The sequence below is a fragment of the Gymnoscopelus microlampas genome (genome assembly GCF_963454915.1).
Source record: "Gymnoscopelus microlampas genome assembly, chromosome: 4".
NCBI lineage: Eukaryota > Metazoa > Chordata > Actinopteri > Myctophiformes > Myctophidae > Gymnoscopelus > Gymnoscopelus microlampas.
In genome coordinates this window covers 42,019,826-42,091,186 of record NC_139941.1, presented here as the reverse complement: position 1 = coordinate 42,091,186, position 71,361 = coordinate 42,019,826, and the positions used below count along the sequence as shown (strand labels likewise).

Below are 71,361 nucleotides of genomic sequence, written 5' to 3'. Positions count from 1 at the left end.
CTGGGAGATGGCCAGAGTATGCTGAGGAGCTCACCGAGGCTGTCAGACATGACTTCAAACCTAAAATAGTGAAGGAGTAGACAGTTATGTGTTCTCTACAGTTCTTCTCAGTAAACAACTTCATTATGATTATTCATGGACACTGAAGATTTAACATTCACTAAACAGACGGAACAATCAAATAGAAAAACACATGGAGCATGCATTCAAAATGCTTTAATTACAGAACATAATAAATGCAATTGTACATTTCATAAAAAATAAAGTTTGCTGCTTCAAATGTTCTATTTGTTCATACCAAAAATGCACAACCAGGAATACATCAGGCGTAGCTGTAGACTCAGAGAAGCCATTTCCTGGGCGCCCCAGTGGCTCACCTGGTAAGAGCGCATACCACATAAATAAGGCTACAGTCCTTCCCGCAGCTGGCCCAGGCTTGAATCCAACCTGTAGCCCTTCGCTGTTTATCACCCACCCCTCTCTCCCACCTTTCCCATTTCTCTCACGGTAAAAATAAAGCAGAAATGCTGTTTTAATTTTTCTTTTCTTCCTTAAAAGCCATTTCATGATCAAATCGATAATTTAAACACTAAATTATGTGTGGTATGAAAACCATAGTGCAACTTCATCCATGATATCAATGTAAAAAATAACAACTGAGTGACAGTGAGTTAATTAAGCATTTTAAGCCTAATGTATACTAAATTAGGCTTTAGTCTCAGGCTTGCTTTTTTTCCCCTCAAAAGAGACTATGTCCAGAGAAGAAAGCATTTCTGTCCACCGACCACAGTGGCCTAACCAGTACGTTTCACTATGTCAGACTCAAATTCATACAACCTATGGCTGGTTACCTGCCGAAGTGGCAGGTAGAGTACACAAACTCATCAGCCACGGCAAAAACTCCCCATCTGGCTGATGGTCGCTTGGTGCCCTGACCATGTTTTTGCCTACAAGGCATCATTCTATGCACAACATAGTGTGTCACATGAGCTTTCTCCATCCAATGTTTAGCCTTTAGCTGGTCCACCACCAATCGTGTGAATTAAAGGACGATGAACTAACATTTGCATGTTGTCCTCACGTCTGTCGAAAGATAGTTGATGGTACCATCTGCCAGGCAGAGGTGGTTCCATTGACAGGCCATGGTGTATTGCATTGAATTAGCATTTGACAAGGTTTGTCAATTCATACATACAGTACATACATCGATTTAGGCATACATTCATACATACGTAACATTATCATACTTCAAGGACAATTCATTACCTGAGTCTTTTCAAAATATTTTCTCCCTCTATTCCCTGTTGATATAATATGAATAATATGTAGGACATCTACAAAGTGTCAAAGTACTTATACAGAAAATAAAAGGCAATTGAGGGTGCAGGTTTGCAACTATAGATAAGCTCCTCCTAAGACTTGAGTGTAAAACAAAACTCCAGGTAAAGCACACGGCAAAATCCAGAATGTTTCAACTTTCAAAGTTAAATTAAGACTCCGGACTTTACTATGTAATAATACGCAGTTGCCATCAGCCCTTATTTGTGTGGTACATTTCTTCCACTACATTGCATCCACAACAAACGTCTGAAGTCTGAAATGTCTGCTCACAATTTTAAAAGTTAACAAATCAACTCTACAAATAACTAGGTAATTATAGGTAATTTAACAAAAGACCGCGTAAAATTCAACCAAAGTATCTGTTCACCTCTGTCAAAGGAAAAAGAAAACCCACACTAGTACTATTGACGTTTCCAGCCTTTCCACAGTGTGTGGAAATGACTGTGTGAAAGGGAGCAAATTAAATTACTTGAAGGGTGTACTGTAGCGGTGTTACTTCTGTGAGCAGCCAGCCATCTTAGCACCAAAGAGGACGGCCTGGGGAAATGATCTACAATGTTTGGCTAAAGCTGGGACCAGTGATCCCAGACTGGGGTGGAGGGTCTGCAGCACTGCAATGTCACTACAACTTCGATAGGCGATGCGGAATCCATATGCATCAACAACATTGTCTTTCAGGGCTCCTTAAATATAAACAGGATGTCCTCGTCTGTTCCATAGCTCCGCCGAGCCTCCTCAAAGTTACTGATGCTGGTACAACATACTCCTGAAAAATAAATAAACGCACGTTAAGGTTCTGGTCTGGGTTGCCAAGATGGATAGCATGTGCTAATCCTGTGACAGGTAGGTCATATAATTTGCTAATTAAATTTTGTCTATTCCAGTTGTCGCAGGTATAATTCATTAACAAACAAAAGTACGTCTTTGCGCAATTTCAAGTACACTAGGCACATTTTCCAGTAACTGTCTGGGTCTTGTTTGCCCAGATTTAAAATAAATATATAGATTTAAAAAATGCAGCCAGTTTGGAATTTCTGATTTTTTTTATATAAAGAAATGTAACAGCTGGGACGCCGATAGCAGAGTGGTTAAGGCGCATACCACATAGTCTCTGATGCTTGACAGCAGGGCTGGCATGCCCTATAGGCGACCTAGGCCTAGGGCGCCATCTAGAGGGGGGCGCCAAAATGGGAGGTATAGTATTCTGAATGGCAATGGCGTGATCGGTATTCTATCACTCCTTTGCAAGTCACATCACTATGTGCATGCATGGGTGAATTAACCTTGTGATACGGCCTGTCTGTCTGCTGCCTGGAACTGGGAGCTCTCTCCCCGTTTCCTGTCTCTCTACACTGTGAAACTATCAATAAAAGCCTAACAAATTACTACTTAAAAACAACAAAATCTAGAAACAACATTACCAACGATCAATATCTCTCTAAGTGCTGTTGCTATAAAAAAAATACTACAATTGCTAAAATGCTAAAAAAGTTCACAAAGCATAATAATTTCATAAATAAATCATTTGTTAAATAATTGATTTCATGTCAGGTTAAAAAATGAAAAAACATGTGATTAAAACTTTCTGGGACGGAACGAAAGTTCCCCATCAGTAGCACTAAGAAGGACCATTATTGATTGATGCGTGTCACAAGCCAGGTTCTGAAGCATTAACGTGTCTCAGTGATTAAAGCATAATTTTTTAATAATTTTGGGGGGCTATGAAATAAAAAATACAGTAAAGAAATAAAATAAATTAAATGTAAAAAGTAATTGAAAACAGGTACGTATTAGAAGGACAATATCAGTCACTAGAAACAAGGACGTGTATCTGCAATTAATCTAACATGGTTAAAATAGAGTTTGAAGTTACAATGGGTTTGTATAGCGGAAGGGGGCGTGTGACGTGTCTGATAAAATGAATATCAATTATCTAGATCAATTATCTTAAAAACTGTCTAGGGTGCTCACAAAAGCCTGAGTAGACGTTAAAATGACCCCAAACATCCTTGAAAGTGAAATATCCCTTTAAGGCCAGAACCACCAGGCTAAAGAATAGCTTCTTCCCTGTAGCTGTGATAATCATGAACTCACCTTGAACTGTGATCAGTGCACTAGTGATCTGTAAGATTACTCATGAACTCTGCACTATGAACTGAACTGTGACGCATTAACCGTTTTTTTTTTTTTTTTTTTTAATGCAGCTTCTTTTAATACTGTTGCTGCTATCATATCGTTTTTTGGTTTTAGTGGGCAAGTGCAATATTAGTGGGTAAGTGCGAATGCTTTATTTGCACTATACTGTAGGTATTATGTAATGTTTAGGTGTAATTTATTCTGCCATGACAAGGACCTGGGTAACAAATTTTGTTCTGTACCTGCTGTATGGAATGACAATAAAACTCCTTGAACCTTAAAAACATCTGAAGCCAAAGACAGACGGTTAAGAGACTTAAGGACTTTCAAAGATTCAAGGACCTCTTTTCTACAACAAGCGGCCAACGAGGTATTCTATTTTTAGATTTCTATTTGATGTTGCTGCTGTGTTTGATGGACACACTAAACTGTGCATTGCGCATTTCTACATGTCATTGTATTTTCATTTATGTATGTTTTGGTCTATGTTGTTACGTACAGTGCAATTTTTTGATTGTTGTTCATTATTTTGTGTGAACATACTTCTCACGGATGACTGAGGGATGAAGAAATCCTGAAGCAATAAATGCCCGTTTATAAAGAACCGACCTGTGTCGTCAATGTTGTGAAAGGAGCTACAGTCTCAATTGATAGAAAAAGAGTATTGTACACTATGTCATATTTAATAAAAGGGCAACTTCACCAATTGTAACCTGAAGCCTATAGTTTTATGGCGAGGACCATGTGCAATATGCGTTTTGTGTGCCGATAACTCATTTTCAAAAGTGCTAGATAATGTCCAGCCACTGAAGTGTGTCGAAACACGTTTTATGTAGGTTGATGGATATTTCCAGCAGTGTTGAGAGAACACATTCAGTTTCATATTTTAAATTGTCCTCCTCACAGTAGAATAGGATTTATGTCTGTGAAGTTGCCGTAGATCACCTCCTGATATGGAATTTTAGAACAGCGTCACCCCGACATCCGATACAAGTATCAAAGCATCTCCTCCTAAAGGTAAGGCCAGCTTCTACCGTGTTCTTGTGTTTCTAACAGCTGAGCCTCTTATAAATGTGATACTCACGGTCGGAATACGCAGGGTTGTTGTAGAAGATGCAACCGGTACTCCTGTTGAAGCCACATACGACCACAAAGTGGCCCTGGTATTCTGGTTTCCTGCAGAAACACTTCTGTCCCACGGGAAGGAAGCAGCAGTATTTGACAGGCGACGAGCAGAGGTCGCATGTCAAAACCACAGCGTTGACCAACACTATGGCAACATGGCCCTGATCCAGATGAGCCTGGATCTCCTGAATTGTCACTGAGCTGAAGGATGACATTTATTTAAAAAAAAAAGACATTTCCAGGCGTTACGTTTTGCTAGTGAATAAACAGATCTATTGTTGTTTACAGCTTAATAAGATAACTCACCATTTTTTCACCACCACGCCTTTGCTCTCTGCCTTGAGGAAGAGCTCGTTCACTCGGTCTTCCTCTGTATCGAAATGCTTTTTATAAAAGGACTGCAAACCCAAGAGATAAAAGAAAATACTTTAATAAATTCACTTTAACCTGAAATACATAAATAAATATGTTGCTAAATGTTGTCTCTGTCGGGTGGAAACCTCATGTGTCCAAAACTGTCACTTTTCAGGATTCAAATTCAAAATCAGCAAAAGTAGCAGATCTACAAGCTTGTGGATCTGCTACTTTTGATGCATTCTTGTGACACTGTAGTGTGATCAAGTACGGTATTCATTTACGAAAAAACACAAAAAGTTAAAATATCGAGACAAGAGGTTTCTGCCCGACAACAGCGATATATATAGCAACAATTAAAACGACACAGAGGCGTTACCAGCTTGAAAGGTATAACAACGTATAGGTGTAACAGGTCTGAATGGGTTATGTCAACATTAACCCATTAATACCTGGAACGCATCTGTGTCACTTTAGATTTCTTTGGCTATTAAAAAATAGCAGATATACAAGCTCATAGCACGGCACCGAGTGCCGCGCTATGAGCTTGTAGATCTGCTATTTTTGAAAAATCGTGAAAATTATTTTTTTATATTTTTTTCCGAAAAACTGTTAGGATATAGAAAATGTTTAGAAGCGGCCTCAGGTCTTAATGGGTTAAGTCACACAGAATTGAATTCAACCTTGACAGAAATGACACTGACTTGGGAAGTTGGGACAGTACCTGATTCTTGAAACCCTTGTCGACACCCAGAGTCTGGGTGCAAAAGCGGTGTTTGATACCCAGCTGGCACATGAGGTAAGCCAAGTCGATCGTCCACACGCTCTCTGTCAACTTCAGCTCCCAACAAGCATTTTGAAACTCTTCATCGCTGACAGGATGGAGGTATCTGTAAAGGTTTGCAATCACTCATTATAACTGCTGTTTCTACCTGTTACTTTTAACTTTATTGTCATCTGGATAACTATACACGACACGTCCTGGTACAATGGAGGACGATAATGAGTGTATAATACATACATATAATACATCATGTATAACAGGGGTCTTCAACAGGGGACCCCTAGGGGGTCCTCAGAGTTACTACAGGGGGTCCACCAAATCTTTGTGTGATAAGATCATATTTTTTACATTGAACAGTTGAACCCTAGCATCCCTATTTTTATGAGGGGAACATTAGCCAAAAATAGCAGATCTACAAGCACACAGCGCCTAACGCTTCGAGGAGTTGTGCGCTTGTAGATCGTCTATTTTTGGCAAAGAGGTTTGGTGTAGAGGGAAAAGAGAGCAGACTAAGCCCAGGGTGAAAGGTCAAGTTTACCTACTATTCAGGGTTTAAGTGGTGAAATGTCTGAAAATACCCTGATGATAGTGCTGTCAAGTCTATGAAGCAACCTATGCTGTATAGATTAATCTGTAACACAATGTTCTACACCATATAGTGGGGGTCCCTGCTTTATCTCTCTCTCAGCTAAGGGGTCCTGAAAAACGTGATGTATAATACAGATGTTATGAATGATTAATGAGTGAACTTACTTCAAAACCATTCTGGAACAGGCTAGCCCACAATCCCAGTGATAAAGCTGCCTAATGACAGGGACATTCAATAGAACTACACCATCTGTGGAAGGACAACAAAGTACTATTAGCTCAATAACAACTACCAAAGTGGATTTAACGTTTAAAAAAAATCTTTGTTAAGCTAGTTTGGCTAGCCTGTTAACTGATGACACATTTATCTGGCTTATCCTCAGTGGTGTAAAGTAACTAAGTACATTTACTCAAGTGTTGTACTCAAGTACAACTGAGGTACTTTTACTTTACTGGAGTATTTCCAATATTCAATACTTGTACTTTTTACACCACTACACCTCAAAGGCAAATATTGTACTTTTCACTTACCATAATTATTTGAAAACTTTGTTTACTAGTGACTTTGTAGATTTAAATTATTACTACAGAACATACATTAACCACTTCAGCCCTATTTAAACTTTGGCCATTTGAAAATGGCCGATCTATGTGAGCTTGTAGATCAGCTATTTGCAAAATATTGTAATACATTTATACATGATACCTTGTGAAACAGGACATGCTGCATAATAAGCACTTTTCCTTTTGGTGCATTACGTACATTTTGATGCCAATACCTTTGTACTTTTACTCCAGTAAATGTTGTTACCCGGGACTTTTACTTGTGACAGAGTATTTCTACATGGCCGTATCGACACATTTACTTAACCACTTAAAGCCCAGAATCGGTATTGTGGGGAAAGATTTCGCTGAAAATAGCAGATCGACAAGCTCACAATGCAACGCGCTGCGTCGCATTGTGAGCTTGTCGATCGGCTATTTTAGGCGAAAGCTTTCCCCACAATAACAGAAAACCGAAGAGACACTAGTATTGAGCCCTGAGGGACTCCGGTTTAAGTGGTTAAAGTAAAAACATGTAGTACTTGTTCCACCACTGCCCGCATGTGTTAAACTGAGGACACATTTTATCTGGCTTACCTGTCATTCTGGGAGTTTCTTCCACGTTAGATAGGTAGCTAAGAAGTACCTAACTAACCGCTAGAGACTGAATCCACGTTAGTTTACTGTAGATCCTGTGATCCAGGGTGGAACTGCCTCATTAATGCTACCTAGAAGAAACAAGACCAGCTAGCCTGTTAGCTTAGCCTTCGCTTCGTTGCCAGAGAGTACTAGCAGCTGCTGCTAGTAACTAGCTCAATGCTAGAAGTAACGTCCATGTTCACGGCCCATCATTAACTGACACCATTGCGACAGCTATACTGAATTAACTGACTTTAGAATTAATGTTGCAGCTAGAATGAAGCCCAGAATCTCTACCTCTATCTAAAACACGGCGCTGCTGCTCTTTTGTTTGCTACCTTGATAGCTTACATGCTAACACTACGATGTGCTCCGTGTTGTCGTTGGAGCAACCATGACGTACGTTGACCAGTGTTGCCAGGTAATGCGAGAAAAACAAGCAACCTGGTCTAGGAAAACAAGCCCAAAACAAGCGACTATTAGCCGCACGAGCACCAAACATACGATCTACAATCTTGAGGGAAAAAAGTGCTAAATGTATGGAATATTGTATTTGCATTATATAACACACATCTGGTAGGGGCAGGTACCTGGCACTAATTATAATTTCAGATGGGGTCCGTGGACAAATTAATTAACACATTAATGTATTGTATGCTTATAATAAGCAGACATGGCAACGCTGATTTTGGGAGCTACCGTGACGTACGCTCAGCTAGCTACTGTCTAGTTGTGACCTGAAACGATGCTGCCCCCAGGTGGAGTATGGTGGAAGTGTAACGTCCATATTTTATATTTTAGCCTATGCTGCTTAATTTAATTGAATTGAAATGATTTTTTTTTTTTAAATTACCTCTCTTAAAGTACATGTAAATGTAAAACACACACACACACACACACACACACACACACACACAAGCACGCACACGCACGCACGCACGCACGCACACACACACACACACACACACACACACACACACACACACACACACACACACACACACACACACACACACACACACACACACTGGTCTACAAGATACACCACAACATGTACCTGTCAAAATACTTCAAAAACTGAAAATGAAGTCCACAATCACAACACCAGATCAGAGGCAGCTCCACTGATCATGTCCAACCCAGATTTGGCACAAACAAGGGAATGAACTCGTACTCACGCTATGCAACAAAAATGTGGAATGCCCTACCAAAAGGAGTAAAGGAGTGTAAAACCCTACTCACTTTCAAAACTGCCTTAAAAAAAACACCTTCAGGAGGCTGCAATTCCAAACTGGCCACTGTCAAAGTCTTAACCTAACCCCCCACAACTAGAACTTGCACAACATGCAAACTTCCCTTTAGGGTTGTCCGATATTGGCTTTTTTACCGATAACCAATATACCGATATTGTCCAACTCTTAATTACCGATACCGATATCAACCGATACCGATATATGCGGGGATTATTGTGATTAGGGTAAGCTCAAATTTCATATCACACACACCATATACAGTAAAAACTCCTGTAACTTATTTATAAAGCAAAAAAAAAACCGATACCGATATTTTCCCGATATCAATTTTTATGCTAATATCGGCCGATAATATCGGGAGGCCGATAAAATCGGACATCCCTACTTCCCTTCAATATCTTTGTTTTATTGGACTAGATTTAGGGGATAGGCCTACCAGTCGACTAAGTATAGGTTGTTTTTGTGTACTACATGTAGATATTTTGTCATTGTGGAGTACAGTCATCACATTTGATTAAGAACTTATGTCTGTGGTGCAATTCTGTGTTGTCCCAACATTAAAAATGTACTAAAAGGTTCAAATTGTTTACATTTATTTTGGTACATTTTTAGAAGAAGATGAAAAATATGTTTTTAATAGTATGGTTTAAAGAGTGCTGCACTTTGTGCCAGGAAAACAATGAATGCTGTTGAGTCAAGATGGAAGGTTTAAGTAGCAGGAGGCCCTCCAAAACAGCCTTCCATTCCTGGCAGTATCGCCAGTTTGATTCAAAAACTGTGCAATACAAGGACGTCTATATAATAATAACATATTCATGTATTAATTTATTCAAAACATTCTTGGAGGTCTGTGTTTTATGGCAGCTTTTTAGAATGGGATGTCCTGTCCTGAAGAAATGCTCCCCGTTGCAGTGTCAGTTCTATGGGGTTCCATAGCTGGTTCTCATGGACACCTGCATCATAAAGAATGTGTGGAAAAGCAGTATTATCAAGTTATGAATGACCCAGGTTGAACACAAATTAGACTCAACCTGAATAACTAGTGTCAAACAATAAATAAAAAAAAGTAAACAAAAATAGTATAGTGACCTTCCACAACTAAAACGTAGAATAAAAAAAAGTAAACAAATTTATACTTAGACGTCGTGTCCCAAGCTAAGACAATAAACAAAGGTAGGAACCACTTACCAGTTCACTGTCAAGGTCATTGCTCAGGTGTGTGACTTTGTGTTTAATGTAAAGATCTTTTCTCTTTGTACAAGTCACCAGGAACCAGTCTGCAACAACAGGTAGCTGAGGGAAATCATTGAAAGAGTATCTTTAGGCCTTCTTCTTGTCATGTCAACCAGTATGGTGAATACAGATGGGGGAAAAAGGGCGAGATGGAGAGCAAAGAGAGGACCCAGGTCATGAGCTGGATTCAAAGCGTGATGTTGCAATCAGGTTGGACGTCTGGGCCATTTATTTTTCACCGAATTCTGGAGGTTATCACATTCTTTAAATAAAATGCATTTTCATCATATTTTCTCTTTGCTTCAAGAGAGAAAGGCCTACTTACTAAACTGAGGAATGAAAGTGCAGCACCCAGGTTCACCAGTGTTGGTACGATGCCAAATTTACCCGCCTGAAAGTAAAAAAGAAAATAATATATATATATATATAGATATACACATATACACATATATACACACACACACACACACGCACGCACGCACGCACGCGCGCGCACACACACACACACACACACACACACACACACACACACACACACACACACACACACACACACACACACACACACACACACACACACACACACACACACACACACACACACACACACACACACACACACACACACACACAGAGTATATACATACAAATGCATGCATGTATGCATGATTCAAAAATACAAGGTTGAATTAATCATGTTACTCCATCCTTACCGTGCCAAACACAACGACTTCAAACCGAATTCCATATGCTTTGATCAGTGTTCTTGTCTCACCATCAGGGGTTTTGTAGTATTTAGCAAACCTGTATAAGCAAACATTTTGTCAACAGTTTCATTTTCCACCTTACCGTCCACAGTAACTATTATTAACCAATAAATATTGATAAAGCAACAAACACACACACACACACACACACACACACACACACACACACACACACACACACACACACACACACACACACACACACACACACACACACACACACACACACACACACACAACTATACTGTATATATACTGTATAATAATCGAACCTGAAGTTGAATCCAGGTGCAACATTATTGCCAGGATCTGTGGTGTCTAGCCTTTGAAAGCTGTACTTTGGTTTACATTTGCCTGCCCACGGGTCCAGATCACAGCTCCAGTCAATGAGGACACCGATGATGCCACCCTTAACAATCATAAACGCTCCTCAATTAAAGAGGAATCATTTGTACGTGTGTGATGTCTTTACTACCTTGTGATAGATAGGCCTAACTTGATTGCTGATTGCCAGTGACAGAGAACCTAAAGGTAAGCATCATACAATAATTGTACAGTAAATGTATTTTACCAGGAACTCTGAGCTTACCTTGACAGCCATGGTTTGAAAATCCTCCCCAGCTTCTGAAACTATGTAGTCAAGACGGAATATTGGGCAGTCGGGGTTCGTTATACGATGGAATTCACATTTCTTCAAGTATGAGGAGTTAATGTGTGGCAGAATGTTTCTCCTGAAGGGGGAGGAGAGTAGACAATGGCTAGAACTTACAATACACCACTGTACTCTGAAATAATTCACATTTTTAATGCGAGAAAAGTAAATTCTAACCTGTGAAAGTTGAACTTGGGGTACGTCGCAGTGTTTTTAATCAATACTGTGAAGTCCTCTGCGTCTCCCAGCATTGCAGGTCTATGAGATATGGCAAACTACAATGTCTTAAGCCTGATTTATACTTGGTTGCACTTGCATGCCAGCGTCACGCAACCAAGTATTCATCATCAAGTATATATCAGTCATTACACCATGCTTGTTTAGTTGTTAGGAATCCCATTAGCTGTGCTCTAAAGCACCGCTAGTCTTCGTGGGGTCCACATATAAAAACAATACATACATTTAAAAACATACATTTAAAAAAGAAAAAAGAAAAAGTACATTAAACTTTATAGTGCATTTACAAAATACATTTAAGAACACATATAAGACTAATTAAATACATTAAAAACAATCTAGTACATCCTACAATAAATATTTTCCCATGCAGGTGTCTCTTTATTTGCGTTTTGAATAGTGATTTCTGTGTCAGTTTGTTCAGTGGCAAATAATTAAAAATTTCCATTTGCATATCTCAGTCCTTACATAGTCACGACATTTTCAACATATATTTTACAATGAATGCCTATTTGAATAGCATGGCTAATAAAAGATTGTATTCTTACTTGGGCAGTGAAGTGTCTATTTCAAGGGGACACCAGGATACCACCTCACAGGTCTTGACTGATTCGGAATAGTTAACACACAGTCCTGTCTGGATACCTGAGAGAGAGAGTGTCAACTTTTAGTCACATCATGATATCAGATAACACCATTGATAATAACATGGCAAGAGGAAACATGCCCAATGAAAACCTTAGTGTTTGTTTATCCATTTGTAACTGTAGAGTTGAATTAACATCAGTGGTGGAAAGAAAAATGTTGAGGTTTTTGTACTTTGAGTATTTACAATTTCCAGTAGGCCTACTTTTACTTCTACTCCACTACATCTCAACGGCAAATATTGTACTTTTACTCCACTACAATTATTTGAAAACTTTAGTTATTAGTTACTTTGTAGATTTTGTTTTGTTTATGACCCACCAAGATGTCCGCCGCTACCAAGTGACACTTGTTGACGCCCCCTTCAGGATCTTTTGCTACACACTATACAGACCCATATGAGATGTGTCCTATTCCATCCATTCATTATGTTCTAGAGTAAGCAGCCTTACCACTCCCTCGAGGATCATTCTTTCCCTCAGTGCAGTCGTAGTCATCAGTGCAAATGTTAGATGGATTTGGAAACTGGAGGAGAGAATACATATATATATAGCACATACTGTATGTATATACAGTATGTATATAAATCCATAATTATGTAATTACATTTAATGCAATGCATTACTAATGATAACTATTGTTACACCCCTTTGTACAGGTGAGTCAGGAAGAATGATCAACAACAGACACTCACATCAGGACAGGCTGCCTGGGTTTGATTGGCGGTGAAAATGGCATTTGTCAGCACAAAAAATGATCGATCGGCCTTTATACAAAAGAGCATAGTCATTGTTACAGCACAGAAGTGAAAATACCTTACAGGCATATATAAATCATCATTCTGCAATAGGTGTATGTTATGCTTTCTCTATTGCTTCAAAAGCATGTATGGATTATGCATATTCCTTGAGGCTCTGTGTGTGTGTGTGTGTGTGTGTGTGTGTGTGTGTGTGTGTGTGTGTGTGTGTGTGTGTGTGTGTGTGTATACACACTCTATATTCATGTCTGTGACTCATGTGCAATAGTATAAGCTTTCTGCAAATATCAAGTTAAAATACCTGAGGAGGAATAATATAATCAGCCACATCCCAAAACCAAGGCCCCATGTCAGATGTGTTGGACATGGCATTTCCTTTCACTTTAGTAGTGATAGTACTAATGACAGTGTCTGTCTCCTGGTAGCCCTTTTGAACTACACATACATACCTGTTGACAGTACATATAGTGGACAGACAAATTTAACATGAAAATCTAACATTTAACATATATCTAACAGAACAGCTAAAAACAGTTAAATCAAAATGGTTCTCATTTGATTTTGTTGGGGATTCAAATTTGACCTTATTACAGGTCAAGATATACTTAGTTTAGACCTGTTAAACTTATACATTGTTATACCTTTCATCCGTGTTATTTATTTTAGATGTTGCTATATATAAAGCAGTAACTTCAATCTACAAGACAGAGAACATGTCAACACAACCTTTATCTTATTAATCTACACTAGACCTATTGGGAACGATGTAAGTCGGAAACAATACAAATTGGGAATGCATGCCCATTTATTGTAAGATAAAGCCTTACTTACCCGATCACATAAAGGACAACCAACAGCTGCACCAATCTGAAGACGCATCCTACACTTTTGCTTTCAATTACCAATGTTTTGGGTGTTTCATAATCAAAGAAACAGTGCAGAAGGTCTTGGCAGCAGCCTGCACCCTTACCCATGACTGTACAGAGTACACCAGTAAGATGAGCTCTGCAATAATATGCAGCAAAAAAAAAAGTAGGCTTATCTATTCTTAACTGGAATGATAGTATTCAAAGCACATTCATTGCTTTGCCTATTAGTTCAGAGACTATGCAACCACCCTCCCTAGAAATATTTTCCCTAGTAGTATATAGTATATCTTTACAGCAAGCTGGATAACATGGATATGTGTACAAAGTGTATTATGTCTTAGTTTATTTCCCTAACCGATTATTTGACAAAGATTGCAATCATTCAAATATAGTGTTTATTCATACGCTTCCACCTGGCTCTCATTGAACTCAATGCACGCGTACATGGCTCCTTTGCCTAATGTTCTCTCTTCTTAAAATAAGCAGCGACTGGATCCAATTGACAGCGAGCGACGGACAATCAGATGGCCAATACGTTTCTAAAGGTTTATTTTATCATTGTATGTCCTGAAACTAGCAGTTGCCAATATGAAATGAACAGGCCTAAATATTGTGCTTGTGCATTGTTGTTGATCATTGTAAAATCATACAACTGTACTGTTTGCAAACTGTTAATAAAGTATTCAATCCATCAAAAACTAAACAATGCACAAGCACAATGTGAGCCCGGTTTTGTAATTCCTCTATTCGGAAATAGGTAATTGGCAATATTTAAAAAAAAATCGAGTACTTTTGCTTTTTAAGTACATTCTGATGCCAATACGTTTTTACTTTTACTCAACTAATTACTTAAGTTTTCAAATAATACACGTCACTGTAACAGAGTCTTTCAAATCATATAGTTTGTTTGACAGGTTGCCATAGTCAGGTACATATCTAAAATGTAACTTATTCTGGTGAAGTGTTAACTGGCCTACCATTAGCAAGAGACAGTTATCAAGCACTGAATTGACAGCTGAACACAAAGCTTAATGACAAAGGTAACTTGATAGTTGTCTGCGTAAAATAATCTCAGGAAAGTCTCAGGTCAACTTTCTGTCATAGCAAAGCCCTCAACTGAAATGGTTGCATGGTTAGGAGGTGGTCTTAAGGTTAACCACAGTCACTACCTCAGAGAGCCGCATGTCTTTTTTGTGCCTGCTCGCTTTTTCTTGCTTCGATTCAATTTAAATAATCAGTTTTTCAGACAGTTTACCTATCTGAACACCCGCTGTTCATAATTTCAGCTCATTTACTTTGTTTTAGTATCAGCATTGGTCACCTCATACCGCCTACTGACACGTACATTATTGGTTCACTCAAGTCCTTGCCATAGATGCTTAAGAACAGAAAGCCAGGGCCAATGTTACCAAAACCTCAACATTCTTCCATTGTTTATTTTTCCACTTTTCCAAAAAACACAAATTTCAGCTCCGCAAGTCTTTCCTGTTTTGTAGAAAATGGAAAGAGACAAAGTTGCCTTGTACAAACATTTAAAAATGACGCAAATGACGAAAGTAAAGCGAGAAAGAAATAAAAGCTGTACAGAATTAGTAAAGAATACAAAGGGACATCCTATTTCTCTCTGAGACATAGACAGACGAACAAGTAGAGGAATGTCTCCAGACTCCTCTTCGTCTTTCTGTTCCGTGATCTTGTCTGTCATTCTCGCAGTGCTTGCTTTTCTTATTGCACAGTACAATATATCAAACAATAATCCTTTACAGGTTAAATTGTCCCTTTATCTGTACAGTGAGGGCAACGGAGGGGAGGAGGGCGCACAGGTGGAGGAAGGGGAGAGACCATAATGCCACGGTTAGGTAAAATGCATCCAACTGTAACTTGGAATCAATTCATCTCGTCTTATTTGAGTTGAACGTTTACATGATTTAGTTATTATTTTCATGATTCTTCATCCTGGTGGTCATTTTCACAACTCCCCCCAAAAAACTAAGCAATCATCATCCCAGTTAAAGGGATAGTTCACCCCCAAAATGACATTTTTTCTATCGATTACTCACCTTATGGAGCCTTGAATTCAGGGGGATTTTTTGTTTTTGTCGCATTCCTGAGCCAATAATTTGATGACCGGAGTCTCTGGAGACTCCGGTCATCAAATTATTGGCTCAGGAATGCGACAAAAACTAAAAAATATCCATGAATTCAAGGCTTCATGGGGGTGTGTAATTGATAGAAAATAAGTATTTTTTTGGGTGAACTATCCCTTTAAGCGATGAGAGGCAGCGGACGTGCAAGGTTAGGAGGGATCAGAATCTCTGCCTTACAGCCTTTACTGGGCTCAGGCATGTCCTGGGTGTAGCACCAATTACATTCTATGTACAAAATAGACAACAGGGGACTAGACAACAAAAAATAAACTTGACCTAAAAAAGGGAAGTGATTTTTCAGGTTTCATTCAGGATTTTTGGAGAATCTGTTAATCCATTAAGATGCGGGAACGCATCTGTGTCATTTTAGATTTCTTTGGCTATTAAAAAATAGCAGATATACAAGCTCATAGCGCTGCACCGAGTGCAGCGCTATGAGCATGTAGATCTGCTATTGTTTTTGAAAAATCGTGAAAATGTGTGCAAATCTTTGAATATACATATTATTTTAAAGTGAACATTTTTAACTCCAATATTTGCTTCTGGGGGTCCCTGGAACAAAATATTTTGGCGGCCAAATACATACATATTATAGCAACCTAAGTTTTTTCAAAATAGAAAAAGGATTTAGAAGACATTTGTAGAATCCCCAGACGCAAAGATTTGAGTTAAAATGTTTTGCTTTAAAAATATATATCATATATATTCAAAGATTTGCAAAAATGTTCACGGTTGTTCAAAAATAGCAGATCTACAAGCTCATAGCGCGGCACCTACAGTATGAGCTTGTATATCTGCTATTTTTGAATAGCCCAAAGAAATCTAAAATGACGCGTTCCCGGATTGAATGGGTTAAGATCCCATTTAATTGTGATGGACTTACAGTTAATCAGTTCCTATAAATATACCTAGTCATCACCCACCCATGTTGGTAAAGAGTAGTACTATATGTGATTAAGTCAACAGAGCAGCCTGAAGAGTGTGATGTACTGTATGATGATGGATCTATGGACTCTATTCCAAAATGTCATAACCATTTTTGAAAGGGCAATCATTAGCTGAAGGTACAGGATCCATCCCGTCTCTGTGTCAACCAGGGAATTGACTGTGTAATATCATCCAAGGCAATCATCATTGGCCCGATGTTGGTGGTTATGGTCTACGACGAATGTCCATAATTTGTTTATCACATACCCATAGCCTTATTTAGTCACATAGACCAGGAGAAAATAGCATTTGATCAACGCAGCAACCATGGCAGCCATGTATAAACATGCCGAGTTTCTTCCACAACGAGGTGGTTCATGGTGAAACTGCAGCGTGCGCTTGCAGTTTTATTTTAACTTTTGCTGATTACGAAATGGCCGATCACAACACGTCACGTTGTACATCCGCCATTTTACTTGTTTCTTTTTTCCAGGGGGGCAATTTTCCAATTGCCCCCCTGGCGCTGCCTGGTGGCCTCCTTGAAAACATGTAGCTTAATGAAGCCGCACTATGTCAAACATGCAAATAACTTGTCCTTGTCCGTCAGGCAAATTGTTTCAGATTGTGTTTTATCCGTATGCAAAGGACCGAAACGGAGTGGAACCCTCAACGGTTAACAGAATGTCTGTGTGACAACACAGGTTAAGTAACATGCCTTCTGTGTTCCACGTAAACTCTCTCTCCATACCACTAGAAATTCGCAGCTGGACTATATTATTGTATTCATGGGGCAAGCAGTTAAGTAAATGACCTGCTAATAAATCTTTGATCAAACTTTAAGACTATTTTCTTGTATTTGTAATAAAGCTATGGGTATGTGATATCTTGGGCAAGCTCGTGCTGATCTGTCTGCCCTCGATTCGAGGGCTCGGGAAACGTTGACTGCCCGGGTGATAAATATTTTTTTTCTTTACTTTGTGCCATCGATCATTTTGTAAGAACAGGTGTCAATTTTTCAAATGGTGAACATCTCATTTTGGAACAGACTAACTCAAATATCCATTTTCATACAGCTTTTAATATCTGCAGCCTGAGATGTGCTTGATTTAATTATACAGACTTTGTTCAGCCACAAAAGGGTAAACAAAATCTATTAAGAAAGGAAACAAGACAAGTGCTCTTCAAGTCTTTTTCGATATTTGAAACCTAACACTTAATTCTGATCTTAAAATGCTTTGAAGAGCAGAATGAAAAATCCAACTTTATGTAGAGAAGTGATTATGACATAGAAAACGAAGGAGTGTAACCACTTTCTGATATTTCTCCAAAGATTTACTTTGTGCTTCGCATTGTCTCATCCACAGCCAATCATAAGCAGCTAATGCAGACTCAAATCCTCGAAGACATTCTGAAACATTTGAGCTGCTTGAAGTGCACTTTTAACTCGTGCACTCATGTTTTTAAGGGTTAAAGTCACCTGGCTGTAAGGTAACCAAAATCAAGAGCTCCATTACCCCCTTCAAATATTTGAAATCTCTTGCAATATTAGTTTTCACAGGTCCCATCCCAGAGAATACACTTGTCAATTCTCATTTTTACATTTCAAGGCATCACTTTGGTTCAAACATATTGCTTCTATACATGAATATAAGTATGACAAATGCATGATTAAGGGGCAGTCCAGAAGTGCTTCGTTCAGTAAAGCAGTATTTTGTAGGGAAATGAAAACTACGGTTGGGACACAGATCTGTTGTGGAACTCTTCATCCAAACCACTGATGAAAATAAAGATAGCCTTTTCCACTTTTCCACTCGTGGCAAATGGCCTTTTGTGACTGTTCATTCAAATACAAGTGTACTGACCATGTTTAACATTTTCAATTCATAATATATAAAGGTGTGGCTAGCCAGACAAAAAGCATAGAGGGACCCAAACCGTTCTGCATGTACCCAGTTAGACAGTTGGGACAGATTTCAGAGTTAAGCCTGTCTGAACCATGCCAGTCTGCTTTTGTGTGTGTGTGTGTGTGTGTGTGTGTGTGTGTGTGTGTGTGTGTGTGTCTCTACAGCTTTTATTTCTGGCGGAGGAGTTCCAGTTGGTCCTGGTATTCTGTGAACAGTCTCTGGAATCTAAGGTTCTGACCGATGACTGGCAGCACCTCCAGAAGCAGCTCACGTTTACGTAGACCCTACACACACGCACACGAAACAAACAACACGCACACACCTTTATTTTTCTATTTTGCTGTTTGGTTTAGCAGAGGAGGGGGGGACTTTTTCATGGAAGGAAACATTTATAAATAAAGAGCTACTGTAAAGCGAGGACTACAACTTTTCAGTATCATATCATGGTATAAGTGGGATAATCAAGTCTGTTCTTACCAGAGTGATGGGTTCCCAGGATGTAGCAGCAGACTTATGAACCGGCCCCAGCAGGTCCTTACACAACTCTCTGAGACGATACTCTGAGCCTGAGGAAGAGAAATCAATTAGTAAAACATAAATAAAAAAATCACACCCTGTGTGAAGGTAGCGGCGCCTTTGATACATTTTGTCATCGATATGTGTTTATAATGTGTTTATAGCCATGTGTCACATGAAGCTTGACCAATCACTTTGACGGGTCTGACCAATCAGAACGTTGACGGGTCTGACCAATCAGAACGTTGACGGTGAACACGGACAAAGTCAGGTATAGAGCAGGATCCAGAGCGGCTAGCGCCGCTAAAAAACTATATATGTATATGTACATAGAGCGAGCGAGAGAGGTGCTTGACCAGTCTTGCTGGGGTTATTGGCATCATGTTGGTGACGTCTTATTGATAACATCAGCAACATCAACAGCAACATCATGTCAAGTCATATTGATTTCCAAATATGGAGTTATTTTTCCCTAAATTGATTTCCAAATGAATAAAATAAAAATTTCAAAAAGTATAAAACGTGATCAAATAGTCAGGGATTTACTTCCTGGGCCTACTGGCACTATGCACAAGGAATCTGGTGCTGATCGGCCCAGTGATTTGTGAGATTAGCCCTGGACACGCACGTAGGTGCACAAGCATGCACTCTCACACACTCACACTCCCTCTCTCAGATCACTGGAGCCACAACCTAAAAGAAAATGTCTCCCGTACCTTCATTAACGAGGAAGCGAGCGTAGATGAGCAACCAGTACCGGTACTCTTGGGCGGAGAGCAGAGTTAGAGCGGAGGCCAGCTGGTTCTCCAGGAAGGCCAAGGTCATGCTCTGCTGGAGCTGGTGGGGGGTGGAGGAGAGACGAGACGCCAGACGGCCAGCGCTGGGAGGACAGAGGGGGGCGAGAGAGAAATATAGGTCATAATGAAAAGTAATACAAATTATTATTTACTAGACCATACCCGGTCGACGCATCCGTGGGGGGATATGCGCACATGATCTGGCAACCCGGGAGGCAGTTCGTCCCATAGCCAGCGGGGCCATCCCACAGCTGGGCAGCCCCGTAACCATGGCGACATTCTTGTACACATAAACGCTAATAAGAAGCTGAGATTTGATGAAATTGAAAAACGGGCTTCACAGTTAAGTTCAGATGGTAATGGTCAATGGCTGTGTGCAAAATCAGAGCAATTGCTCCAGCCACTGAGGAGAACCGGGTAGCTTCACCACTACACACACACGACAGACAAACAGAGGTTACTCAAATTATAGGAGGATTATTATTATTATTCATGAGAGTACTCATAAGGATAACATCATTAGGTGTGCAACAGTTGATTGATTCCATTCAATATATTGTTTTATTTTATCGATAATCTATAATTGAATAAAATAATCAATTAACAATCGACTACAAGCTCACTACAGCTCACTACAAGGTTGTGAGCTTGTAGATCTGATATTTTCACTATTTTTGCATGACACTTAAAATATAATTGTTTTGATAGATTTAAAAACATTGCTTCTCAATTATTCGATTAATCGAAAAAGTTATCAATAGAATAATTGCTAACAAAATAATCGATAGTTGTAGCCCTAAACATCATCCTAGTGACATTTCAACTCCCGAGTTGAGACGGGTAATTTATGTAGCTGGGGTATGGGACATAAAGATCAATAAAAAACTATGGCAATATAAGCACATTGTTTTGTTGTTTTTGTTTGTTTGGACCAGGTAAAAATGTTCAGTCCTTAGATAAGCTTTAATCCTGATTCATAATTAGTTAAGTGCTGAAGTTGCGCACCGAAAATAGGTTAATTAGTTGTGCACCGAAAACATGCTACACGTTGCAGCATGACGTGTTGTGAGATTGTAGATCGGCTATTTTCGGTGCGCAACACTGCATGCAACAACGAAGTATATCAAGCACTTTAGTGTACAGCAGTGTGCTGTGTACAGTAGGTGTGTGTACAACATCTCTGTATGTAAGTTGATTTTGCTAGTTGTCTCATCTGTTTAAGAAAGTGGGTAGCTGATATATTGCATTTTTACCTTAGCGCTAGGTATATTCTTAGTTGCATGTTTAAGAAGAAAATTGCACTTAAGACTTCTGGTGGTTAGTAGTTTCGTTCCCTACCTATGTTGAATGCACTTATTGTAAGTCGCTTTGGATGAAAGCGTCTGCTAAATGACTGTAATGTAATGTAAGTGTAATAGTATACATATAACATATAGTACTTGAGGTTGCGTCCCTGCATGATGGCCAGTGGTCCCGATGACACAGGAGCATCATGGGTAGGCAGGCAGCTCCTGAAGTCTGCACACTGGACCAAAGAGTCTCCTTTATCTGCTATCAGAGTCCTGACAGAGAGAGAATGATTAATTATTTATTTATCACATAGCCAGCCTGAATTTGAGTTATAAAATGACAGAGAGGGTGATAAGCCATAACAGCCCTAGGGCTGATAACAATTATCAGCGACCAAAAACTGATCAAGCAATGCAAGCTTACACAGTCACGCCGAGTGGTAGAATTCATTACCGGAGAGGAAGCACGGGACCTTATCCCGGTGCAAACAAACCAAAAACAGAATGGAAAACCGCAACCGTAGACGTTTACAGAATGCCTGCGCGCTGAAAAAGTGTTGATATGCAAAGGTCCGCTAGCAGCACCTGCCATGTTCGTAGCCAATCGCCAAACTGTTTGTAAAGCTAAAGTGTTGATTAGATAGTCTTTCTTTTTGAATAAATAAGGCTATGAGTACAGTTAGTATGTGATAACCCGAGTGAATGCCCACAATAATGATCTGTATATCAGTTCTTTATAAAAACGTGGGTGAAATCTGATAGGTTGATAGGTGTGGTATAATAACCATATACCATGGCTATGAAGTTTAATGTCTTTACACAGTTCTATAGCATTCCATACGGTAGCGTTAGTCTACAGTCTACGGGTCAACGTGAAATCCACAACAAAATGACATTTTACATTTAAGAACTTTGATCTCCATGGATGCTTAAAGTAATACTGGGTAACTTTTTCAACAAAACTAAAGTTAAATTGTATATCTTTTGTGAGTGGCTAGTGTTTCACAACACCCACTCAATGAATTTCACCCCCGAAAGCCTTTTCTATTATAATTTATATTGAAAAGGTGGCTCGGTGAGCCTTTCCCGCGAAAATGACGTCATCCGGCCGGAAAACGGAAACGGAAATGCACCGGTTTCCTGTTTGGCCAGGAACTACCGCACCGGTTTCCTGTTTGGCCAGGAACTACCGCGTTAATAACAAAAAGGAATCTCACGCTGTTTTTAAGAGATTGTAGGATCAATACAAACTCAGCTGGTATTATATAAGAGAAATAATGCAATGCAACGGTCTTGTGTGTCTAACAAACAGTCAAAGACAGTGTCAATTGGATTCAAGCTGTGACTGTTTCATGGTCTTACCATATCTCCATGGAGGAGTTATAGCTGTAGGACTTCCCGTTGGACAGGCCAATGACTGGGACACCCTGCTGAGTCAGCAGAGACTGAGACACTGTAGTGTCTGAACCTAGGTACCAGGGAAGGAGGGAGGAGAAAGAAGAAGAGTGGGTCAATCCACACATCTCCGTTTGCTGGCGTGAAACGGTACGCTACGAGACGGAAGCCCTTGTTCCGGATCCGGCCATTTCTGTCTGTTACTCATTGAAAAGCGGAACACGGATGTGCGTTTTCCGGACCGGATCACGTCCGTCTTTCCGTTTTTTTTAAAACATGGGAGTGGATGGGACTTCCGGCCGTCCGTACGGTCGCGAACGGACATGTGTGGATTGACCCAGAGAGGAGAAGACCAGGAAGCAGACAGGTGAGAGGGAGACAGGGAATGGAATAGAGCAGTGGTTCTCAACCAGTGGTCCGGGGACCACCAGTGGGTCCTTGAGGAGTTTCCAGGTGGTCCCCAGCTTGAATGATGGAGAGTTGGTAACCAAATGGACCCTTAAGATCACTTTTTCTGGTGGTTCATTATTAGTATTATCATCATTACAAGCGGCATCATTACAAGCATTCTGTATACCTGTTAGAATAGTGTGTAGAGATTCATTCTTCACCAGCACTGTCTGCTTCTGGACATCCCTAAAGAAGAGAAACCCATATTGGACAGAGTATACAATACATACAAATGTATCTGTACAGAAATTCTTCATGGAGCTTCATCTTATTATTATATCTTTATTATTGCCACAGTATTTGCGGACCTAGGCTACCACACCTGCATTTTGCTGCTTGTACCCTCACTTTAACCCATTAAGACCTGGAACTGTGTAATCTTTTGATTTGAGCTAAAAAAGCATTATTTTACACTTTGGGCAATTCAAAAATAGCAGATATACAAGTTCATAGCGCGGCACCGAGTGCCGCGCTACGAACTTGTAGATCTGCTATTTTTTTTAATCGTGAACATGTGTGCAAATCTTTGAATATATATGTTTTTAAAGCGAACATTTTTAACTCAAATCTTTGCTTCTGGGGGTCCCTGGAACAAAATATTTGGTGGGGGTCCGCGGCCAAATACATATCATTGTGGGGGTCCTTGACATGAAAAAGATTGAGCACCACTGATATAGAAACATACGTTTTTCAGAAAACTGTTGGGATTTAGGAGACGCGTAGAATCGGCTTCAGGTCTCAATGGGTTAAACCCTTAAAATAATCCCTTCCGTGTTTGCGTATCCGTCTCTATGTGCATGTTTTTGTCCCGTGTTTGCATGCGTGTGTTGTGTTGACTGACCAGACAGATAGCGTAGCTCCGGCGGTTATGGCCATGACGTAGAAACCAGAACATTGCAGAGCAGACATGGGCGTGGCCAACTGGATGGCGGGAAGCAGCCGCCGTCCACAGGAAGAGAACACCGACAACATCCTGTCCTCGCACGCCACCGCAATGACGTCACTTGTGGAGAGCAGAACGGATGGGTGAATGAATATATGAATAAAGAGTGATTGATGCATTTCACAAAAGTACACAAAAAGGGACAATCTAGAAATGACACCCAAAATAAGCATTCATAAACAGAAGACTTTGGGGCACCAATTGTAATATAAACCAGTGTGTGTGTGTGTGTGTGAGTGTGTGTGTGGGGGGGGGGGGTCACATTGGGGACTGATAGTTAGGAATCAAATTGCCCTTATAGGTCTGTAATAGAGGTGTAACGATATAGTAACTGCATCGAAAAATCGTTTTGAATTTTCAACGATCTACTATATCGATATGCAAACAGCTAAATATCGTATCGTTTGACTTTGTATCGTATCGAATCGTTTTGCAATGCAAATAATCAATTATATCAATACTAAGTACTTTTAACTCTCTCAGTGCCAGACCCCGAGTTATCCCGAGTTTTTAATGTATACCCTCCCTGCCAGAACGAAAAATCCAGAGTTTAAAAAAAAAACAATTTTTTTTTTTTTTTTTTTAAGTGTTCAGAACCCAAGATATCATTATCTGAAGATTTGCAGCTCCATCCACTCCTTGTTTAACTTACAACTGAAAAAGGCTGTATCTCGCTTCCTAAGCACTTTTTTTTTACTTTGAAAAAAACAAAAAAAATCTTGGCACAGTTCGCAATAATTGTTTTATTTCATTGGCACTGAGAGAGTTAAGAAGAAAAAAGAGAAAGAGGGGTTTATATCCAGTATCCAGGTATTTATTTTTCACACAGAATCTTTGGTTAAATAAATAGTTACTATATTGATTTTAAATCATTGAATCGAATCGTATCGTTCTAAACTAACCTGTCCTGTATTGTTCATCTATCGTATCGACTAAATCACTGAATCGAAACGTAGTTACAGACTCTAACTCTGAGAGTGAGAATGAGAGTGTACAGATGGAACCAATCCATTTGGTTCCATTTTGCACACCCTCTTGAGTTATTCAGGGTCAGTGGCCCTATGCTTACCAAACTGGGAGGTCCTTGAAATTCAAAGGTTTGAGAACCACTGATATATACAATGCTTTTGCCACACAACCAAGCCATTCCTGAGTGTGTCCTACCTGCTCCCAGCAGCAGTAATGACAGAGCTGGGTAGGAGGGTGTCCCAGTCCCGGCCGTCTCTGCTGCACCGCAGCTGGCTGAGTTTAGTGTGAGCCACCTGTGACACCTCGTTCTCCACCTCCAGGAAAACAGAAGGCTCCATGCTCACCTGTACACACACATTTAACATGGAAGGTACTTAGCTCACCTGTACACACACATTTAACATGGAAGGTACTTAGCTCACCTGTACACACACACACACATTTAACTCATTCACTGCCAGACTTATTGCCGGCCGCGTTTGCCCACTGCCAGAGATTTTTCATTGAAAAAAAAGTCCTCAGGAGCTGAGATACAGAATTTTTAAGCTTTAAGTTAACAAGGAAGTGGATGGGAGTCTTTTCCTTCGAAAAATCATATCTCCTTGGTCTTTGGGTCAAAAAATAAAATAAAATAAAATTAAAAAAAAGATTTTTTTTTATTTTTTTATTAATAATTACGTTTTTTACGTCTGTGGCAGGTTTGGTAAACGGGAATAATTACGTTTATTACGTCAGTGGCAGTGAATGAGTTAACATGGAAGGTGCTTAGCCGACGCCCTTACACCGAGTGACGTACAAAATATTAGCAATAACACACACAGACACACGCGTATTATAACACTTGTGAGGACATCAACATTGTAGGAAATTATGAATGGCATTTTTGTTTCTTTTTTTTGCCATTTTTAACTCTAGCCCTAAAGCCGAAAATAGCAGATCTACAAGCTTGGGCTTGTAGATTGGCTATTTTTGGTGCATGACACCGGCATGCAACTAAGTATTAATGAGGCATAACTCCTAATTGTACGCCTAATTCTAAAAATAACCAAATCTTGTGAGGACCAGGAAAATGGTCCCCATAATGTCTACAACTCAAATGATTCTATACTTGTGGGGACACACGTACAAATACTGTACACACACACTGTTTTAGTTTTTTTTTACCTGCAAGCTGAATGACTTCTTTGTGCTGGGTGTGGGTAGTTTGAGAACTACAGGAGCTACAGGAGCTGCTAGTCTGACAGGCTCCCTGTCTGATGGAAAGGTCACCTGGTAGAGAGATGGACACACGTTAGTTACCCGTCCGTCTAGTGATCTCTCCTTCCATCCATCCGTCCATCCATCTTTCTTTCTTTACATCAGAAATGAAGGTGACGAAGTCCAGCCGTATGCGTCATAGCTAGTTGGCAGCAAGAGTTGGAACGAGCGTTTATCTATTATTTCCGGCGAATGTTCCACACTGAATAGGGGACGCTAGGGTTCAAGTGTTTAAAAGTCGTCTTTCCTGCGTAATATCAGCCTTGATTGCAATTTAAGTCGTGTCCAGGTGAGATGTTTTACAGTTCAGGTCATGGTCAAGTAAACTCATTTTCTCTAGTGTAACTCAGTGATTTTGGATGCGATGTAAAATGTGATTATTTGTAAATGTGATTATTTCAGATGTCTATTGTATTGGAGTGTACAATATGACGTTTGTATACAGATTGTTTTAATCCGTTATGATTTTAATTGGGTTCTCAGCTGGAATGCTTAAGGTAGTCAGTCTGTTGTGTTTTGTCCTGTGCTGTCCATGGAATGAGTGATACGTATATCCCGCATCTTGGCCAGTGCATACCGTGACTCTCATTTTAGTCATCCACTCCTTTCTCCTTCAACAAGTGTTTCCTACCTGAGGAAAGGGTTGTGACATGGAATTGGCCATCTTGTCTTTCCGTGGCCTTCCCTTCTTTCTCTTCTCCACCACCTCGCTACACTCCATCAGGTCTGCTTTCCTCTTGGTGAACGAAAGGTTCTTGTTGATGGTGGCCATTTTGTCCTCACTGTCGCTGCTGGTGTCTTCTTTTAATTTGATGTCTTTTAGGACAGAAGTGGCATCTTTTGCCCTGGAATAATAGATAGGATGATTATTTTTTTGTATAGTATATTATTTTCTTTACACTCACATAGCCTTCAAGATACCATTGCTCACAGATACATTTTACTCATAATACTTCAGCTTGCGTGGTTGTTGATTCTTGAAAGACTTTAGGAGGGTGATTAGATGTTTGTATTGTAATTCTTTACTTTAATTTGCATCTTTAAAAGGACATTTACACTGTGTGATATGAAACAATTTTGTCCAATTTTATCCTCCAAATGACAAAAGAAAATGGACAATAAATTCAAGCTCACTTACTTAATGGAAGAATTCTTTAACATCTCCTGATTCTGAATGCTGTTGCTAAGCAACATAGGCAAATACAAAGTGTTTGTAGCTAAATACGTCATCCGACATCGTTAGCCCACTGGCTCTCAACGTCGGGTCCGGGGACCACCGGGGGTCCAAATGGACTCTTACGGGTCTGTAGCTCTGACATTGTACAATTGGAACCAAATGATTTGGTTCCATTTGTACAATTCAATGAGTAACACTGAGGATTTTACAGGTACCAGAGATTTAAAAAAAAAAAACTATCAAATGGGGGTACGTGGTGTAATGCATATCTAATTGTGGGTTTCTGAAATTAAAAGGATTGAGAATCACTGTGTTAGCCAATCACCTGTCTAGTGGTGTGAGACCTGCAGTGGAGGAGATGGCAGCAGTGACCCCCGACGTGGCCTTTGACCTTTCCGTGAACCTGGAGTCAAGAGCTTTCATTGGCTCAATTTTAGAGGCAGAGGTCAACAACAGATTGGGCTTCACTCTGCAAGACGGAGAGAAAGGTGTAAAGTAAACCATTAAAAAGCAAAAGAGATCAGAGAACATAGATGCCCACTTAGCTAGACATTGAGAGAGAAAGAAAGAGGACAGAAGAGAAGTGCAGAAATAAATAAATCCTGAAACAAACAATAAATGAGAGGACAACCAAAAATAGAACAGGATATTATACTAGAAATTGTAACACCGTAAAATAGGTGGAGACATGATAAAAATTACTTATATTGACTAATTACATAGGTAGCTGCTAGCTGTTATTTAATTACCTTTTTTGCACACTTATTTTCTTAGCACTTCCAATTCCTTGACTATTGCTGCTGGTTGACTAGGGCATCGGTTCTCAACCTTTTCACGCCGCGACCCCCCAAAATAATCATATTTGAACTGGGGACCCCCCCCCCCCACACGCTGACAAGCACTTAGAATTGTAGGAGTTGAGGCATTACATTTAATTTGACTCGGTTCGATAGATAAATATTGTGAAAATAGCAGATCTAACGCGAGGCGTTGTGAGCTTGTAGATCGGCTATTTTCAAAATGTTTGCCTCTTTCTTATATTACTTTCCAGTTTTTATAGTATAGTTTGTTGATTACTTTTGATGCAGTAAAGGCCTTTTTTTTTTAGGTATTAAAAAGGTCTTAAAAGTCCTTAAATTGTCACTTCGCTGTCATCTGTGGACCCCCCCAAAATCATGTGGGGACCCCCCGGGGGTCCCGACCCACAGGTTGAGAACCACTGGACTAGGGTTCATGGCGCCTGCTCTGACCTTGCACTTTGTAAATTACTCTGTTAAAATGCCTAAATTGTAAAATAAGATATTTAATATATAAAACCCATGTCCCTACCCATTATTGTTGTCTTCCAGGCCCTTGGCCGTGTTGTTGGGTGGAGGTGAAGTCAGGAGGCACTCATGACCGGGCCTCAACCCCAGAGAGCCGCCTTGTCCTTGGCTAGAGTCAGAGCTGAGCTGTGGGGTCAGGTGGCTGGGCATTGAGGAGCCAGGTAGGATGGGTACACTGTTGAACAGTGCTGGAGAGAAATCACTGGAAAGACAGAGAAGTTTCAATACTGATTCTATCTGGATTCGTGATCATGTTTGTGGGTGTTTGTAGCCTCACTTGCGGCCCCCTGTCGTCCCCCCCTCCCCTTTCTTTTCTTTCTCTTTCTGGAAACAATCAAAAATGATGGAGCTTGCACAAAAACGAATTTCACCCACTGTTTTACACCTGTAAACCTGTGATGTGACAATAAAGATGATTCCGATGTCGGCCCGTCTGTCTGTCACTTTGGACCAAAAATAGGATATCTCATAAATTACCGGCTAGACTGCCATGGAATTTACTGTGCACCTTCATGCTCCCTGGTCAATGAACCCTACTGTCGGCCTGGGCCGTAGCGTGACGGTCCAGGCACCCTAGGCTGCAATGCCAGCCTGACAGCGTGTCGCGGGTTCGACTCCCGTTCCCGACGACCTTTGCTGCATGTCACCCCCCATCTCTATCCCCATTTCCTGTCAGCCTACTTTCCCTGTCCCTCTCTAAATAAAGGTATAAAAAGCCCCGGAAAAAAAATAATCTTAATGAACCCTACTGTCACCCTTAAGATATTTAAACACCTGGGGACGTGACGAACAAACAATACAGAAATCGCTGCAGAGTATGTCACAGCAAAACGATTACCTCATTCATATAATGTGATCTCTTTATTTGCGGTCAACAATTGACCTACAGTGTGTACCGGTAGTTTAAAAAAAAAAGATTGCGTTGCTTTATCGCCACATAATGTAATTGTGTTGTGTGGATTTGTCTTATTGCTAACCTCTTTCAACCTAGTGTCCCTATTTTGGCTATGTCATTATAGGCCAACATTTTGAAAAGAAAAATGAAAATGTCAGAATTCACACATTTTTAAAAGCTCTTCAAGCTCACAGCGCATTGCGATGCTTTGTAAATTGGCTATTATCGCTATTCGTCATAGGGCTTAAGCGGTTTATGTGTGCATTCTCAGCAGAGGAAAAAAACAGAGAGTGTGTATGCATAAATGTGTCAGTCCATGCACGTGTGTATACTGACCCAGTATCTAGCTGAGCAATACAGAGCGGTGTGATTCGTCTCCTGCCATCAGGTGTTCTCGTCTCAACTTGCTTCTTCAGAAGGTTCTGTGATGAACACGATTAAACATGATAAAATGTAACATTCTATATGTATATACACATCTTTACCAAACACATACTTTTTCTCTATTTTTTACGGCGTTGTCAATGAAGGGGACAGCCATCTCTAGAACATTATGATCCCCCCAATTTTCCCAAATCTGGAGTTTTTGCCCAAACATGGAGATGACTGATGTCAGAGTACTGCAGGAATATTACCTGCAATATCAATGTAAAAAAGAAAAATTCTCCAATGGAAACATCTTAAACCCACACATTTAACAGTGCGTCTCCTCAGAGCTGTCTACGAACATCTGTCAGTTGGTGTGATCAGCACCACATTTCTTGTGTACACAGCCAGTAGGCAACAGAAGTACCTGCACTTGTTTTGACCATGTTTTATACTTTTTGAAATATTTAAACTTAAATTTTATAAAGAATGACAATGGAGCTCTAGGGATGAAAACGTCTCTAATTGTCTCAGATTTGGAGTCCACATCGGAGCCACGCCATTCCCATGTGGATCCAGAGTTCCACATTATTAAATTGTTTTTAAACAACTAGATGTTCAGGCCACGTAGCGATCAGAGCACTAAGTCACGCAAAGCTTGGCCAATCCAATCCGGATGTTATGTTTTGTGACATTTAATGTAACGTCCACGCACACGCCAATTTTAATATACGATTATAAGCATTTTTCATTCAGATAGTAGAACGATAAGACACAGGCCAGGGAGGGGAAGGAAATACAAGAACCAGGTTAAGTTAACTCAACAACCCTTCGCCTACCTTTCTAATGTCCTCCAGGGACTCTCCATTCATCAGAGTGGTCAGTTTCGGTGACGCGCTCTCCGGGCCGTTGCCACCTGGCCCGGAATTGGCCTGTGCGGAGTTCTGACGCTCCTGCTGATATTTGAGCATCTCTGGGTTCTCTATGATGGTGGTGGACAACTGTGTGACCTCTGTGTTGGTTATAGCCAGGCTCTTGCCATAGATGTTCTGGTGAATGGTGTTCTGCAGGAAAAAGACAGAGAGTTTTTAATTAACAGAGCATTCTCAGTAGAAAGAAAGAACCAAAGAAAGAAAGATAAACAGCATCAATGTTTTGATGATGGAAGGATATAAGAGGGTGGACAGAGGGGAAGAGTGTGTGTGTGTGTGTGTGTGTGTGTGTGTGTGTGTGTGTGTGTGTGTGTGTGTGTGTGTGTGTGTGTGTGTGTGTGTGTGTGTGTGTGTGTGTGTGTGTGTGAAAAGGACCTAACCTTCTCCTCCTCATTGAGTGGGTCTCCCAGTTCATCCAATGAGAAGTCCAGGTAGGCTACTGTACCATCCATAGAGCACACCAAGATACCCAAGCCGTTCAGAGTCCTACCACGCAACACAGTCACACATACAGTACATTACACACAAAATGTTGACCTAGGCCTCTGTACGGTTGCATTAGAATACCTGTGCAATTTGCACACCCCTCCCTTAAGCATGTCAGCTTTTATGTAAAGCCTTTATGAAGTATCTAACTCTACTGTATATGAAGCCCTCACCAGGAAATGTCCATGATGGACTTATCAAACAGATCATGGATCACCACCAACGGTCGCTTCAGAGAGGTCAGCTAGACAGCAGAGACAGACAGACAGACAGACAGGTTGGTTAACCCGTTTAGACCTGAGGTCTAAATGGAAAGAAAACGTATATCAGAAAGAAAACGTATATCAGTGGTGCACAAACTCTTTCATGTCAAGGACCTCCAAAATTATATGTATTTGGCCACAGACCCCAACTCAAAATATTTTGTAATAGGGACCCCCCCCCAGAACAAAGATTTGAGTAAAAAAATATTCCCCTTAAAATAATATGTATATTCAAATATTTGCACAAACGTTCAAGATTTTTTTATTTATTGCAGATCTACAAATTCATACAGAAGTGCAGCACTCTGTGCCGCGCTATGAGCTTGTATATCTGCTATTTTTTAATAGCCAAAGTATAAAATATGGATTAAGTGGTTACACAGATGCTTCCCCGGTTTGAATGGGTTAAAATGGTTCCCATCAGAATAAAAGTAGCCATGATGTTTTGATGCAATGGCAAAAGGTTGTGAAGGAGTTACAACTTACCCAGACAGAGAGGGAGCGGTCTTTGCTGCCTACAGCACAGCAGCAGTAGGGGCAACTGGGCTTTGGAGAGCTCCCATTCTTCTGTTTCTTTTTAAAGATCTTTGGGTTGAATTTCTAGAGAGAGAGACAGAGATATTGGACACATATCCATTACATTTAAAGAGCTTCAAATTGACAGAAAAATATATTTCAAGTGCAACATTCAAATATATTTAAAAAATAAAAGACTGCACTGACAACTACGTAGAGAGGTGCACAAAGTAGAGTGAGATTTTCCAGCAGGAGGCATTCCCTACCTCCCTCCATCTTTCTGTGAGAGGCATGGGATGACTATCTTTTGGGGTTGTGTGCATGTATGAAAAGGGTACAGGGCAATGGAGGAAGGGATATAATGAAGGATGCTGATTGTTGTAGCCTTGAGCCAATTATGTTTGTACAGGGTCAGAATGGGAATAGAGATCAGCCCGGGAATTAAGAAATGAAATTAATATATTAATGATAATAATAATAGCAGCCAAAGTGTGTCAACCTGCTATGAAGGAAATACAATTACAAACTAAAAGGAAGCAGCATGATAAGATCAGTCCTCCATGTGTGTTTTGCACTGATAATAATAAAAAGAAAGTATGGTTTAATAGGACAAAATAATGTCTTTGAATGTCCCACGTTTCAAAAAAATTGACTGTCATAATAAATTCTACCTCGATTTAATATTATATTAAAATGTTAACTTTTATTTTATGACTGTGAGCACTTTTGCAATGAATTTGTGTTTGAGGTAAGTACCAAGCTTGTATTATTTTCAACAAAGCATACTACAGCCTTTTGTTGGTCACTAATTGAGTAGCAACCAAGATGAACCAGGACACAAACTTATACTGCTCAACTTATACTGCTCGGACTGAGTTGAATGTGCACAGACATTAAGACATTAATGTATTAATGGGTTTGGGGGATAAGCTATCACGTTTATAAATGCGTTGGTGTTATATTTTGTCTGACTCCCATAGCTGGAGGGATAATGGGTTTGAGGTTATTAATTCACGAAAATAACTAATTAATAAGAAATTGCCTGATTTGTGGGCTGCTGGCAGTGTGCAATCTATTAGTTTGCAAGATTAGCTGCAGATGGACAGACAGACACACAGACGACACACTCAAAAACATCATCTCTGTCGTCCTGGTTAAGATCAAGATTATAAAAGGCCCATATCTTCTTCCTTTTCTTTATATTAAATAATATAAAGAAAATATAGTATAATATAGTAAATTGTAAAGCGACTTTGGGTACTTCGAAAAGCACTTTATAAATCTGAGCTAGTATTATTATTATTATTATTATACCGGTAAACTACAAATGTGTACACAAAAACACAAAGCTTTACCACTACAGTAACGGCTTTGCGGTGTCCAACAAAATCCATGTTGGTCTTCCAGCCGTCTCTCTCTACGATCTGAGCTGTGGGACCAGAGTTGTTCATAGCGTGGGCCGAAACCAGGTACTGGCCATCTGGGGACCAAGACAGACGTAGGACATGGGTGGTCCCGCCACACTGAGAGAGAAAGAGAGAGGCATGGGAGGGAAGGAGTAGGAAGGAGAAATTGAGACAGTGACAACAAAGAGACAAAGAAAGAGAAAGGCAAAGTGTGTGCAAGAGAGATTAAAAAATATATATTTTCCCCAAATCTGACTAACGATTACATACTTTTGAGCAAGGTATGACTACAACCATTCAACAGTAATGGATTCTCTCATTTGAAATTAAACAACTTGTATTTGGAGGACAACATATTCAACACAGGCTTTATGTCCGGTAAATGGCTGAGAAAACTAGTTTATACCTCGTTAAATGGTTTGGTAATGTTGGTTTCTAGCTGCCAGTCCATGGTTCTCCAGACTTTGAGGCTGTGGTCGTCTGCCTGTGAGGCGATGTATTTCCCCACTGGATCCCAGGTTAGGCCTTTAACGAGCCCTGTGTGACCCCTTAGGCAGGTTACCATCTCTGGAAGATCAGAGCAAAGGAAAGAACAAAAGATGAGAGTTGGGATTGAGAGAGAAATGAGATCAGACATTGTATAGTGACACCACCGGTCAGCACATAATACAGGTTTATCTTTCGGGTTAGAGCACAACTGAAATTCTATAGTTGGCCGGTAAATACTGTGCAACAGGAAATGTCTACCCATAATACAAAATCAAAGGAAGGCCATATGAATGAAAGATAAAAACACATTAAGTGTCAAACTAAGGTGTACAGTGCAATCTCAGTCAGTGTGGTAATGGTTAAATGTAGCATAATTTCCTAGAGGTAGTGAACTTGCATGGTATAGACGGCAAAGAATTACATTTATTATCCATGGTAGACAGACACATTAGCATTGTCATCATTATCATCCGTCTAATGCTTAACTTACACATTGCATAATGCATATACTGTAATTTAGATGTAAGAATCTGTCTGTAATGCTTGTTAGTATGTAATGGGGCTGAACGACTGGGGGCGGAGAAATTACTTAATTACGATAAGATTTGCGATTTCATCTTTTTCAAGTCAAACTTCAATTCTGACTCTGTTTACTGTTCACAGTATAACTACCACAACGATGCTGAAATGAATGGAAACCAATGGCTTCTTGGAATGTCAAGAAAACTGGAAATTGACAGTATTGTAAAGTATACAGCATATGACTTCTAGACTTAACATGAAAAAACATATGGTCCTTTTAGTACACATTTAAGGGTGAAATTATTATTGTATTGGATTCATGGATCAAATATTACCTAAAATACTTAGTTTAGAAGTCAGTTTTGAAATCCCCCTGTACTATTCAATTTGGAAATTGCAGCAGTTCATATTGTGATTTTTATGATTGTTTGACTAACTGTTCAGCCCTTTTGTCAAGGAGGGTGAGGTGCGTTAGTTTCATTGTCCGGTCAGTCTCCTACCTGGGAATTTACGTGCGTTCCAGATGACAATGGTGTTGTCCACACTGCAGGAGGCTAGCCAAACATCATGAGGAGACCACGCTACGTCCATTACATCTAAACACACAAATACATGCACATTACTTGACAAAGTACACCCACCTTGGCTATAAAGCAATGTGCCGTCATGGTGTGCATGTGCAGAACTGTGTTAAGGTACAGAATGTGTGTCCTCCTACCTCCACTATGGCTCCTCAGGATGGTGACACATCTCCACTGCTCCACATTAGCCATCTTACTGCTGGAGCCAAACACTGTGCTGGGTCCGATTAAGCTACATTAACAGGGACACACAATCATGTAACAGCAGACATAGGCATGAATATGTGTTTGTGTGCATGTATATATGCGTGTTTGTGTATGACAGTGAAAAAAGGGCAAGTGAATGAGTGATTAATAAGAGTGACTGTAACGTATGAATGTTTGTTTGATGGTGGTTATCGGAGTTGTGTGTGTTACATACGCGGCTCTCTTCCACACCATGACCAGTTTGTCGTCGCCTCCTGAGGCCAGGTACAGGCCATTATTGGACCAGCGGACACAGTTCACACAAGCTGCAGACAATACCAACATATACATTCATAAATATTGTTTCTGAATTGTTGCTGTGTAGGCTCTAATCACGTTCAACCTGCCGTCCCTATTATAGCCATGTTATTATAGGTTAAACCTTTCAAGTAAAAAAAAACAACCGAGAACAGCAGCACACAACACCATCATTCAGTATGACAAAGTATACAATAGGGCTTATGTGGTTAATGACTGAGCCATGGGAGTTAACGAAGTCCACAGTGCATGACTTCCATTTATTAAAGTTAACTACTATGTTTGTCTACCTGTTTTCCTTGCTTGTGTTCCTTTTAGTTAGTGGTGCCATTTTCCTTGCATGTTTTTGTTTTTAAAGTGTCATATTTTTACTAGTAGTGGTATTAAAGCTGCAATCCGTAGTGTTATGTCCCCTGCTGATGGAAAGTGTTAAATGCAACGATTACACCCAGGATTTCAAACCCGGGGTCTCTCACATGGGAGACCAAACACCTACCGCTCAGGCGAGAGGGAATCATGACTGGCCAAGGAGGTATTGCAAATTTGAGCCTCAGGCAGGGCTAACTGTCAATGTAAATTTCTCAATGCAAGAGTAGGGAGACCAACTCCAACCACCGTAGATGTGTTAGTTATATGGTATTAACACTCTTACTCTACAATACAGATTGGTTTTATTCATTAAAAGAAGTTCTGGATTGCAGCTTTAACAAATGAATCAATGCTATATTCATTCATTAAACATCCATCTCTTCATCATTGCATGTTGAAATTCCTGAATAATAACTACTGGCATCAATCACCTAGATGATTGTCCAACTGGCAAAGCATCTTGGGAATGTTCTCATTCTTCTCATCCACCTCTCGGAGGACTGGCGCCATGTTCCATATCATCACCTTCCCGGAATCCTCCCCTAAAACAAAACAAAAAAAGACATGAAAAGAAGAAACAACAGTCAGTAATTTGCTGGGTGTGCTGCTTGTCCACTCCTTATATTGAATACAGAATCATACTGTATCATATTGAATCCTAAGTTCCACATGTACAGTCAAATCCTCTGTGTCAATTTATCCATTTGTAACTTTAACTTAACATTAATCCTGGCATCTCTATCAACAGGTCACGATGCAACACATTGTGAGCTTGTAGATCGTCTTGCTTTGTTCATTTGTACTACGACAAAGTATATACAGTAGCAGGTGTTGACACTAAGGTCTCAGAGGCACTTTGGCATCGGAAAATCCAACGGGATAAAGTCAAAGTTAATATTCCATCTTTTGACAGAGTAAATGCAGTGCAGCAGCTGACACTAATCAACGCAGTGAACGCACCTCACATCACAGGCATTTGAGGCATTCCACAATAAAGCACTTGTAAAACAAGTCACTTTGAAAAACAGAATGAGCTCAGCTGCTACTGATTGTTCTGCACAAATAGCCAATCTTTTTTAATGAAGACGGTTGCTTTCCCACTTTTGATAACAGTAGTACAATTGAGCAATTAAACTATCCATGTGTCCAATTATGTGTGTCTGTGTGTGTGACACTCACCTTGTCCACCCGTAGCAAACTTTGTTCCATCAGGGTGAATGTCCACTGAAAATATTGGTTTACCTGCAAAAACACATAAGTATATTTAATTAAAACTTGAAAAGGGGAAAGCGACAACTAAAGAGCAATAATGATTAATAAAAACAACAAAGTGGAAAGAGGCAACTAAATAGCATTAATACCTCTCTCATTAAGCAACATATTAATTGTGAAGGGCAAACTAATACTGTATATTCAATGTGTACAATATCTAATATCAATATCTATCTATCGGTGGACAGGTGTTGAAAACTAGCACTCATGACTTTAAGCAATGCATCTGGTTCATCCAATGTGATTGTGATGTCCATGTTGTACAATAGCCTACCTTGTGTTATATTATTATTGCTATATTTTACATTACTATATATATCTTATACTTTCACTTTTATTTATTTTTTCTTCTGTGTCTGAGAGCAATACTGCTGCATCATCACAGAATTCATTGTAAGTCAACAATCTCAACATAGTTGACAGATTCTGAATAATAAATTGCAGGACCGAATTCACCACCAAGCACCAACTGTATGTTTTGAAGTGGTGGTACTGTGGTTTAAGTATCAATAAAGACACCATCATCACGTTGCAGAATTAAAGTAATTAGTTGTAACTCATTTGCTAAAATTGACAGTCACTAAAGCTTATTAGCAATAATATAAGTGTACACAATAACATCCTCAGTTTTGATGTATCCATTTTGTAACTCTGAGAGTGTACAGTGCATGTTTGCACTCTCTCTGAGTGCATTTATGTGCTTTATATAATTTTACAACGTAGGCTAAAATGGATGCTGCACTGTCAAAAAAAATCCAGATGCCACTTGCAACTTCAAAAAGGATTCAATGAATGACAGTCACAAGTCAACGCTTTACTAGCATTATTGCATCAATTTGCAACTCTGAGTGTGCAAAAATGTAACCAAAATGGAGCCGTGCACATTCGGAGTTAAACTAACACATAAAATGGATGTTGCACTGTCAAAACATCCAGAGATGCCACTTAGCAACTTCAAAATGGGTCACGGTACTGAGTGACTGTAGGGCGGTTTGACAGTGAGAGCCAGCTGGAGGAGCTAACTAGCTAACGTTAGCCCCAAAAATGCAAATAATATGTTCCAAGTCAACACAACACAACCACATTGCACTGTTCTTTTCAACTTTATATTCACTGTGCCCTGATGCGAACACTAAACATACATTGACACAATGGTGCTGTGTTGTTGCACTAGTGGTCATTTAAGTGACAAACAAGTGGCGACCATCGCAGACAGACCACCATCATGCCTTCCTTCCACCCACATCTCACCCCCCCATCAATAAAACAACCCAACTTGGTTCCAAGACAAGATTCCTGCACAAACCGACACCGCAGTTCAAACCCTTACCATTGTGGCTGACCCAGCTCGGTTTCAGCAGCTTCATTTCTCTAATATAACGGTGTGTTTATAATGTGCGACGAAAGTCCTCCGGTGATCGGTGCCCCGGTATGATCGGTCGAGGAGAGAACGACCCCCTCCCTTTGTCTCAAACTCCGTCCGTTACTTTGTTTTTTAATTCAACTCCATTTCTTTCTGCAGCCGCTCCGCTCGCATCCCCTAAAAAAGAAGCACCCACGCCGGATAGGACGCCAGCAGCAGTGACACACAGGAAGTGCGCAGGATATTTGGGACCGACTAGAAGCAAGCGTGTGCAGTTAGATCTGATTTGACAGTGATCATGACAGTCATGACGAAACTTCAACCAGTTTTTTTGTACTTTCTCAATTTACAGTCCGTACATCTACATAAACGTTCAAATTTAACATATAAAATGCTTATTCTATGGCCACGGCTGTCACAATTCACTTCGGGTACCCGAACAGTACCTGTATCTTCCGTATTATTCAATAAAAATCATTTTAATCCGATTGGTGGCCATTATTTCATAGTTATAATGTATCAGCGTGCAATATGCCTCCCAACCAATAGGGTCGCGTGGTTGAAAGCACATGGCGGAAATACGAAGAAAATGGCCACCAATCGGATTAAAATGCTTTTTTATTAAACAATACGGAAGATACGGGTACTTATGTGGGCCCGAGTAGAATTGTAACATCCGTGGTCATGGGGTTAGCACTTTATGTTTGAAATGTAAATGTTTATGTAGATGTACGGGTTGTAAATGGAGAATGAAAATAATCCATGGTCGTGTGACCCATGGCTAGATCTGACTTGTGAGTTCCACGGATAAAACCCCTTAACGTTCTTGCAGATCAGAGCGCTAGCGTATTATGAGTGAAAGACATTGTTTGCTGGTCCTATGGTCCTAATACGCATAATGTTTGTGATTATTGTGGTTGGATTTAATGGGTAAATAACGTGGTGTGTGTATCACTTTGTTAAAGGAACCTCAACCTAACTAGGTAGACTTTTATTTTGAAATTTCACCATGATTAAATAATTAATTAGTAACAATTTACCTTTAAATGTATATTTTTACATTTCAAAATGACCATATCCGTATAACCTATCCTTAACTGTCTTGTTTAGCTTTAAATTAAAAGTGTTGTGATGGAAACAATAAAGCAGAAAGGAATCTCATACAGATTGAGGAAGATTACAAAGTGTCTGTGTGAGTGACTCAGTGACTGTAACAAAGGAATAATAGGCATGTTTTCTCAAGGAACACCTATCCTGTATTTTACAACCAATATTCTACCCCTGTTCTTATGTCCTCCTATGGCTCATTGATTGATTGATTGAATACTTTATTAACAGTTTGCAAAAAAAGCACAGAGGTACAGTACAGTTTCATACAAAAGGATGCTGAAAGGATAAACCCAAGAAAGCACTATGGCTTGTTTCCATTGGGGCCAGTGTATTCAATTCATCGAAACATTTAAAGCATCGATGTGTTCAGGTCTGCAAATCAAAATAGGATAGTATATCCCATTATACAAAATAAAGACACATAATTGAAGTCACAGATTCATTTTTTTAATTAATTATACATTGACAAGGAAAAAAACAAAACATTAAAATCTTACAACAATTATGAGAAGAGGTTATGATCCGTGTCAGTTGGGGTAAAAAAGAGCAACATTTCTTCAGCTGAATGGACTAGCTTGTACAGTTTTAGTTTTGGCACAACATATCAAAAACGATATCAAACTGACCCAAGTAGAATCTGTGATATTAATAATTAAATTAACAACTTCATTATGGAGTAAAAAAATCCTTAAAGCACATAATTGGAGCTGAAGAGCATAAATAAAGCTCTTTTGATTCTTGTCAGAGAGGATACATTTACAGATATATATATACACCGCAGGTACATATATCAATTCAAACATGAAAATTAAAACTATAAATTATACACATGTTTTGTATGGGATTCCCCAGAATTATGTTCTTCCATTTGTATATGTCTATAAAAAGTTACATTTTATAAAATAAACATTTAATTGATTTGAACTATGCAAATGTAAATTAACAGCCAGCTAAAAGTATGTAAACATTAGACAGTATTAATCACTTCCAGTCAATCCACCTGCTTAAAATTCATAATTATTGAAATAATTATTTCAAGATTAATTTCAAACACTTGAATGATCGTTCGAGGTGTGTAGACCAAGTTTAAGGCAAAACCAAAATCTGTAAATTAATTCACTGTCACTTCACTGCCATACTGATTTCTAATCAGTATGGCACTTTTAGTAGATCCCAACAATCACAGAATCAATGACGTTTGATATAAATTTGTTTTACAATAAAATAAAAAGAAATAAGGGTAGATTGTTATTGTATGCAGCTTATGTGAACTGTGTACTGGAAAAGGCATCCTGCATAGATGGCACCATGACTAAACTACTATTGTACAGTATATGAGAATGGCAGTGATAGGTACCACTTATAGCCACGTAAAGTTTTGTATTAGAACACAAAATGGTCTAACAGTCCCAGTCCTGCAGAAGTCCCAACATTTGTAGAGTGAATCATAATTGATCTGAAGTGAATGGACCTCCCACAAACTAATGAAACACACAGACATACTGTGTTAGACTATAGCCAAAACATTTTCACAATGTTTAGAAAGAAAATATACATGCGCATGAATTCATGAATACCATGTCTGAGCTGTAGAGAAATACTTAGCATCAAATAACTGCGTACAAATAACAGTTATCCAATTGCCACATACAGCAGTTAATTTCATTACAGTATGTAAGCTTAATAGGATAGGGTTGCTAGTACAAATCCAGGGAGAAGCTGGGATATACAGGAAGTGGTGTGGTACCCTTGAGCAAATGCACCAGTTAAATTACACAGTGGCAGTTCAAAGGCTGTGGATTAAGGGGTGCATAGTGGTCAACTTGACAGATTTAATAAGCGTTAAAAATGCCCATACTGTAGCCCGCTACAACAGTCCGTCAATACATTTTAGCTTAGAATAATTTGAGAACTTTCTATATTTCCTTTTTTTGCATGTGACTTTGACAGCCAAAATCACTGCCAAAGTTTGGCTTTGGTGAGTGGTTAAGCCTGATTTATACTTTGTCGTATGACGGTGTCCCGCACCACACGGCTCTGCAAGCTATTTTCGGCACAGGACACTGTCGTACGACAGAGTATAAATTAGGCATTTGCTTATAGTGGTGGTGTCCCTCTAAAATTGGCTTCAATTTGCTCCAGTGTTTTGCCTTTGGTTTCTGGGACAAAGAAGATGGTAAAGACTACATTAAGAGCACACATCACAGAAAACAGCCAGAAGGTCCCAGCGCTGGTTATGAGGTCCTAGAAGATATGAAGAAATGAAGGTAGAAACATGGTTTGTGCATTTTGACCTATGGGTTTCCATTATCCATCATTTTCAAGGACTTTACAACAATGTTTCATGATCAACCATTCCATAGAAATAGGGCGAGGGCTGGATTTAAGTGCAATATATAAGTGTGGTATCTCAGATATGATTTCATTCTCTTAAAAGAAACAGATGTGTATCGCATATAGATGTGCGAAGAAGCACTTTATTTCAGGATATTGGCACAGCATATGGGGAATCATTTTGATTATCACGATAACACATTTTAAAGTAATTATCGTCTGGTACCGATATGATGATCGATATATTGTGCATCTTTAAAATGTGTTGTTGAGTATCAACCACACTGATGACAAGTGACTTGCCATGACATGCCATTCTTCTGCATATTCAAGAACGTCCATTTAGCGTATATTTTTTATGAATTTTATAATAATTTGGTCCCTACTCCTTGTTTTTTGTCACTGTATATTTTCACATACGTGAAATTTGTCCCCTGCATTTGATCCATCCTAGGAGCAGTGAGCAGTCATTGGTGTGAAACGTTCGGGGAGCAGTTAGGGTTATGTGTCTTGCTCAAAGACACTTGGGCACATTGCTGAGTGCTGGATCGAACCTGGGACCTTTGCCTTCCCAGACGGACTCTCTAACCATTCAGCTATGGCTGCCCCATTTTATGAATGACTTTCCAAAACTTATTTTTTAAATTTCAATATATCTTCCAAAACCTTTCCAGGTCTGGAAAAGTCTGGATTACAGATTTCCGTGACTGCATAACCCCTACAGACAGTACAGCAATTGACATAAAAAGTCAAACTTTCCTCAATCAAATGAATACAAAATTTCACTGCTGCCAACTCCAGATATTTTAATCACTTTTCCCCAAAATCTACCTGAAAACTATCATAGTTTGATTATATTTTGTGCAGATGACTTTTGTTTATCAAATAGTGAATGGTATATTTTGAAGCAAAGTTGTCATCTATTTAGACATGTTAAATTCGATGCACAATTCCACAAAGAATGAGACTGACACTTTGATAAGATGACCTACAGTTTGTTTGGACAATAATCAAATGCATTACATTTTGTAAATTTCATCAGTCAGTTTTGTTTCAACTGATCATTCTGCTGAGTATTACTTACCATCAGGTCTTTGAAAGTTTTGGTGATGATGAAAGCAGTGCCCCAGTTGGAGAGGACACAGACTGCACTGGCAAAGCCCCTCACTTTGGTGGGGAAAATCTCAGACATCACCAGCCATGGAATGGGACCCCAACCCAGGGCAAAAGCTAAACAGTGAAGTGAATTTAAAAGGAGACATTGTGATCAGAGATCTACAAAAGCTTGTGGGACTGCCATTTTTGCAGTGACAATAACAGTCACTTCAATCAGATAGTATGATAAATAAACATGGATGTTTGTGGCATAGTGATAACTTTAAAGACACTTAAAGAAGTCCCTTTAGTTACACAGTACATAAAGATTCATAAAGTAATATATGTGATATACAGTCAAAGTGTGACCACCCTGTCCCATCTTAGGCTATCAATATTAAGTTACTACAGTATGTGCGCAGTTTGTGAATAACACGATTATTCACATACTACTACTGTACATGTATGAGCAGTGACATGTTTGGGTGGCGACAATGCAGTGTTCATTGGTGAAGCTGCAGTATACTGGCTGGCTACAATTGCTCCCTTAAAATGCAATTTAGAAAGCATGTTATTTAGACAGATGCTAGGTTCACTTGTTTAACTGGCATCCAATAGTTTCTATAGTTTCAATGTACAGGTTATTGTTTTTTGATATTATATTGTTTAGACTGATGCTAGGTATATATATATATATATGTATATATATCTGGTCTACTTATGTGGCGACAGCACATAGACAAGCCCTGTTCTAGATTGCTTGGCCTTCAGCCACGCTGTAAAAAGACAGCAGAACGTCACATAAAGGGCCAGTGCAATAGCTGATATACTATTTACAGCTTTACTTTTAGCCCTAATGTGTTTACGCAACTGGCAGTGGGAATGCTATCCAATGTCAGCTCTGGTTCTTCAGGTTTGCTCTGCTACCTGGAATAGTACTGTAATGCCCATGTGACAACCACCTGGCTTTCTGGCAAAACAGAGTTGTCATGCGCTGCAGAGGGATTGTATATACATGATTAAAGGACACGACTAGGATGTTTTCCAAGTTGCTCTGAGGTCATTCAAAAACGTTTTACACTGCTGTTTTCTTACAGTACCCAGAGTGCATAGCCTATGTTTTAGCACAGTTAGCAGCAGTGGATTTGTCACTCTTCGCATTGGTGTACATGTACAGGATAGGGTGTGATCTGTGATACCCCCTCCCCCTACCCTGGTAGTGTTGGGTGTCACAGGGAATGGAACCCATTCACAGTGAGCCACCAATCCATTTCAAGCCATTGAAAAATAGACCTTTCACAACAATAATTCTGCAAATAATAAATAAAAGAAATCAAAGAGATGAAGCTAATAATGCTCTAAATAAATTAAAGTTGCTGTAAGTGGTTAAGTGCTGTAAAAGTAATGTTTTTTGCAAATGAGAGACTGAGAGACCCCTGTTATTGCACAAACACTCGCAATGATTATAGAGCTTTAACTTTTTTCACAAAGCTTTTATTTTAACCAAAAAATATAACTCACATTAACTTGAATAAATCTGGCTCACCTGTGATAAAGACGCCCATACTAGCAAGGGCCAGCCAGGCAAAGTCAACCTGAGGGTTCACGTCTGCAGACACTAGGGTGGGTATTGAGCCATTGCCTGGCTGACCGCTTGTGAGGTGGAAATAAACTCCAAACACTGCTGTGCTGATGGTCATACCAACTCCTTGGTTAAGAGAATGAACAAAAAACATAAGTATATGCGTGTATATTAATGATCAATATTAATACAAGGTACACGTTTCTGTAAAACACAGAATCAGATCAGATCAGCAAACAATGAGCTATAATGATGGAGATATTTGCACTGCAGTGTTGTTAAGGTCTACAACAAGTATAGCAAAATTCAGAAACCACAGTGGGCAACTAAGAAATGAAAGCTACTGCTATAGCTGTTTCACATTTTACTGACAAGAGTGCAGAGTCTCTTACAGATGGTTAGTAGTCTTACGTTGTGTACTTGGAAGATAGAAAATATATCATTTTGAACACATTTCTTAACCCTACATTAATGTAGCAGTCAAACATAAATACCTGATATGAGTAGAAGGACCTTCCTCCCAGCCTTGTCCATGATTATAGCTGCTACTGCTGTAAATATGACCTGTATCAACGCCACTATCACTGAAGCAAAGTCACTGTCCTGAAAAATGAACAATGTTAAGTTTTTCGTTTTTCTGATCATAATATCCCTACAATCAAACATGATATCTAATTTACTCAAGCTAGAAACCACTGAAGCTCCCTTACCTTAAAATTTGCTTCTTCAAATATGGTTTCAGCATAGAACATGATGGCATTGATCCCAGTCCACTGCTGGAAGAGCATCAGCATGACGCCAATAACTAAAGGCTTGTAGACGCCTGGGTCCTTCAGGTCAGCCAGCCCAAAACTAGAACCCTGAGGTTGACAGAGGTGAGACAACAATCATCCAACTACTCTTCATTCAGAGGTTTGATATAAGAACTAAATAATCCTTATAGCAAATTTGAGGGAAAGAATATATGTGCCAACTTTAACTTAAAAATGTGTCAACCGAGTAAAGATGCCCAGATAAAACTCAAAATATTAAAAATATTATAAAACTCAAAATATTTGTACCCGTGACACAATTATCCATACTCTCAGTCATGGTATAATGTCTGTCTTTGTTTGGTCTTTGACCTGAATCACATTGGACCTCATTAAAAAAAAGCATACTTAATTTCACAACCACTTTTGATTTGATAAAAATTATAAATTGCAAAGACGTGACTCTTCAGCTACACAACAATGTAGAAGCAGTAGGGCACAGGTTAAATCCCCAAAACAGAAATTCTTTTAAGCTAATGTTACACTGTCTTCTCCCCTGTGCACGGATCCCTCCTGTGGGAAAATGTTGTTCTCCGGGGGATACGTGAGGAAAGTCATTTGTCACATTACACACAAATACACAAGTTACAATGTGCATTATACAGAAACGTAAGTGCCTTAATAAAGATTAATCCCCCCAAATCTGTGATTTGTGAAACAGCGTGAAGGAGTCCTCCACATTAGCACTGTGTCTCCTGAACAATTAGCACAATATGTAAAATGATGTTTAGAAATTATCATTCTAGACCTATGTTCTTGCTATTCTACATACAGAAATTGCAAATTGAGGCTTTAGCCTTTGCTTTTATGAAACATCCGAGACCATTAGGGTTTTTATGGACGATGCTTCTGAACATGTATTCTATTTCTATTACTCTTTGATCTTATAAAAATTACTGAAATCAGTTGTGGCGACTGAGAACTTTAATCCATGTGTCTAAAGGCCAAACCGTACCAATGCAACTAGTCGCAACTCCTTGCAACAAAACAGCTTTAAGGCCATGTCGCACCAATGCAACTCCTTGCAACTGCCATTGGGCATAATGGTTGCAAGTAGTTGCAAGTAGTTGCATGTCGCAAGGAGTTGCATGGCGAATCGTTGGTGTGGAGTGGGGCTTAACAAGCTGACAGGTCAGCCAAACGACATGCAATCACCTGCTCATCGCAAGCATCCTCGATGCGGGCGCACTCCCACTCAACAGGGGTGTCCGCTCCTCGCAGGAAGCGCAGCGCCTCCTCTGCCTCCCGCCTCTTACCCTGGGAAAGGAGGAACCTGGGTGTCTCAGGCATGAAACACATCAAGAACAGCATCAGCGTTGGGGGAATGGAGCTGCAGATAGCCAACCAGCGCCAGTCCAGGAATAGCCCTGTACAAGCGGTCAGATATGGGTTAGAAAAATCCCGTTAGTAACCAGCTGTAGTAATCAGCTGTAGTACCCAGCATGTGGAACATTTAAAATGTACTTGCTATATGGTAATACATGAATTATTATGCATGTCGTCATGTTGTTGTTTTCAGTGATTATGATTTCATCCTGTTACTGTAAAGCATTTTGTTTTGAAAAGTGCAATTAAAACATAAAAAACAATATTAATTAATAATTATTATAATATTACTTTGAAGCCATGTCATACAACAGTATAGAGTTGTTTGCAGTTTTGCTATAATATACATTATATATACATTACTATTTTGTCTGCTCAGTCACACCTGGAAAATGACCATTTTGTTTTCATTCAGCATACTAAATGAAACTCTGGTTAAAAGATATTGCACAGAGAGGGCATCAGAAGGTCTGACACAACAATCCAGTGTCTAGACCACATTATCTGGAAAGTATCAATTCTCCCCACACCAAAGCATCTTATAGAGCAAACAAGACAGCCCACCTAGCTTGACATAGTAGACTCTATTGAGCCATGTAATGGACAAACATGTGTGGCATGCCGCTAACAAGATTAGCTATTCACTAGCCGGCCATAACCACTGAGAAACGTTTCGGTTAGGAGGGAGGAATTTTGATCACGGCTGAAGATGATCATATCACATGATGGTCACTGTTCGGCTTTGTGTTTGTCTTACCTGGACCTTTGACCAACACCTTTTATAACAAATAACTTGAATCAGAAGTTTGAAATACCTTCCAAGACAACTTGAAGCTTTTTGTATCTATAACATCTTTTCTTTTTAAAGTGTTGTCACTTGACAGAAATATAGCCTAATGCTACACAGAATAAACACATTAAAGCCTTTAAATTGTGATGCTATGGTTTGTAGTCTGTAGCACATGATTGCTCTTGCAAGAGTTAGATTGTACGTTATACAACAACTCCCCATATGATTTACAAGTTATAAATCTCTGGGTGACTTTGTAATGTCAGTTTTGGTGTCAACTGTGAGGAACAAATGAGTGACACAGTATTACCAGATGTCATGAATCTGTAGCTTAATATCCGCTTGAAATATAACATTGAGTGTCAAAACAAAACTCAGGCTAGCGTACATACCTACGAGATATGCTCCCATGATGCCTAACACCACCATGACCTGAACACAGGAGCCCATTGTACCACGAACTCGCTCATGTGCCATCTCCGAAATATACAGCTGTCCAAGGAGGAAGTAATGAAGGAAAATTAGATAACATCACCATTAGCTTAAGAAAATAAATACGAATGCAATCAGCTCATGTGCAAAAATCTTAGTTCATGACTCCTGAAACAGTACCCATGTTTTACAAGCTACAAATAAGGGAATTTGGACAAATCTACTGTAATAACAAAACACAAACATTTTAACCTCTTAGACTGAACAATATGATATGTAAAGTGTCTAACTGGAAGTACAATAGGGCGATAGGTCAACAACATGTAGCCCTGTATTTCCTGTACTTCTGGTTAGACACTTTTCGGAAGTGGTTCTTCTCCAATATTCACCCGATACCTAGAACTACCTAGAAATCGTCCCATTGAATGGGGCTGTTATCACCTTTATCATATCTCCTCCTGAGATCAAGATAAAACTGGGAACAATGTTACGTTATACCCGAATTTAAGTCATCCCTGCTTGGACTCCGGCAGTTTGATTGATTGATTAATTGAATACTTTACTTTAACAGTTTTCAAATAGTACAGTGGTCCGATTATATGTTTGCGCAATGCATTGTGGGTAAGATACCGCTGGTTCAGGAGCCACTACCAAAAATTATAATAAATGATTAATGACACTGGAGATGAAGGTCAGCCGCTATGACTGTCATTCACCCTTGGAAATATCAATGTCTTAACTTTGCAATTCCTGGACAAAAGCAAAGATGGCAGTTTACTCACTGGAACCACAAGTGAGGTGACTCCACTTGCCAGGCCGGTGAGGGCCCTACCGAGGTACAGCATCCATACATTCTGTGCTGCAATAATGACAGTAAAACCAAACACAAACGGCAGAGAGCAGAACATGAGACTCAGCTTCCTGCCAATCTTCTCCACCATCCAGCCTCCCAGAAGACCTCCGACAGCTGCACCTATCGTCACAATGGACTGCAAAGCACAAAATCAGAACCGTCATGTTCAGTAAGTGTACTGGATTTGTCTAATAGCATTGGAAGGAGGAAGGCTGAAGTCAACAACTAATTAGTTGTTGAGATGTTATAACAACTCCACAATGTACATACTGTCACATGTGCTGCGGGGACAAAAGGATTTCACTTCCTCTTCAAATATGATGAGTACAAAACAAAGACTGCAGACTACATACATTTACATCAATATAAAACAAAATCTGTCGATACATCCATTCTTTCAACATGCGACAGACAGCGACTAAGAATCAAGAGATATAAAACCTCAACATAAAGCTAAATATAAGCTCTAAAATGCCAATACAGCTCATGTGTATCTAATATGCTGTCATACCCCAAACCATGAGGCCTGGTCATCATCTAGCCGTAACCACGGTTCTGTGTTGATGCTCTTTAGTTCAGGGATGGCAGGGGAGCTGTAGCCCAAAACGAAGCCAAAACTCATAGGACCGAGGACGGCTACAAATGTAGCCAGGTACATCTTTCCATTCTTCACCCTGCTGTTAAAAAAAATGATACGGGAAAAGAAGAATACAGGATAAAATGTTAAATGTCAGTGTGTGTTAAACCCTAAACTTATTGTGGGTACACAGAAGAGTGGGCTATTTTAGGTAAACCCTTTTAATGCATCAAAATAATATTCACATATTTTTCCCGTTCATTATACCAAGGATCAAGGGTGAATGGGGAACTACTAAACAATAATGCTGAGTCGGCAGTTCAATCTTTAAATTATTATTATTATTGAAATTCTTTATTCGGAATAACCCCTTGAGATGAACCATCTCGTTTTCAAGGGGCTCCGCAGTTACAGAATACATAATAATACATTTAAGAAACAGAACAAAACAAAACATAAATAAACAGGACAATAACAACAATCAAGGGGGGAAAACAAGACAAAACATACAGCAATAACACAACAACAATACACAAAGCACATACAGTACATGAATTATTGTGTCATAGATCTGTTACTGATAATTAGTGAAAACATGAGCAGGTAGTCTCCAGGTGAGAGGACAGCGCCGTTTTAAACAATTGAGGAGATGATATTGACCGAATATGAACAGGTAGGTTGTTCCAGTCAGAAGGAGCTTTAAACCTAAAGGATTTTTTGGAAACCGAATTAAATGCACTTGGAACATCAAAGTAAACTTGTGCACAATGTCTCAATTGGTGTCTAGAAGTAAAATGATTCATATACTGTTTGAGATACTGTGGGTAATTAAAGTAGATACATTTAAAAATGAACTGTAACCAGTGCTGCTGTCGTCTTACTGTGGGAGATAGCAAGTTAAGGTTTTCATACATGGTGCAATGATGAGTCATATAAGGACAGCCAAGAACAAATCTACATAAACGGTTGTATATTGTATTAAGTGGAAGAAGGTTATTTTTAGATGCAGTCTGATAGACTACATCAGCATAATCCATAATAGGAAGTATGAGTTGAAGAGCAATAAAGAACAGAGGCAGACAAAGACCTGTATAAATGATCTGTGGTTACGTCAAGTTAATTGGGCCAAAGTAAACACCTTGATAAAATATGTGACTGCTGATGCAACACTTAGGAATACAAAACACCAGTTGTCTTTACTGTAGCCAAGCCCCAGGGTTAGGCAGTGGTGTAAAGTAACTAAGTACATGTACTCAAGTACTGCACAATTTTCAGTACTTTTACTTCTACTCCACTACATCTCAGAGGCAAATGTTGTACTTTTTACTCCACTTATTTGAGAACTTTAGTTACTATAGTTACTTTGTAGATTTTTATGATTATTACAAAACATGCATTAACAACTTCATCCCTATATACTTCGGCTATTTGAAAATAGCAGATCTACAAGCTCGAGCATGTACAGATCTGCTATTTTCAAAAGATTTTTATACATTTTGAAGACTTGTGAAATGGGACATTTTGCATAAATTAGTACTTTTACTGTTGGTACTTCAAGGACATTTTGATGCCAATACTTTTGTACTTTTACTCAATTACATTTTGAATACCGGGCTTTTACTTGTAACAGAGCATTTCTCTGCACAGCAGTATTGATACCTTTACTTAAGTAAAACATTTGAGTACTTCTACCCCCACTGGGGTTAGGTTAGGTTAGGTCTATACATGTTTGGTCTAATACTTACTCAAGGTATGCATCCTGCTCAGACCTCACTCCAGTGGGTGACTCGTCGTCTGCATCCTCGTCATCTAGCAGTCGTCTTCTTTCGTTTTGGATATCCATAATGAACTCCTTTGTTCAGTGTGTCACTTATTATCATAAATCATAAATTAATAGATCTCAAATAGATCATCGGTAATGATGATGATCTGATCTGACTGACTAGGAGTGAGTGCCAGGAACAACCTGACTGACACGGTTATAACCGTGTTATTACAGCACGGTTACACCTAAAACTATGCAGTACATGCATTTCAACTAAAAGCCCAGCATTATTTAACAGCTATATAATCATTGTCCAGATCATCTCCGTCTCGGCCACTGTCTTCTGGGACCTGGAGTCATTAAACCTGCAGTAATAAAGCCACAATAACATGCATGGTCAACATTTAGGTCAGCTGATAATGGGCATGAATGCTATTTCCAGTGTTGCCAGATTTTGAGAGAGAAATAAGCAACCAGGTCTATGCAAACAAGCCCAAAAGAAGCGAATATGGTCACAATGGGCCACATGACATGAGCACTTTAAACGTAATACATCGGCTATTTGAAAATAGACGATCTGCAAGCTCACAACGCGTCGCAGATCTGCTATTTTCAAAAACAATTCCAATACAATGTGGAATATTTGGAATATTTTTTAAACATTCTAACAACACAAATGCTCCCCTGGGCACAAAACATTTTGATGAAAATATTTGAGAACGACTGTTTTTTTTTAAAAATCATTATTTTTGGAAGCAAGCCTAAATACGCGCATAGGTGCTAAAACAAAATTTAAAAAAAATAAGCCCAACATACAGAACCTGCAACTACCATTTTTTACAAGCAACTTTACAGAAGAAGCCCAAAATCGCGTATAATAAGCAGACATGGCAACCCTGGTTATTTCCTGCCAGAGCCATAAAGAGAGTTCTGACACTAGCGTCTACTCCCATTGTAAGAATGGAATGCGAAAGTGCTCTGTCTATCTCAATGAGATAGTTCCAATGTTCGTTACTCTCTTTTCTACACTCTGTTTCCTGCCTGCCTAGTGTCTACCTTGTTTCAAAATAAAAGTAAGCGACACGTTCAGTCATGGTTCAGGAAAATAAAAGTATGAAGACTCGTTTCCTTGGTTACGTCGAGATTTTCTCAACACAGAAAGTTTCTTGTGGAAAAGAGAATGCCAGTAGAGAGTACATGTAAAAATAATTAAAAACCCACAATGGATTTTTCTCTAGAGAAGAAGGACCAGCAGGTAAAACTAGTTTGTTTGATAATGAAGATGTTAAGATGATAATTTAAAAAAAATCTGGCTAACTGATTTTATAATAGTCAAGTCAGGTATCGAACTAACCTCTACAAAAACAAAACATTTAAATAGCATTATTCAGATGTTATTGTATTTTAATTGTATTTGTTACAACCTTCCACTTCCACCTGCTTTGTTTATTTTACCTTTTTAATCCGAGCGGGAATTCAGTCGCCATGACAATTTCGTATCCTAGTATAGGCCTACTTCTATAAGCTACTGCTACTACTACTAGGCCTACTACTAACCTACCTACCTACTAACATATTAAGTAAAGTCAGTAGGCTTTATGCTTGTTAATGCTGAATGATGCCTAATACTTGTTTATACTTGTTGAATCTACTATCAGGTTGAAGATGGCCTGTTCCCCACTGCTGTATCAGAGCAGGATTTGGAAGAGGCCAGGCATAAAAGTGGTCACCTAAGCAAGCTCTTTCTGACCACACCTGGGCAGAACTGTCCTCCTCCTGACAGACCAGACCTACAGGCGGATTTTATTATAAGGAACAAGGCTTTTGAGCAGTGAGCTTCATTAAGGAATTAATATATTAAGGCATACATTTTCTCATTGACACTTTAAATGGCTATGGACAGTTCAGAAACCTGCCTATATGACATCATCGATGGGGATTCCAAGCTAATAGAAACTGCATCCTTTCTCTTCCTGTAAAGTTTGCATGCTATAATAGAAGCCAGCGTTTTTGCATTCATTTCAAAAATCTTGTTTGAAATGACAAAACCTGCTGCTTAACGTCACCGATCATGTAAATGGTAGGCATGGTTTCTGAACTGTCCACAGCCCTCCCCTGAGACACAGAGTGAGTAGACAGAAATGGTGCCATTCTCATAATGAGCGTTAATGAGGTGAGGACCAATTATATGGAGATAAGTCGAAATGAAGAACTCATTCAAGGTTGTCGACTTTTCAGTTATTCAAAGGGAGAAGAGGCAATGAGACAATTCCAGTTTGAGAAGGCTGTAATCTGCTACTCCAAAGCCATGACTCTACAGCCAAATCAGGTATATACCGTTCTTTCACTTACAGCATACACCTGACCTGACTGTTTCCGTTGACATCAGACATGACCAACTAACTCCAAGTTTAGCTTATGTCAGAGTCATACAGAAATATTTCACCTGTGAAGTTAGAAGGTTATTAGGTTCTAAATAGGTATAATTGGGGACCCTTTTCATTTGTATTGCATAACCTACCCCCATCCCCACCTCACCACATGGCTACTTTTATAGTTCTAGTGCATATTGCAACGAAAAAATGCTCTTCCTTTGTTGGTTTTGGTCAAAGGCTCCTGATCAAGTGACAATGAGGGTGGTGGGTGAGGGTGACCAACGGTGACGTTCCAAACCTCTTCCTGAGCAGTGTTCCCCTCATCAGCCCACTAATAATTCTACTCACATGTTGATCTAATATTTAGGACAATGGTTCTAAAAAGTGGGGACCAGGAACCTTCAGGTTTCCTTGAAGGGGTCCAAATGGATGCTTACAGGTCTGTAACTCTGCAAGTGTACAAATGGAGCCAAATTAACCTGGAAGGGTCCATTTGGTTCCAATTGTACACTCTCAGAGTTAAATGAGGTCCTTGAAATAAAAAGGTTTGACAACAACTGCTTTAGGACATTGGTTCTCAAAGTGGGGTCCAGGGACCCCCAGGGGTCCTTGGGGGGATACCAGGGCATCCTCAGCAAAATTTGTTAAAAAAGCGTCACAATCATTTGAATCCCTTTATCCATATTTTATACTTTTGCTGTTCAAAAATAGCAGATCTTCAAGCTCATAGCGCGGAACCAAGTGCCGCACTACAAGCTTGTAGATCTGCTATTTTTGAAAAATATTGAAAATGTGTGCAAATCTTTAAATCTTTTTTCTAAAAGGCGATCATTTTTAACACAAATCTTTGCTTCTGAGGGTTCCTGGCACAACATATTTTCGGGTGGGTGTCCACGGCCACATATACATATCAATTTGGGGGTCCTTGGCACGAAAAATGTTTGAGAACCACTGCTTTAGGATAATACTATTGCTATTGTCCTGTATTGCAGAGCCAGTTCTATGTGCGACAGGCAGAGGCATATCTACAGCTGTGTGACTTCCAGTCGGCAGCAGCTGGTTACAAACATGCCAGCGTCCTGGAGCCTGCTGGGGACTTCCACATTCGCCTGGCCTTTATCTATTACCTACAGGTCAGTCTGCTTGGATATTCCTTAAAAGGAAGCAAGGATTGAAGGGTGGAAGCCACAGTGGCCAGTGTTCTTCTTACTTTTCTCTTGCTGTGTAATACTGATGATCTAGTACTGTTCTACTGTTGCAACCATTCAGCGCTGCTATACATAAGAAAATTATGAAGCTAAACTACTGAAGAAAAAAACAAAAACAATAATATGAACTTGTCCTCAGGGTCAGTGTTTGTTCGACCAGGGTCTGTTCCTGGAGGCTCTAGAGTCTTTTTCCAAGGCTGCTGAGTCGAAGCCCCACTGCAGAGCCTATCAGATGAGACGGTGATGGTCTTCTGTGCCTTTACCCTCCATTCTTCATTCCTTGTCCCCTCTCCCTTTTACTTTTCTTAATGTTCCTCTTGTTTGTGTGCATATGTGTACACATTTTCATGTGATGCTATGTGTTGTGTTGTATTGTTGTGTATGTCTTGGATGTCTCTGTGTTGTGTTGTCTTGTTTCATGTGATCTATTGCCACATGACACAGACAAAGATCCCTAATGGATATAAATCATCAAGCAATCAATGCATGCTTTTAGGTTTGTAGTTACAGCCAGCAGGTGGAGCTACAGACACACATACACTCATAACAGCACCATGACCACATCTCAGCCAGTAATGCCTCTCCTTGCCTCTTAACTTATATACTTGAAGAATACACGGCCATGCTGACAGCCAACTGATATATAATCGTTTTTCACACACTCACACACATTGTTTCTTGTCATCTCTGTTGCAGCCTTGCCTGTCTGTCAGCGCTAGGCCGCTACAGTGACTGTCTGAAACTGGTGACTGATTGGATTGAGTCTGACTCCCAGACTGCAGACCTTTACACCCTCAGAGCCCGGCTGTACATGGAACTCAACCAGGTCAGCCAACTGTTTGTCTGTCTGTCTGTCTGCAATAAACATTAAACATCTTCAGTTTACCCCTGATCATATCTTGCATTTATTGATAGTCCACAGTGTAGACTCTACACTGTGGACTATCAATAAAGGCAAGATATGATCAGGGGTAAACTGAACCCTGACTCTCACTCCCTGTAATGTCCACTGTAATATAGGCTACGGTAATTTGTAGTTGTCTTAATGTGGCTGTTGAAATTCAGGTCTGAGTCCATGACTACACCAAGATTTCTGGATTGGTTTGTGGTTTGTACTGATGAATTCTTCCTTGGCAACAAAAACAACTTGTCTAGAACATTCTGGCACATACCAGTGCTTGTATTGGACCATAGTCTGTAGGGCTGTCACGATTACAAATTGAAGTTGACGATTAATTGTCACACAAATAATTTGCGATTAACGATTTAATTGTGTTTTTGGCGTTGAACATTGGAACATATGAATACAAATTACATTTCTGTTTGCCTTTTAGGCTTTGTAATGAAATATTGCACAGGGCAGATATGACAAATAACTTAAATATACAAAGATATCAAAATAGCGGGAATAGTTGATCTACAAGCTTACATTGCGTGTTGTAAGCTTGTAGATCTGCTATTTCTGCTTTTTTTAAGTATTTGAAAATGAATGAACATTTTTCAACATGGAAACGATTATGCAAAAATATTGTGATTATCTTAGATAATTGCGATTAGACGTTTATGTAATAATTTTGACAGGCCTAATTGTCTGGTGATAGGTTTATGCAAATTTGTTTGTCGTCTACATAATCATGGTAAAATATTTTGTTGTTTTCCATTATCTCAGCGACAATTTATCCTCCATCCAGGTAACCCAGTGCTACCATGATGCAAAATCAGCCCTGGTGTTGAACCCAACATGTGCAGAAACCATGGCTCTGCTGTCTCAGCTGGAGGAGAGGAGTGAACAGGTCAGGCAGGAGGCAGTCAGCAAAGCCCTCTCTGGGAAGCTCCCAGAAGCTCTGTCCAAGATCAACACAGCCCTGCGACACCTGCCTGAGAACGAACGCTACTACCTCTTCAGGTGATCCCTGTCCTAGCACGCACTGCTATTATATTGTTCACATACACGATTCATGTCAACGACTGTATTTGGAGAGAATATTTGGATAGAATCCTCTCCCCTACTCTCCTATTAGAGGGATCCTTTATCGCCGTTTGAAAGACTTCACGGCGTCTATTGAGGATCTGGTCCAGGCCATAGAGTTGAGTGAGCAGAAGGCTCGGCCTGGAGACAGCCTCCTACAGGACGAGCTGAGAGCCGTACGGAAGGAGGCCCGGGCCCAGCTGGTTCTCACCTACAACGACTTTGCCGTGCAGTGTTTCTCCAGAGGGTTCCACCCCAAAGCGACGCTGCTCCTCAACAAGGCCATCCAGGAGGAGAAGACGGAGAGAGGCCTCTACATGAACCGAGGAGGTGAGAACGTGGGGTGGATGATGGAATGGAGGGCAGGGCATTGGGCAGTGTAAAGGTAGATAGATGTTCTCTATTAAGCCTAATTTATGCTTCACCAACCTGTGAGTCGGGACCCCCAGGGGGGTCGCCACATGATTTTGAGGGGGCCCCCAGATGACAGTGAAGCGACAAATTAATGACTTTTCACAATATTTATCTGTTCAAAATTGAATGCCTCAACTCCTACAATTCCAAGTGCTTGTCAGGGTGGGGGTCCCCAGTTCAAATATGAGTATTTTGGGGGGGTCCCCAGTTAAATATGATTATTTTGGGGGGTCCCCAGTTCAAATATGATTATGCATGACGCCGTCGCATGCAGAAAATAGCCGACCTACAAGCTTACAGCGTTGTGAGCTTGTAGGTCTGCTATTTTTGGCAATTCTTGATGCGTGACACTGTTGTGCAACAAAGTATAAATGAATCAGGCTTTAGTGTCGGTTTGTCTCAGATTTAATCTCCAACATGTGTCCCATCAAATTGTTGTTTAAGAAGGTGACACAGACTACCTGCTGCTCACTCATTTTGTTTTTTTCATCTAAGAGCATCTGCTAAATGTTAGTATTATTACTATTACTATTCTCAATCATTATGATCAATTATTACCCTCAATTATTATTCTCAATTCTCATTTTCATCACAAGTGTATCCATTCATAGACATTCATAGACACACATTTTATTTGGTGTGTGTGTGTGGTCTAGATTGTTTCTTTAAGCAGGGGGAGTGGAGCTTTGCGCTGGCTGACTACCAGCAGGCGGAGGAGATGAGTCCTAATGACCCGGCCATCTGGGCCCGACTTGCTGTTCTCCACAACACCATGGGCTCACACAGCTTCCAGGAGAGGTCGGACACACGCGCGCGCGCGCGCGCACACACACACACACACACACACACACACACACACACACACACACACACACACACACACACACACACACACACACACACACACACACACACACACACACACACACACACACATACACACACACACACACACACACACACACACACACACACACACACACACACACACACATATATACACAGACATACATAAAGTGCATTAATTGAGTATGTGCACATGGGGCATCCAGGTGGCTCAGGGGTAAAGTTACTGCCCACAATTGGGGTTCAATTCCTCCACGGTGTCCGGGGCACTCCAACAAACACAATTAGGTGTGTTTGCGGGTGAGAAGCTGGTAGGAGAGGGTGATCACTGTCACATTGGACTCCTAGATATTGGTTGGAACTCCTACTCAGTAGTGGGAGGAACTAGTAATAAATAGCGTGTTTCTCCATATGCATTACCCCATCCCTGTGAAACTCGTCACTGTCAGATGAAGAGAAGGAGATGTGTGATTGTCCCACACCCTCCCGAGACCAATAAGTAGGGGGTAATTATTCAATTGTGAAGAAAAAGGAAATTCAAATACTGCATATTTCAAGCAGTTCTCTTGCAAATTACTTCCTGTATTTGTATCCATAGGCGGTTCCAGGAAGCAGCTGACAGGTTTTCATTGGCCATCAAGTACAACCCACGTGTTAGTCGCTACTATGAGAAGAGAGCCAAGGCCTTCCACAAAGTACTCAACCTGCAGGGGACAATGCAGGATACCATCAGCACACTAATATTGGACCCCGCCAATGATGAGGTAAAGACAAGAGACTTTGAATTTTCAGAAAGCTGTGTGTGTGTGTGTGTGTGTGTGTGTGTGTGTGTGTGTGTGTGTGTGTGTGTGTGTGTGTGTGTGTGTGTGTGTGTGTGTGTGTGTGTGTGTGTGTGTGTGTGTGTGTGTGTGTGTGTGTGTGTGTGTGTGTGTGTGTTCTGTGAATTTGTGATCACGCACATGTATGTGTGTCTTTGTGTGTGTGTAGGCGATCGCTCTGCTCCTGAGCCTGTCACCAGGATGCTGTGTGTCAGACATACTGTCCAGTGAAACAGGACAGACGGTCAGACATCAGTTAATGGATAGAATCCAGTCCTGCTACTCTCCAGGTTTTACCATGTCAGGAAGAGATACTGTAAGGTAGGTTGTTATGAACTCACTAATTTAAAAAAAAATATATGGTATGCATATTTTCCTTGCGATTGTCTCTTAGGCTTTATTTATTAGGCTATGTTTAATATAGTGGCTAAAATCCAGAGCAACTACACTCCGTTTTTATAATACACTCATTTGTCCATAGACCTTGTAGTGAGCTTGAAAGGATGGCAGTGGCCAATGAAGACACAGAGAGTCAGTCTGACTGCCAATAAAAGGTCCATCTGAGTCAGGGGAGGAGACCAAGCCATGTGTGAGCCAACAGGAGTTCCACAGGCAGGTGAAGAGCATTTTGCAGGCACACAAGTATAGAGGGACAGTCCTAGAAGTGGACAAAGATGACCCACTAATGCTATATTAAATAAAGTATTAATTTCCTTTATTTCCAGCTGTTATTTATAAAATCATATAGAATTGTGTGTGTGTGTGTGTGTGTGTGTGTGTGTGTGTGTGTGTGTGTGTGTGCGTGCGCGGCTGCGCGTGTGCTCGCGCCTGTCTGTCTGTCTGTCTGTCCTTCGCTTATCTCAAGAACCGTATCGAGAACCGTCCAACCAATTGCTTAGTGTGAAGCGCTTCACCAGAACCAATACATGCAAAGTCAATGCAAAGATACAAGTCCAAAGCACTGGGGCATCTAACCGGGCACTAATAGAGCACCGAAGTCTGACGTAATTTACATGTCCTAGGTTTGTCTACCTGGTTCGCGGTTTTCCACCCCATTCTGAATCCCCATAGACGTATTTAATATCGCGTCAAATAAGAACTGTGTTCCAAAAATAAACAAATGACCCCGGCAGTTTTACTCTTATGGATATGAAGCATCAACTGACGGTGAGAAAACGATAATGTTACTTCCGCCGAATTAGTTACATTTTCGCCAGAAACAGACTGTATCAAATATAAGTGACTGACTATCATAAACGATACAGAACCTCCTCCCTGACAATATCGCCGAGACAGTTTGTTTATTTTTGGACCACAATTCTTATATGAGACGATTCTACGATGACCCAATGTTATTCTCCAGAGCGAAATTACTTTACGAACCTGGGGATGAATGAGTGACGTCAGGACTTCTGTACTCTATACTGGAAGAAGTTTGGGGGGACAAATGTACAGTACACCTGACTCTTTGGATTTTCAATCATACTGAATTCATATAGAATCACGGGTATATTTGCGGCATCTATATACTGGGTGATGTAACTCATACGCTTTCCATTTGTTGCTTGGAATGTTTTTGACAGGAATAGAAATTGTTGTTGCAGTCCTAAACTATAATTATAAATGAGAGTGGGTTATAACAAAACTAAAAGCTTATTTCTAAAATACATCCGTAAGTAGCAATGAACATGTCCAAGCACAGAAGAAGATATGGTGACTATCATGTGATAATGAAGAGGAAGATGATGAAGTCCACAATTTGGTTGTTCACAGTGAGATTTGAACTCCTTACAATACCCAGCATTGGCCAACTTATTGTGCGGCTGAATAACCTCTCTCTCCCTTGGACCCATAAAAAGAAGAATCTACATTTATTAATAATTCTTATTCTGTTGTCCAGCAAGTGGCAGTAGAGACCCAAATTTACTATGTTGGTACTTGGATGTAATAGAAAGTGATGGTTTGCAAATGTGATATCCATCATGAAAAGAAAGTAGCACCTACTCTTAGAAAATGACTGATAGTACAAGGTTAGGCGTGTTCAAATGTACTGTCATATGACCAGTGGGTTAAGCAAGTCTGATTGTCTAAAATGACACAAAAAAGATTGCTATGACTAGGAATGGATGGATGACCAGTCACATTTTTGATTTTTTTTACAGAGATAGACTGAACATGGAACGTTTATTCCCACAAAAAGCCAGATAACTCTATTATTATTGGTTTGCTCTCGCACAACGCCTTTGGATATACCGTAGTATTCTACAACTTTTCATTTCTCATTATCCAATAATGTTTTCTTTGATTCCTCTATTTGCTATCAAATAGAACATCCCCACACAATGAACATGATATCCCATTAACTGGAGAAATGCAATGATAGTAGTAGAATATTTCATAGTACATCAGGCTTTTCTGCAGCATAGTGCAATGAAAGCTGATAGGAAGGCCATGCAACACAAGTCTTTATACAGATTCAGATAATACATATAATACAAATACATGTACAGGTATGCAAAATACATATCATTTTGGGTGGTCCGTGACATGGAAAAGTTGGAGCACCACTGATATAGCAACATACTGTTAGGATTTTGAAATCATTTTTAGATATGTATTTGACCGCGGACTGGACCCCCATCTCAAAATGTTTTGTTCCAGGGACCCCCCCAGAATCAAACATTTGAGTTAAATATATATATTCAAAGATTTGACCACATTTTCACGATTTTTCAAAAATAGCAGATGTACAAGTTCATAGCGCGGCATTCGCTTGTATCTGCTATTTTTGAATAGCCAAAGAAATCTTAAAATGACACAGATTCCCGGATTGAATGGGTTAACCATAATGTGATTCTACTTGCAATGCCCTGTACTACAGTAATTCTCAACCTTGGGACCGCCCCGGTGCCCCTTGTAGACTGGGAAGAAGGAAGCAGGGTTTACTCCCAAAGTATATTAATATATAACCAGTCTGACGTTAAGGCTTTTTCCTATTTGCCAAAGCTACTTGCCCCATCGAAATGTGTTTTGTTCTTGCCCTGGCTGCCTAGGGGTTCTATTGCCGGTGGTGTGGCGTGTTTCTCTCCCAATATACTGTATTCTAACTAGTTATGAACATTAGTTTTTCCATTTACTATATCAGTAATTTCCCATTTCCCAAAACTCTAGCAAATTCTATACCCTTAAAACATTTTTCAACCACTTTCAACCTGGAGTCACTATTTCAAGTATATCATTATAGGTGAACATTTGAAATGTAATGTAATTGATGTCATTTTCACTATGAACCTTGAGCCTTGCCCATTGCCCAAAAGTTTGAAAATCACTGCCATACTTATAGACCAAGTTGTTATTGCACTCCGTTGCCGTCCAGCAAAGAGGTATTTTACACAGGGTTTCTGTTTTTAAACAGCTGTACTGTACTGCATATTAGAATACAGGCTACCTTAGAAACAGTCCATAAATGTAATAACTATTGCATAACTGTTTATGTAATAACTATTTAAGTTCTACTTAAGGTTTAGTACTGGTTGGTATTGTCAATGAAAATGTGATATCAGATAATCTCTACTTGGTGGTATAGACTGTAGGAGAGTGTTTTCTAAGAGTCAGCTGACCCTATACTAAGTACGGACAACAACTGTGGCAACAGCTGATAGAGAGAAAGGAGTTGTGCAGCTCTCACAGATCTCTTGCCATAGAACGTACCCAAACTAAATAACTGCAGCGCAAACATACCAAGCATACCATATATTTTTGTTGTAATTACTACCGTGTAATGGTTTCTTTCTGTTTAATTGAGTCTAATGAAAGCCGATCTTCTTAACTTGGTCTGCTGCTGTTTTCAGTAGCCTGTGAAAGGCATGCCAAATATGGAATACTGGAGCGAGTTCCCTTCCACTGGTAAAGAAAGTAATTTTTTGTATTTGTTCAGATGTATTTCTTTATTATATTTAGATACCCACCAAGATTCCATTCAGCCGTGGAATGTAGGTGCAGACGACCACGAGGAGACGACCACGCTCAGAATGTTGTCAATCACCTTGTGTTGACACTGCTGTTCTGCAGCGTGGCCCGGGCCGTACTGGGCCGGGCCGGCCCTGTTTCAGATCCCTCAAAATGTGAGTGTGTCTGCTTCTCTCTCTGTGTGTGTGTGTGTGTGTGTGGGCCTCGGACCCTCAACAAAGTGGTGCGGGACAGACAGTGGTCGTAAAGGAGCTGAAAAGTGTTTCACACTCGTGCAATAAAAGGCTCGGGTTACCGTCCTGTCAGGGATGGGGAGGCGCAGCTCAGCCAGGACGCCCAGTGGCCCGCCAGGTTTCTCAGCCCAGACAAAAACACCTTTCTCTGGGCACAGGAGCTGGTGGCTTGGCCTCGGCTCAAAACATTCCCGGTGGATGGGAGTTTCATTCACATATTGGCCGTTGACTGTTTTGTCTATATAGACGCGCAAGAGCACGTTTGTAGTCTTTGGGTAGTGTTCGGGCAGGTGACGTGCGGCGAACGCACACCCTACGTCCCGCTGAGGTGAAAGTGGAATATGGGATACCCGGGACTGGAATTGGATTAGCGTTGCTAGACTGGGCTACGTCTAGTGTGTTTTTAGATATATGCCAAGGAGAGATTTTGTCAATGGCAGACTTCTGCTGAGTCCGTGTCACTGAACTGTATTATGATAATGACTGTAAATGATAAATGGTGCATTTATATAGTGCTTTTATCCAAAGCGCTTTACATAGATTGTGCATTACATTCACCCATTCACACACACACATTCATATACCGACGGCGGAGGAAACCATGCAAGGCACCAACGTGCTCATGTCTTGCTCAAGGACACTTCGACACTAACTCTGGGGGAGCCCGGGATCGAACTGGGAACCTTGTGGTTCCCATCTGCTCTACCGGCTACTCTACCCCTGAGCCACTGCCACCCCTATACTGTATGTACTGTATTCATCTTAGCCTTTTTTACTGTATGTAACTCCTTTGAAGCATGATTAAGTCTACACCAACACAATACAAATATTTTATTTTCAAACTGTGAAAAAAACCTGCACCAAACCAGCCCAGTTAAAAATAGCCCTCGCAATATACCAATAAATAAGCAATATATACATAAATATTTCAGAAAAAAACATTATAGAATCTCAACAGTATGGAAAGAGAACAGTGCCAAAGTTGTTTGGTCAGTGAACTGGAATTAATAGACAACAGTACACCTGTTGCCTCGGAAACATTTTCAGGGTGTTGCAGTCAGTTTAGCGTCCCAATATCTGGAGCGAGTTCTGCACCGTTCAAACATCTGATGCACCAGATGACATGTTTGGCACTTCAGGGATACATGAAGAGAGCAAAATGAGATTTTTACAGTCTCGTAATTCTCGTAACCGCATAGTTCCTTTCTCTGAGAGAGGGAGAGATTGAAAGAGGAAAAGCGGAGAAAGGAACAGAGAGAGAAAAGGGAGCAGACGAAGGATCTCTCCTGAGGAACATTTCAAAATACAATTTATATATTTTGGAGAGATAAACCATCTGTTGGTTTGTGCTACTCACAAATTTTCCAGTCAGTTTTACTGGCTTGACTAAAAAAAAGTCCCTCTCACTGTGTTCTTAGGTAGTGGCTGTCTGTCCTGATGTCTGCACAGGCATTTTAGATAGACATCTATCTCTCCTTATAGGGTCCTCTGATGGCACATGGAGTCTGATTTGACCCTTGTTCTCGCCCATAGGTTCTATAGCCAACGGCAGAAACCAAGTTTGTTTTCGCCCACTGGCCACAATAGCTGGTGGAGTACAAAATTCACCAGCCACCGTCATAATTTTACCAGCCAAATATGATTTTTGGAATATACATAAAGAAACCTCCAAATGACGATAGGTTCTCTGCCAAAGTGTAAAGTAGACCCAGCAGCCGCAGCAAAGATTTACCGACATTTGGCTGATAACGGTGTTAAATCCCCTTGTCTCTTTGCGCTTACTCTTTAGAATTAAGTCTTTCTACATTTGACCAGCCAGTGTGTGTGACCTTAAGTTTAGAGGTCCACTCGTGACCCAGAGGGGTCACTTCCAGCCATTCATTTCCTTGAGCTTTCTGATGGTGTTTCCTTTGACAGGTGTTGATGGAGAGTTGTATAGTGGTAGAGTCATGGTGTTTCCTTTGACGGGTGTTGATGGAGGGTTGTATAGAGGTAGAGTCATGGTGTTTCCTTTGACGGGTGTTGATGGAGGGTTGTATAGAGGTAGAGTCGCGGTGCTGCAGGTCCGGCTCCACGGCTTCTCCGTGGTAAGACTGGGAACTGTCCAAATGGTCCGAGTCTTTTTTGTCTTTTTTGTCTGCTTGTTCTTCTCCTCCTTTGAAGAACCGGGGGACATGGACTGGTAATATGCAAAAGAAAATAAAGTTACATTTATTTGAAAGATTTCTTTGCATCACTTGCTATGATGATGTAGCGCAGTGATGATGTCAATTTACATTTTAACCGCATTAACCCTGGTGTCCCTATATTGGGCATGTCATAAATAATTACAAATAAAATTACATTCAAATTTCTTCACAATATTTCAAGATTTTAAACATTTCTTGAAAATAGGTGATCTATAAGCTACAAGGGGAGTTTGTACATCAGCTATTTTCGAATGGCTTTAGTATAAAATAAGTGGTACAATCTATCTTATCCAGAGTAATAAGAGTAAAAGTGCAACTGGCACTATCGATCTTAGTGTTATTTTCTGCAGTTTAGCCCTGCTCTGAACTGCGTGAATCAAATGCTGATCCTACTAACACGTCGAGAGTGATCATCTCTCCTTTCTCTAAGAGATTAAAAAAGGCACATACACAGCAGCAGAGAGTGTAGCAGCTGAGCTTGGCTGCGTTTCGTTCCGTCCCAGCATAACGATTCTTTTTGGGTAGCAGCAGCACGAAGGACACAGCCAGTGACAGATGATAGAAACTGTGGACGTAGGCATAGTCCCATTCCTGTATTGAGGAGAGTGAAAATGTGGCGAATCAGTGGACAATGCACTCACTAAAAATGCATTTTAAGGTTTTCAAAACTGGTGCCAGATCTTAAAATATCTATCTATGCACAGATATGAATGGTCAACCTTCTCAGTAAGAACTGGTAGTTTTAAATTTGATTTACTGGCAATGTTATATGTTACAGTACATGTTGTGCTGAATGTTTCAGTCTTGTAGCTAGCAGGTAAGCTCTTTGGAAAAAATGTTCCCGTAAATCCCTGATTTACTTGAATTCTATGTAAGGATTTAGCTCTGATGTGAGGAATGGGTCGGAGATGCAGCACACTTACCTCAAAGTAGAAACGCAGCATCAGAGCTAGAGCTCCAAAACAGCATCCTGGCCCCACCTGCTGAGTGTATACCTTCTTCTCTGGATACACAGCCCTGATCTCCTTCATCTTCTGGAGCTGCAATGACAGACAACAGTTGCTGTGTGGCCTATTGCTCCTGTACAAATATGTACACTCTCTGAGTTACAAATGGAAACATTTAACTGAGGATTTTACTGTGAACGATGGAATATTCTAGAAAGTTCAAAATGGCCCTCACCCATTTGATGGTTATGATAAAGACAGCTGAACCAATTGGTCCAGCATAGATTCCGTAGCCCCAACGGTCCTGGTATATCCTCACAGCAATGGTCAACACTCCAAACATTGTTATACTGGAACGCTTTGGCTCATCAAAGTCTCCAAGAGCTGGGACAGGGTCCACAAGGATTGGTTAAAGACACACAGTGTATAAATGATAACAACATTAAAATGTCAGACACAATAGGATGTCAGACAAGCAAATACTATGAGCATAAACTAAACACCAACAGTTCCTTTGTGTGTGTGTGTGTGTGTGTGTGTGTGTGTGTGTGTTTGTGTGTGTGTGTGTGTGCGCGCGCGCGCGCGCGCGCGCGTGCGTGCGTGCGTGCGTGCGTGTGTGTGTGTGCTTATGTATCCTGATTAAAAAGCACGTCTGAACACATGTGAGAGACCGTCGCAGACACGACACATGCTATCAACAACTGCTCAGTCACACTGCACACAGTTCAAAGAGAATGCAAGAACCACTGCGGCCAGTCAACTAGAATGATGGAACAACAGGTACACTGTGAAATCCTCAGTGTTAATTTTACTCTGAGAGCGGACAAATGTGGTTCCATTTGTACACTAAATTAACCCTCAGATTTTACAAATGAACACTCATTTTTACACTTTTACAGTGTGGGATTTTACTGTCTCACCGAAGAGGTAAGGCAATGGGGCTAGTGGGATATAGGGTGAACACTTTGTTTGTTGAAAGGATCAGACCTGTGAACTTTCAGTTCCTTAGGAGTCCCTCTCAGCAACTTGCCCACTTACTACACATCATGCATATTGTTGTTATGTGCCGTACTGTATGTTTCTACTCACCTATGAGAGTGACCCACATAGAGAGAGCAGTACCATATACACTGAAGTATTCCATAATGTCATACTGCATGAAGCACAGGAGGGAGAGGCCTGGACTATCACATGCATGGTAAACCTGTTGGACAACAGAAATCTTCAGGAAAAAGTGGCACATACTGTAGGTACAGCAGCATAATAATATCAGGGTTTTTGCAAAAATGCGGGACGACCCCTCCAAAACTCATATAATACTTGTGGTGAGTTTTTACAAGTTGGGAAAAACAAACAAATAAACAAACAAATGAATTAATTAGTTAACAATAATAATAATAAAAGGAGACATTAGCTTTGACACGCTTTTACAAAATGATTTCTGACAGGATACTAAAGCTTATATTGGAAAAGCATTGGGGACAGCATTTCGACGATTTTATGACCCTTACCTATCAAATAATGACATTGTCTAGGATGAAGTTGTCCGGACCATTGACCAATTGAGTGACAGATTTCAAAATAGATTTAGACTGTTTCCCATTTATACTAAATCAAATGATTCACATGAAAAACAGACCTAAATATATAAGTTGTCAAGCATGGCAGCAAAATATCCACATTAATTACCAAATTTACTACCATACCTCACATCTCTCCAGACATCCCCTCTGCCTCTATGTGCTGTTGTAAGCACTGTTCTACACTAGAGCTATCTCATTGACACAGTGACAGTGTTCTCTTTTCCCATTGCTGGTGGGGCTTACCGCTGTGAAGAACATTGTGAAGAAGTACACCATGGCTTCCATGTGGAACCCTCTCTTGGCGGCCACACTGGCTGTAGGCAGAAACACCAGGCTACTGATGGTAGGAAGCAGCAACTTTGCAATAAACGCACCCATGGTGGACGGCTGACAAATACAGCAAGTCTTATTACGGTAATCTCTGCAGGAGGGAAAATATTAGTAACCAAGATAAAAAGATTTTATCAGCTGAAGCTCTGTAGAAAGGCAGATATCCTCAGGTTTTCAAGTCCTTGCGAAGTGAGTTAGAATGCGAATGCATGGACGGCACATGTGCGCTCTTGCATGCGATAAACACACGGTCAGCTGTCTTTGTAGGTCCCTTTAAAGTTTAAATGTCCCCCAGCTAATCTCACAGGCATGGCCCAGTGAGGCCTGTACATGCAGTGTCATCGCTGGACAGCTGTCTGCATAACATGGGGAGAGAGGCAGGGAGAGTGCTCACATGCCACAAGCATTGCAGTATACAGTATTTGTGTTGTGAGTGTTGTGAGCTTGCAGATTGGCTATTTTTGAATAGACAAAGTAGAAATAGGGCCTAATTGGTTAAACATTGGTTTTGTAATAATAATCTAAATGTATAAAGTAAATAATTGTCGTGGAGTAAAAAGTACAATATTTGCCTCTGAGATGTAGTGGAGTAGAGGTATATATTGAAACACTCAAGTACCTCAAAATTGCACTTAATTGTACGTACAGTACTTGAGTAAATGTACTTATTTAGTTTCCACCACTGTATATTTGTGGAGTCTTAAATGCCTAGGTCAAATTGTTGTTCCCATAATTATACTTCTTAATGTGTTTTATCCTGTTTTGAGTACCAGATGGGCTGTTTTCAGTGGCATCAAGACAAGACAAAACCGATAGTGTGAGATAGATTGTCACCCATACAAAGGTTATACTTTAGTCCAATGTTTGCCACAACTGCAAACACCAACAATCTAGTCCCCAAGAGGGTTATATAAAATGGATTATTTAGTAAATGCTATTTATAGGCTTAAGGCAAGTCAATAGATAGGACTCTTAGGAGGCATGCAGAGGTGGAATTAAATACTTAAATACACAGATTTCTGTTTCTTGTGGCAGCATAATGTCCTAGTCACATTAAAGTGAAGGAATTCTCCCAAAGATTAGTTTAATGATAGATGGTAAATATTTTTGGTGTGGAAATATGCCCTTCACTGGCTCCATTGGAGCAGTAAGTGGTGTGAGTGGGTAAAATCATAGAGTTGAAACCACCAGAAAATGCCACTTCTTCCCATTCTATATTTTATCTCACAATGAATCACCAAAACAAAATATTTCTGGTTTGGGGGCGATACAAACATCTGTACATGCAATTTAGCACTTAACCGATAGATTGATTGATAGATTCCTGCCTCAGGAGAGTGCAATTTATACTATAGCTCGGTAGTTGCAAGTTATAACAAGGAGTATACAGCTGCTTTTTGTACCGTATATCATTGTATATCATATATCACGTGTTAGCTGAGTGCAATTTTCCCCAACTCCTTGTTATTCTTAAGAAGAACTCACAGAATAAAACCGTTCCATGTTAGTACACAGTCAAGTCCTGAGAGTGTAAAAATGGACCCAATTGGACCAGGTCCATTTTTAGACTCTTAATTGAATTAAGCATGGGGATTTTTACTGTGTACTGTACAGTACATTGGCGTCTCTGGAGGGACAGCAGTTGGCCTCTCTTGCCCTGCCCTCAGCTGTTGCACCTGCCCCGGCCTCGGGGCAGGGACAACACAAAGGCAACAGTGTCATGGAGGGAGGATGCCCCCACCACGCCTTGGATTCCATGAGTGAATGTGTAACCCGAGCAGACCGGGACACCACTCCCGGGCCCAGCACGGGGAAAAACCCTGCGGCCAAAAACCTGCCCTCTGCCGGTTACGCTGCACCTTCATGCCTAATCTATGCTCCTTCACGCCCCGAAAATATTAGATCCACAAACTCACAACACGTTGGAGATGCGACAAGTTGTAAGCTTGTAGATCATCTATTTTCGGCACGTGTCACCGTCGTACAACTACAACAAAGTTTAAATCGAGTTGTATAGTTTTCTCAAATTGAATACTGAGTTGTTTGTTTGTTTGTTTGCGCAGCAGGGGAGGAATGTGGTGATCCCCCGCATCCATTCCAACAACATTCTAAAAGCGGACCAGTACCAAATAGAAATGGGAAGCACTTATCCATCCATCCAAAATTAACTGTGCGTCAATGGAATAGCAAAACTTGCATGCTCATGCAAGAGCGAATACTGGATTATTGCCATCGCCATGGGTGGAAACGGATTGGAATGAATGGGGAGTGGGCTGACCCAACCCCCCAAGACCTGCTGGGCAACAGGGCATGGGGTCAAGTGAGGGCAAGAGAGGGGGGGGAAGTGATGATGTCATGCACATCCCAAAGATTCTCATGAAACCACTGTTGAACCAAATGCAATAAGTCGTAATTAATGAAGTTGTGTCCAGTTACCAAGATATTTGGTTTTGGAGAGTACCAATTACCAAATAAGATTTAGATTCAGATGTCATGTATTCCTGCCTGACATACATGAACCAAAATAGCTGCAATTAGAATAGAATGAAGCGCTTTTTCAGAACAAAGAACATGAATGAAAATAAAACATATATTGTGTATATTATGTGCGTGCGTGCGTGCGTGCGTGCGTGCGTGTGTGTGTGTGTATTTGTGGCATGTGCATGTATATGTGTGTATATGTACGGTATGTGCCATATATGAATCAATAATCGAAGCCTGATTTATACTCACGTTGCGTCACGTTAACACGCGTTGTGAGCTTGTACATCGGATATTTCTGGTGAGTGACACATGCAACTAAATATAATGCAGGCGTAAA

The 71,361-nt window shown here is 40.1% G+C and overlaps 7 protein-coding genes across 7 annotated transcripts in view; 2 read left to right on the top strand and 5 right to left on the bottom strand.

The window, feature by feature from the left end:
- The window catches only part of upb1 (ureidopropionase, beta), a gene marked incomplete at its 5' end in the record, with an annotated part of 6,017 nt that extends 5,886 nt beyond the window's left edge, over window positions 1–131 (top strand). Inside the window, one exon of the mRNA XM_084056226.1 lies at window positions 1–131. This exon is cut by the window's left edge and continues 4 nt beyond it. Within this exon, the coding sequence (XP_083912352.1) occupies window positions 1–80 (80 nt within the window). The 3' untranslated portion in view covers window positions 81–131.
- Window positions 132–201: 70 nt separating this feature from the next.
- gucd1 (guanylyl cyclase domain containing 1) lies at window positions 202–7,898 on the bottom strand. Its single transcript, XM_084056227.1, has 6 exons — window positions 7,469–7,898; window positions 6,494–6,578; window positions 5,681–5,846; window positions 4,909–5,000; window positions 4,562–4,803; window positions 202–2,107 (listed from the first exon to the last, which is right to left on the bottom strand). Exons 1-6 carry the CDS (start codon window positions 7,473–7,475, stop codon window positions 2,016–2,018), a joined length of 684 nt encoding a protein of 227 aa, XP_083912353.1. The 5' UTR covers window positions 7,476–7,898; the 3' UTR covers window positions 202–2,015.
- A 1,549-nt stretch (window positions 7,899–9,447) lies between these two features.
- Window positions 9,448–14,028, bottom strand: LOC311043010 (P2X purinoceptor 4a-like; the record flags this gene model as incomplete). Its single annotated transcript, XM_084054131.1, has 12 exons — window positions 9,448–9,716; window positions 9,952–10,056; window positions 10,322–10,387; window positions 10,710–10,800; window positions 11,036–11,172; window positions 11,353–11,494; window positions 11,593–11,673; window positions 12,201–12,297; window positions 12,750–12,822; window positions 12,992–13,063; window positions 13,356–13,503; window positions 13,886–14,028. The coding sequence occupies 12 exons, from the start codon at window positions 14,026–14,028 to the stop codon at window positions 9,684–9,686; spliced, it is 1,188 nt and encodes a 395-aa protein (XP_083910257.1). The 3' UTR covers window positions 9,448–9,683.
- Window positions 14,029–16,073: 2,045 nt separating this feature from the next.
- Window positions 16,074–39,162, bottom strand: hira (histone cell cycle regulator a). The gene is made up of 25 exons (XM_084055963.1): window positions 38,951–39,162; window positions 37,528–37,590; window positions 36,780–36,890; window positions 35,897–35,987; window positions 35,613–35,707; window positions 35,395–35,490; window positions 34,290–34,450; window positions 33,833–34,000; window positions 32,448–32,561; window positions 31,872–31,942; window positions 31,593–31,698; window positions 31,120–31,344; window positions 30,251–30,336; window positions 29,024–29,221; window positions 28,020–28,163; window positions 27,149–27,362; window positions 26,425–26,529; window positions 25,456–25,604; window positions 24,190–24,351; window positions 23,476–23,534; window positions 22,866–22,971; window positions 21,654–21,776; window positions 20,134–20,297; window positions 19,379–19,467; window positions 16,074–19,185 (listed from the first exon to the last, which is right to left on the bottom strand). The coding sequence occupies exons 1-25, from the start codon at window positions 38,985–38,987 to the stop codon at window positions 19,069–19,071; spliced, it is 3,054 nt and encodes a 1,017-aa protein (XP_083912089.1). The 5' UTR covers window positions 38,988–39,162; the 3' UTR covers window positions 16,074–19,068.
- Window positions 39,163–40,518: 1,356 nt separating this feature from the next.
- Window positions 40,519–52,078, bottom strand: slc2a8 (solute carrier family 2 member 8). The gene is made up of 10 exons (XM_084055964.1): window positions 51,640–52,078; window positions 49,829–49,994; window positions 49,247–49,453; window positions 48,425–48,524; window positions 47,072–47,283; window positions 45,815–45,964; window positions 45,599–45,707; window positions 45,069–45,230; window positions 43,512–43,657; window positions 40,519–42,337 (listed from the first exon to the last, which is right to left on the bottom strand). The coding sequence occupies exons 1-10, from the start codon at window positions 51,735–51,737 to the stop codon at window positions 42,191–42,193; spliced, it is 1,497 nt and encodes a 498-aa protein (XP_083912090.1). The 5' UTR covers window positions 51,738–52,078; the 3' UTR covers window positions 40,519–42,190.
- A 756-nt stretch (window positions 52,079–52,834) lies between these two features.
- LOC311044084 (tetratricopeptide repeat protein 16-like) lies at window positions 52,835–63,823 on the top strand (the record flags this gene model as incomplete). The annotated part of the gene is made up of 13 exons (XM_084055505.1): window positions 52,835–52,914; window positions 53,318–53,490; window positions 53,898–53,988; window positions 55,027–55,167; window positions 55,382–55,482; window positions 55,903–56,068; window positions 56,934–57,148; window positions 57,264–57,541; window positions 58,282–58,423; window positions 59,070–59,235; window positions 59,459–59,610; window positions 63,361–63,413; window positions 63,543–63,823. Exons 1-13 carry the CDS (start codon window positions 52,882–52,884, stop codon window positions 63,821–63,823), a joined length of 1,992 nt encoding a protein of 663 aa, XP_083911631.1. The 5' UTR covers window positions 52,835–52,881.
- A 528-nt stretch (window positions 63,824–64,351) lies between these two features.
- mymk (myomaker, myoblast fusion factor) lies at window positions 64,352–68,791 on the bottom strand. The gene is made up of 6 exons (XM_084054937.1): window positions 68,454–68,791; window positions 67,717–67,831; window positions 66,863–67,011; window positions 66,604–66,720; window positions 66,131–66,271; window positions 64,352–65,670 (listed from the first exon to the last, which is right to left on the bottom strand). Exons 1-6 carry the CDS (start codon window positions 68,586–68,588, stop codon window positions 65,356–65,358), a joined length of 972 nt encoding a protein of 323 aa, XP_083911063.1. The 5' UTR covers window positions 68,589–68,791; the 3' UTR covers window positions 64,352–65,355.
- Window positions 68,792–71,361: the final 2,570 nt, after the last annotated feature.

What these genes read in the sequence shown, in the direction of transcription:
- hira (XM_084055963.1), bottom strand. Translation starts at nt 38,987, where the DNA reads ATGAAGCTGCTGAAACCGAGCTGGGTCAGCCACAATG. An exon ending in TTACCAAACCATTTAACGAG is followed by an intron (nt 34,001 to 34,289) that starts GTATAAACTAGT and finishes TTTCTCTCTCAG; the next exon opens with TGTGGCGGGACCACCCATGT. An exon ending in ATGCAGGGACGCAACCTCAA is followed by an intron (nt 20,298 to 21,653) that starts GTACTATATGTT and finishes CTGTCCTCCCAG; the next exon opens with CGCTGGCCGTCTGGCGTCTC.
- mymk (XM_084054937.1), bottom strand. Translation starts at nt 68,588, where the DNA reads ATGGGTGCGTTTATTGCAAAGTTGCTGCTTCCTACCATCAGTAGCCTG. An exon ending in TATGTGGGTCACTCTCATAG is followed by an intron (nt 67,012 to 67,716) that starts GTGAGTAGAAAC and finishes ACCCTGTCCCAG; the next exon opens with CTCTTGGAGACTTTGATGAG. An exon ending in GCTACACTCTCTGCTGCTGT is followed by an intron (nt 65,671 to 66,130) that starts GTATGTGCCTTT and finishes GCATATTACCAG; the next exon opens with TCCATGTCCCCCGGTTCTTC.
- gucd1 (XM_084056227.1), bottom strand. An exon ending in ACAAGGGTTTCAAGAATCAG is followed by an intron (nt 5,001 to 5,680) that starts GTACTGTCCCAA and finishes TTGGGTTTGCAG; the next exon opens with TCCTTTTATAAAAAGCATTT. An exon ending in CAACCCTGCGTATTCCGACC is followed by an intron (nt 2,108 to 4,561) that starts GTGAGTATCACA and finishes TTTATTTTTCAG; the next exon opens with GAGTATGTTGTACCAGCATC.
- slc2a8 (XM_084055964.1), bottom strand. Translation starts at nt 51,737, where the DNA reads ATGGATATCCAAAACGAAAGAAGACGACTGCTAGATGACGAGGATGCA. An exon ending in TATGGGCGTCTTTATCACAG is followed by an intron (nt 43,658 to 45,068) that starts GTGAGCCAGATT and finishes TTCACTGTTTAG; the next exon opens with CTTTTGCCCTGGGTTGGGGT. An exon ending in AAACTTTCAAAGACCTGATG is followed by an intron (nt 42,338 to 43,511) that starts GTAAGTAATACT and finishes CATATCTTCTAG; the next exon opens with GACCTCATAACCAGCGCTGG.